The sequence below is a fragment of the Nilaparvata lugens genome, chromosome 13 (assembly GCF_014356525.2).
Source record: "Nilaparvata lugens isolate BPH chromosome 13, ASM1435652v1, whole genome shotgun sequence".
Lineage (NCBI taxonomy): Eukaryota > Metazoa > Arthropoda > Insecta > Hemiptera > Delphacidae > Nilaparvata > Nilaparvata lugens.
The window spans coordinates 12,708,272-12,772,919 of NC_052516.1; the positions used below are offsets into that span (position 1 = coordinate 12,708,272).

General features: G+C 34.6%; 3 protein-coding genes across 4 annotated transcripts in view; 1 reads left to right on the forward strand and 2 right to left on the reverse strand.

Annotated features, from left to right (window-relative positions):
• Nucleotides 1–3,949, reverse strand: part of LOC111057217 (ichor) — a 29,192-nt gene extending 25,243 nt beyond the window's left edge. The window contains 1 exon segment of the mRNA XM_039439846.1: nucleotides 3,009–3,949. The gene's annotated coding sequence lies outside the window, so the exon portion shown is untranslated.
• Nucleotides 3,950–43,122: 39,173 nt separating this feature from the next.
• On the forward strand, nucleotides 43,123–49,110 carry LOC120354102. The gene is made up of 4 exons (XM_039440356.1): nucleotides 43,123–43,196; nucleotides 45,228–45,320; nucleotides 46,382–46,537; nucleotides 49,075–49,110. Exons 1-4 carry the CDS (start codon nucleotides 43,137–43,139, stop codon nucleotides 49,108–49,110), a joined length of 345 nt encoding a protein of 114 aa, XP_039296290.1. The 5' UTR covers nucleotides 43,123–43,136.
• Nucleotides 49,111–50,692: 1,582 nt separating this feature from the next.
• Nucleotides 50,693–59,155, reverse strand: LOC111049702 (protein takeout-like; the record flags this gene model as incomplete). Of its 2 annotated transcripts, none has more annotated exon segments than XM_039439847.1 (5): nucleotides 50,693–52,129; nucleotides 54,443–54,592; nucleotides 56,231–56,364; nucleotides 57,281–57,419; nucleotides 59,064–59,155. In XM_039439847.1, coding segments are annotated over 5 exon segments (624 nt in total). In that variant the 3' UTR covers nucleotides 50,693–51,974.
• Nucleotides 59,156–64,648: the final 5,493 nt, after the last annotated feature.

Consider the following 64,648-nt stretch of genomic DNA (forward strand, 5'->3'; position numbering starts at 1 on the left):
AAAATTTGGGCTTCCAGGTGCACGAGATTGATATTTTCAGAATCTATGTGCAAAATTTGGAGATCTAAATCATTCCCGTTTTTCCGGTATGCAATCCACAAGTTGACATGTTTTGATGCGAACAAACACAACCCTACTCTCTCTTATTATATAGATACGATAAGTACATCATCAAAATGATAGGGAGAGGAAAAATAAGGTAACCTTGTGCTATTCCTCTCCCAAATTTAGATAAGGTTACACATAGTCCCAAATAGGTTGAGTCTTGTAGCTGTTCACTTCACAAAATTTTCAGTACTTAATTATTTTCACAACGTAGATTTTCATCTTCAGTGTCTCTTCATGTTTTCTCATAATTTTCTAAACTATAAAGTAGTTTCAACACTTGGTATAATTTGAAAAATATTTTTCTTTCAACAAATAATTTTCGAAAAGTTCTCCTAAAATGCATCACCATTCTTAAAGTTTGTATCAGGCATTCATGTTTTTCCACCCTTGAAATCATTTTCTCAAATCTGAGTTGGAAAATGAATGTTTTGTTTTATTTATATAAAAACAATCTTCCTGTTAATCAATCAAGTTCAATGAAAACATAGATTTATCAACATTGGAGTGTCTTTGCATTCTAAGGCCCAGTTGCACAAAAGCTAGTTAAATTTAAACCGTGATTAATTTCAAGAGAACCAGCCTTTTTGATAAGCCAGCTTCTCTGATTGGTTCTCGTGGAATAAATCACGAGTTAAATTTAACCGACTTTTGTGAAACTTGCACTAATTATATTCTCCATTTCCTGAGTTTTTGTGTAGTTTTATCTATACTAAATGATACCGACTTGATATTTTGTCAAAACTACCAATTTATCAAACAATTAGAAATTCTAGTAACATCGTTATCAATATCTTGTGAACTCAGTGGCAAGGTCGAGAATCGGCAACGCCGATCTGCTATCTTTTGCCACTGCCATTATAACGTGGACCTCACTATAGTAGACTTAAGCATTAAGCAACATATTTATATAGTGTGGGTGGAGCCCTACGATTGGTCATTAGCTGTCGACCAATTAACGTTGAGCTCTACTCTCATTGGTCGAGACACGACACACCAAATATGGTCATCGTAACCGTATTCAATACTAACAGGTAACCCGTGCTCAGCAACGGTTTATTTTAACACTTGATAAACTGGAAACTTGACGTAATGAAATCTTGAAGAATCGAAAATAGGCCTATAACCATCCTCGGTTAATTAAGAATCTATAAGCAAAATTTGAAGTTAATCAGTTGAGTAGTTGAGACGTGATGATGCGTCAAACATAATTTTCCTATCCCGTACGTGTGAACCAGTTCTTTTCTTTATTATAGTGTATATAATCTAATGATAAGTTTGACTACCTGGGTGAAAAAACTGTGGTACAATAGTAGAAATAGTAATTCAATCATTACAAGACGAAGTTGACAAACGACCTCGAAAGACAGACGATAAATGCCTTCAATGCAGAAAACATGAAATTCTTAATTATTATCAAACGAAAATCCAAATTATTAATTTATTAGCATTTTAATAAATGCAATATTTCAGTAATTTCCATATAAAATTCTATTTGAATGCTAATAAATGCTAGTTTGAGCTGAGCGAAATCTCCAAAATCACTAAAAACGAGATAAAATTTCAAAATTTTACCTGCTTTTTACTTCAGTCCTGTGGGGAGGAGAACGACATTAATCCGCTGGTGATGAATCTGGGACTCCAGTGGGGAATTAACTTTGATCACGGTTAAATTTAACCGTGGTCAGCACAATAGATCTAGAAGTTCGTTACACAGGATCTAGGCTGGTTGTGCTAATGTCAGCAAACTTGATTTTTGGGCAAATTAATTGAACGGGAACTCATGAAAATGGACTTTGATTTTGAGAAAATTTTGGAAAAAATTTGTGATTGGTTGAGACTGTTTGAGGTGGGAGATGAAGATGTGTCTGGGAAATAGAGGGTGGTTAGAAATTTGTCGAAAAAGCTATCCATTTTGACTGTTTTAGATTAAAATTTCCAAATGAAATTGAATTTCAAGGTGAATTTGAACTGAAATAACTGTTGAAACCTAGAGAAACTCAATTTTTCAACAAATTTGTGAGCAATATTCTTCCATTTGAGGCAATAATAAGCTGTAGATTGCTACAATATTGGGAGTTGAATAAGAAGAAAGGTGCAAGAACTACTGATAATTAGTTGAAATTTATGTATAAATTATCATGTACTACGAAATAAGAATACTCAAATAAATAAGTGGGAATTTATGTGTATTTGAGATTAATCTTTCATGCACAGTGAATATGATTTTTTGTAAGAATCTACAAATTTATGAATTTTTCAGAAATAATACATTGGGGGGACAATGTAATCCACAAAGAAATTTGTTCAAAATTTGAGTTTTCAAATTACTTATATTGTTTGAGAGTATTCTAAACTGAGGACTATCTCTTGTCTATCAAAGTCAACTACAGTATATTGATAGTACATTTATAGTATTTAAAGTACAGTATATTATTTTGATAAGTCAACTTATAATACAAGTATACATATTTAACTTCATATTTTTATTAAGTATCAAGATATATTTGGTATGATTCAATAGAGGATAAGAGTTAAAAATATATATTAGGGGATGAAAGTAATTTGGTTTTCTTGGGGTGGAATCAATTTGAAAACTTTGGGAGAAACCGAAAGTAGTCAGAAATTTGAATTTTGAATTCAGACACAAGAATCGATGGATCTCTAGCTAAGATGATAGATCTAATAGATCTCTCGCAATTGATATGTTTCTAGCTAATTAAACTACTAGGGGGGACAATTTTTAAATGCACTAGAAATTGACCACTACAGGCTAAATTTCTCCAAAAATCTACGCAAAATTTCAAAATTTATCAGGAAAATGCAAAACAACAAGATGCAAACTCAAAAGATGTGTTTCTAAAAGGTTAGTGGTAGGGAGGGATTTTTTTCGGTAAACTCACTCAAAGACGAAAATTAAAATTCAAGAAATTTTGGGATTTCTTGGACGATTTCTGCCTTGGAAACTTCCTCTGGATGTTGATGGGAAATTGAGTTTTCCTCCTGGAAAAACACTCAGTGGTCCACGAACAGTCACTCGGAACACTTTTCAAAGTAGTCCACGAATTTTCACGACAGTTTTCCAACACTTTTCACGGAATTACAACTGTTTCAAGACGTTCTATATCACAAAGTACTTTTCCAACGTACCATACTGGAGAGTATGATAAACACTGGATGACAAAATTCACAGATTGTCATAGAATGTGAAGATTTTCAAATTGATTATTGGACTTGTTTATCGAATATTTGACCGAAAAACATTCAAAAACACCTAAAACTTTGAGTACACAGTCTACAGTATATGTATTCGATATAATATAGTTGTATTTATACGTCACAGTAGGTCTACTTACAGTAAATCACAGTTTTCACGAAAATCTTCACATAAATTTCACAAAATATACCAAAACTTTCAAGTTTTCCACGTTCATAAACGAAATTTCACACAATTTTCAACTTTTCAACCAAGAGTATCCTCCAAGTTCAAGATCAGGGTCACAAAAGCACACGCAATTTTCCAACTATTCTACACAAGTTTTCCAGTGTTTTCACTTAGATTTTCACAATTTCAGTTCAATTTTGACAGTTTTGAACCACGAAAAAATCCAGGTCACCCCCGAAATGTGAAGTAGGTCAGTGTCTAGTTCAACCGGAACAAACGAAAAATTTTCGAAAATTTTCACAAAATTTTTTCGGTCACTTCTGGTGTAATCCAAGGGTGTTTAGGTAGTCCGTTATAGTGTAGTATATCACTGTAAGGGCCCGATTTGTGGTTCGGATGACACACTTTTAGACGCGCGCACTAGAATGCCGTGTTTCTTATTGGTGTGTGTATCGTGGAGACTGGTGTACTACTAAACGCTGCGAAGAGGAAGCACATTGCCCCTAGGATCCGGTCCTATGGTTTCTGAGGAGGGGGAAGAGGTAGGTTGGTATACTAACCTACTTGTTCCTCCTCCTCACTTCTTTTTCCTCCTCCTCTTCTTCGTCAGCGAAGGAGGAGGTGAAGAAGGACTTCTTTAGGAGAAGAGGTGGGGGAACGCCGAAGTCTTCGGTGAGTAGGTCTGTCTGCAAGGAGGCATGTAGACCGTGTGATACTAGTGTCAGGAGTTGAAAGGATGCTCGCCGGCAACGCCTGAAGAAGTGTTGCAAGATACGGGATGGTGAGGTTTGATACGGAGACTGGATGTGTATCTTGAAGGTTGAGGTATGCGATAAGGTATGTAGTAAGGTGGTTTCGTTATGATATAGATTACAATCCAAGGCTTAAACTTATAAATAAAAATAGAAATCTAAGTAACCTTTTCTAAACAATTTTAAAAAGGGTAGTTAGATTTCTATTCTATTTATATTCAAGAGTAGCCCTGACGGAAAAAAACCAGGCTAGAACTTTTATTCATGATTGATAATAAACAGTTGCCTATTCAATAAGCTTTGAAAAAATTATGTGGAGAATTATTGAACTATACAAAGATAACATGCAATTTTAAGACTACATTTGGACTGTTTAATGAATTGGACTTGGAACAATTTTGGGCTTTAGCCTGTGCTACTATCCTAGCAGTTTTGATTCTCTGAATGATTGAATAAATAAATGTGATGAGAAACTTGAACAACAATAGTATAAACTTGTTCCAGACGAACCGGTGGTTTTTGAAAAGGTAACCGTCAATCTTTGGAAAAGGATATCCAAGAGAATAACAGTGGTTTGGAACCCACCTAAATCCCAGGGAATAATCACTCACTCGCAAGCCCATGGCTCAGTGAAATAGCAAAACACGACAGTTTCAAATCCATTTCAACCGTCACACAGCGTTGCCCAATCACAAACAAGCTGATAACCACTATTTTATTGCAGAACACGCCCACTTTCACAACTCGGTTGCGTCAGAGAGCTTCGACCAATCAAAGGAGAGTATGCTTAAAAGGTGTTTCGGAAGAAGGGGAGAATCAATCCTATTGGTCGATCGGTTGAACTTTACTGCAATACATTCGAACTCTTCATGTTCTTCTTCTCCTCCTTCTTTTTCTCTTCTTCTTCTTCTTCTTCTTCTTCTTCTTCTTCTTCTTCTTCTTTGTCATCGTCTTCTCCTTCCAGCTCTTCTTATACTCCACCTCATCACACGTTTCCATATTATATTGACTTCTTCTTCACCATCTTTCTCTTTTCCATTTTCTGACTTCTTCTCTTTATTCTACACCTCCTTCTCCATATTTATCATCTCCTCTGTGCCTCCTCCACGTCATGCCTTCTTCTTCGAATACTCATCCTCTGTCTTTTCCCTGTCCTGCTCGTTTTCTTTGTCTTCACCTCTACATCCTTATTTTTCTCGTTTTCCTTCTCCAGTTGTTTCTTGTTATCATCCCTTTTTCTTTGTATACGTCCTTATATTGTTAATATTGTTATGCATCTACATAAATTGGCGGAGCTTTGGACATATCAATGTCCATTCTTTGGAAAGAATATTCAAAATATCCTTCCCACTAACTCTCTACCAAAAGCGTTAATTATTCCATTTAAACGACTAAAAGATTTGTTCACAAATAAACATTTTGTAGATAGTTTTAATATAATATGAAAATTCAAGAACAAATCACAAGGAGAGAGACAGAGAGAGAAAGATGATTGATTACTTTATTCATGTAGATTACAATATTTACTGGCTTATACACTTATAGACAGACAATAGCTTACAATGCAGCAAAATTATAGATGAATTTACATAATATAGACTAAGAAAATAATTATTGAACTGTACAATGATACGAAAAAAAGCTATTTGGAATAACTATACAAGACAATATTGTAATACATCTACATAATTTGGCGGAGTTTTGGACATATCAATGTCCATTCTTTGGGAAGAATATTCAAAATATCCTTCCCACTAACTCTCTACCAAAAACGTTAATTATTCCATTTAAACGACTAAAAGATTTGTTCACAAATAGAAATTTTGTAGATAGTTTTAATATAATATGAAAATTTAAGAACAAATCACAAGAAGAGAGACAGAGCGAGCGAGAGAAAGATAGAATGTGAGAAGGATAGAGAGATACAATGAGAGAGAGAGGGAGAGAGATAGATAGATAGATAGATAGATAGGCTGCCTTTATTTTAACCTGGAGGGCGAAGTTAGGGCGCAGCCGGCCCTCTCTCCCACTTAACCCTCCTATACAATTCTAATGCATCTACATTGCAAACAACATAAGGAAATAATCTCTTAAATATAATAATAAGTAATATGATAGAAAAAAAAAAATATGTATATACAAATCAATAATTGAAAAAAAAAAAATTAATTTAATTTAGTAGAATATATCTTGGACTGAAATAAAATTAAAAAAAAAGTTAGAAAATAGAGTTATAGGAAAAAAATTTCTTTTTATTTTTAAGCAAGAAACAAGAAACAAGAGAGAGTGTGAGTGAGAAACGAGGACACCAATACTGTTTGGTGGGATGTAAAGCGTACCGTTAGCAGAAGAGCTATGCTGTATGCTGAATGCTATGATTCTCCCAGCAGTGATAATGTTCAGAGACAATCAGCAGACCATGACAGCTATAGCAAGAACTGTTCTGTTGCTTACAGGATACGGAGGAATTATTGTGATTAAAAAATGGTAATTGACATCAACTTAACTTATGTTTATATTGCTAAAAATGGTGCTATGGACGTCTGACTACTTTAAGGTGTAGGGTGGCTGGTTTAGGTAGAAAGTTTTGTTTAAGGACGATTGTTTTATGGAGCTCACAATATTGTATGTATCAAGGTAAAAAATAAATTAATTAATTAATATTGTGAAGGTAATATATCATATAAAACATATGAGGCTCTATATTAGGCTCTTATATTAAGGCTCTATATAGGCTCTCATTAATAGGTCATTATACATAGAATACAATACAAATAATGAACTTAGTATACAAGAGCCACAAGTTAATAAAAACAATATAAAAACATTGTAGTACCCTTTATTATTAAAAATATTTTAACGAATAGTTCAACTTGGAAACGACCTGAGTTAGGGTCGAAACTAGTCGTTGAAATATTTTAAAGTTTTCAATAATAATAAAGGGTAGGTCTACTACAAGTTTTTTATATTGTTTTTATTAATTTGTACAAATGTAGCCCATGTGAGTGGAGTGTTTTTAAGAACCACAGGATACTCAGTAGAATTGGATGTTTCTGATTTGAAAGATTCCAATTTCAAGGTTCATTGAAACTGGTAATAGAAAAGCGATACTCAAAGTAATGATTGTAGGCTTATGAAATAATCTTCAACTTGAAGTAGAAGAAGAGAACGAAGAAAAAGAGAAAGGGGAATATGAAAAGGAAGAAGTAGAAGAAGAAAGAAGAAAAAAGAAGAAAAAGTAGTAGAAAAAGAAATAATATGAAGAGAAAGAAGAAACATGAAAGAATGAGACGTACTGTAGTGGTACAATACCGTAGTACTTCGACAGAGAAATATCTAAAGAAAACAACATGCCCTACAAAATTGTTTATTATGACACCATGAATGAACCTTCACTTCATGTTAATTAATAGTTTGATAACAAAAGGATAGCTTCACAAAATTCTTCATTTTTAAAAACTCAAGCAATAGACTAATTTCAAGACAATTTCATAGACAAATTTTCCTTGCTCTTCTCCATTTGAGAAAGAAAAGTGCACTTTCCAATTTTTCAGGGGCTTCATGCAAGTGGAAGAAATCAAATTTGAGACAAGCTCGAATTTGAGACGACACCCAATTTGAGAGCTTCCAGTATCATAATAGACCGCTTCAAATCTAGCTCCTATGTCAAATCTTGCTTTATCAGATCACTAGCCGTCAGGCTCGCTTCGCTCGCCATATCCGTCTAGCCAGGGGGCTCCGCCCCCTGGACCCCCGACTGGATCGTCCAAGAATGAGATCAGCAGGCTCGCCTGCATTTTTCATTTGAGCATTTTTATCATATGTTAGGACAATCCAGTCGGGGGTCCAGACTAAACGTCAGGCTAAACAGATATGGCGAGCGAAGCGAGCCTGACGGCTAGTAATATAATATTCCCAGGATTGAAGTAGCAGTGCCCAATCAATTTTTCCGCGATAAATGCATTTAAATCTTCAACTTGGTGCCAACCTAACAAAATCAACTCAACTTAATGCCAACCTGACAAAATTATTAATTTAGTTGCCAGTTAACAACTGTTTCGAAGAGGTACTCTATCTAGATTATAGTTCTATAGTAACATATGATATGGAAATTTCAATTCTAATTAAGAGATTGGGAGAAGAAGAATATACATGCTAAAAGACGAACTTTAAACCCTTAAAAACAACCCTTAGAGTTGAAATATTGCCAAAAGATTTCTTAGTGCGCCTCTAAAGGGCCAACTGAACGTACCTACCAAATTTGAACATTTTTGGTCCGGTAGATTTTTAGTTATGCGAGTGAGTGAGTGAGTGAGTGAGTGAGTGCCATTTCGCTTTTATATATATAGATTATTATTTTTGGAAAAAAGTTGGATTTGAAAGATTTTCAGTTGCGACCTGAAAACTCTGACACCAGACCTGAGCCAGTAGTTATTTTTATCTCAATCGTAAAACAAATCAGGTAACCATAATTATTATAATACATTGTTGGCAATATCATAAACCCAGACAACATTTTGTGCCGGTTGCCGAGCTCGGGATTTAGCTAAGTTCTAGACTTTAAACAGCTGGAGTCAGAAAATTGGCTTCCCAAAACGGGGTGTAGTCACAGTAAATAGTTGCAGCAAAATAAATCTTTATTTTCTCATTTCTTCAATTGGAAACAATTTTCCTCTACGAAATGATAGATTCCTAAATAACACAAAATAGCTGAAGCTTTGCACTATTTTCTCTTTATTTTATTTTGTGTTCAATTTTCTAGTTTTTCGAAATTTAATTTAAGCGTGGACTGCCACTACGCCCCGTTTCGGAAAGCCAATTTTCTGACTCCAGCTGTTCAAAGTCTAGAACTTGGCTAAATCCCGAGCTCGGAAACCGGCCTTAAACTCCAAGGTTTATCTTGGCCTTAACCGGCCTTAAACTCCAAAAACAGCAAAAATCTTATAAACTCAGATAACATTATAAGAGTCTCCACATTAGTAGCTCTAGAACAACACAAAAGACAATATATCGGCACTATCATTGGACAGTGGAATTGAGAAAATCCCGTTAATTTCCCTGAATTCGCCAGTTTTATTTGAATAATTCCAATAGAATTACTACAACTCTATTATAAAACTGGTCTGAAACGCTTATCTCCCGAATGTCAGCAAATATTAAATGGTGAGCATTAATGATATCCATTGGGAACACTTACATTTTGCAGTGATCTCACCAAAGTTCTGAGGTCCAAGTTCACTGTCCAAAAATGAGTCATCAAATTTATATTTAAATAGTTAGTTCCATGTTATAATGGCAGTGGAAAAAGGTAGGAGAGAATCTGCTTTGACGAATGATAGACAAGGATAGCAACGCCAATGTTCAAGTACTGTCATTATAACGTGGAATTCATTATAGAGAAGGATAACGCTATCTTCTTTGTCGAATGATAGACAAGGATAGCCACGCCAATGTTGAAGTACTGCCATTATAACCTGGACCTCAGTATAGAAAAGGATAGCGCTATGTGCTTTGTCGAATGATAGACAAGGATAGCGCTATCTGCTTTGTCGAATGATAGACAAGGATAGCGCTATCTGCTTTGTCGAATGACAGACAAGGATAGCAACCCCAATGTTGAAGTACTGTCATTATAACGTGGACCTCTCTATAGAGAAGGATAGCACTATCTGCTTTGTCGAATGATAGACAAGGATAGCAACCCCAATGTTGAAGTACTGCCATTATAACGTGGACCTCACTATAGAGAAGGATAACGCTATCTGCTTTGTTGAATGACAGACAAGGATAGCAACACCGTAGTTAAAGTACTGCCATTATAACGTGGACCTCTCTATAGAGAAGGATAGCGCTATCTGCTTTGTCGAATGATAGACAAGGATAGCAACACCGTAGTTGAAGTACTGCCATTATTACGTGGACCTCACTATAGAGAAGGATAACGCTATCTGCTTTGTGGAATGATAGACAAGGATAGCAACACCGTAGTTGAAGTACTGCCATTATTACGTGAACCTCACTATAGAGAAGGATAGCACTATCTAATTTGTAGAATAATTGACAAGGATAGCAACACCATAGTTAAAGTACTGCCATTATAACGTGGACCTCTCTATAGAGAAGGATAGCGCTATCTGCTTTGACGAATGATAGACAAGGATAGCAACACCAATGTTGAAGTACTGCCATCATAACGTGGACCTCAGTATAGAGAAGGATAGCGCTATCTGCTTTGTCGAATGATAGACAAGGAAAGCAACACTCATGTTAATCAAATACTGCCATTATAACGTGGACCTTACTTCATAATATTTCCAGACAGACTTGGGTCTATTATTATCAATGTAAACATTTGCAGTTATTAATCATATTTCCGATTTTGGAGTACAATTGGTGCAGACTTTGAGATGGGTCTAAATTCGGCATTTGAGATTGGATTCGTTTCACTTCAAACTGTCAGAAGGGTTTGAATGGTCAGCTCAGAGGTTATTCTTATGACGAATACTGACAATATGAATAAAATATCCCTCTGTCCTGTCAATGCCTTCTATAGACGGTAGCTGATTGATTGATTGATTGATTGATTGAGTACTTTATTTATGTAGATTACAATATATACTGGCTTATACACTTGTATACAATAGCTTACAATACAGCAAAATTATAGATGAATTTACATAATATAGACTCAGAAAATAATTATTGAACTGTATATGATATGAAAAAAGCAATTTGTAATAGCTATAGATAATTATATTGTTATGCATCTACATAAATTGGCGGAGCTTTGGACATATCAATGTCCATTCTTCGGAAAGAATATTAAAAATATCCTTCCCACTAACTCTCTACCAAAATCTACTACTCTCTACCTGTATCACCTCTGCTGATACAGGTTTATTGATGTAATATTAACTGTTCATTCTCGTTTAGAATAATCAATTATATTTTATTAAACAAGAAATTATATTTTTAAATAATTCCATAATAAATTTGTGATCAGAGTTATTGGAATTTAGAAACTCTAATTTTACAATGGTGAGGTCCACGTTGTAATGGCGGTATTCGATTAAAATTGGTGTTGCTATCCTTGTCTATCATTCAACAAAGCAGATAGCACTGTCATTTACTGGATCCGCAACGTTGCCAGATCGTGTTTATCAAATCCGTCTTATCAAAAAGGCCATCTAGCGCAATTCTTCTCTAGCTCAGTAACGTTGCCAGATCATTATATAACAATCTTTAATTATAATAAATTTACAAAATATTCAATCTCAATTATTATGAAAATTAATCATTTAGCTCAACTCACAATTTTGGTTCCTCCAAGTTTTTTGTTGAACCGAATGTTGAGAAACCTGTCCTTTGCTGAGGGCGATTCTCTGCCTTGCCACTGCCTTTCATAGAGGATAACTGATACCGCTACATCACATATAATATCAACTTTTCATTCTAGCTTGAAATAATCATCGTATTTTATTCATAAAATATATATTTCAATGATTTAGGCTCACTCACACATACACGACTCAGGTCGAGAAGAGACTGGACTCTAGTGGAGAGCATGTGTTTTGAAATGGTGACGTCGCGGAGACTAGAATCGACTGGTCTGAGTGTCACCATTTGGAAACATATGCTCTCCACTAGAGTCCAGTCTCTTCTCGACCTGAGTCGCGAAAGTGTGAGTAGAGCCTAAATCATTGAAATAGTTATTTGTGCAACTAGTGCGCAAAGTGACAGTTTGCTGCACCGAAAGAAACGTTTACGCCCGAGCCGTAGGCGAAGGCGGAATGGTTTCTTGAGTGCAGCAGAGGAACTTTGCGCACGTATTTCACATTAAGTTTTTCCTACAGTTACCATTGAATATGAAAAGTGGGTAATTATGGGTAAAATTGCCTGAAATCCATCAAATGTTTTTCTGTGTAATTTTATTATTGATAAAAACCTTAATCCTAAAATCCTAAAGTCCTCGTTGTCGTTGGTTATAATATATAATAATAATAATAATTAGCGCGTTGTGCTTGGTTGCACCTCTGCTCACTATAGCAGCCACAGCAGTCACTGTTACCAACTTCATTTTGATTTTGCTGCACTGTTGCTCCATATAACCTACTAAGTATTTTGCGTTGCCATGTTGCAAATCTGGAGTGCAGAAAAATGTTTCCCGCACTAGAGCGGAAAAGTGATTCTTTGCGTTCTGTAATCAGTGCAGCAATGGCCACTTTTCAACGTAACTGTAGGAAAAATATATTTTATTGAATAGAATACGATTGGTTATTTCAAGCTAGAATGAAAAGTTGATATTACATGAGATGTAGCGGTATCAGTTATCCTCTCTGAAAGGCAGTGGCAAGGCAGAGAATCGCCCTCAGCAAAGGACAGGTTTCTCAACATGTCGGTTCAACAAAAAACTTGGAGGAACCAAAATTGTATCGTATTACCTGTATCAATATTCAAGAACACACAATGAAACAAACTTCGTTAAGCACAAGTCTGGAGGACACATCGGCATCGTCTTCAGCAAAGGACAGGTTTCAAAAAAAGTCAACTCAACCCGTTTCAATCGGATAAACAAAAACACCAAAAAATTTTGAGAAACAAAAATTTTACTGTGTTAATAGTGACAATACTCAAGAATACACAATGAAAATGAACAATCTGAAAACATCTTTAAAACTTTTTGTGTAGTTGAGAAGTAGATATTGTGGTAATTATTCATATTGAATGAAAAATACAATTTCTTAGTCTTTTTCATTCAATCTTTAAAACTCTTTCTTGTTTTCAAAAAACACTAATCTAAGAATCTTCTAATTATGTGAAAATTACCCCTAGTTAACCAGTGCAAAAAGAATATCTTTGAACCCCTTACTTGTTTTCAAAATCCGTATGGGAAAATCACCCCCTATGCTCCGTTACACCAGAGTGAAAAGAATATAGTTTAGAGTACAGTCGAACCTCTCTATAACGAACCTCCACTTAACTAAATCCTCTACACAACGAATTTTCACCTTGTCCAATGACATATTAGAGTTTTGGCTGCTTATTTACCTCTATTTAACGAATTTCAGACCTCTCAACAACAAAGTTTTCTCTTTACTTCAACATACAAGATGTAGTATGTATAGGAAGCAGACGGTCATTTTCAAGAAATTGTTTAGTTTCCGCAGAAAGGTCAATAAACTGAAAATAATGGCAATTCAGGTAGAAAGAAGATAGGGTGGTAGACAGTCAATAGAGGTTGAAACACATGTCGGAAATATATTGAATTCAAGTACTGGAAATAGAATTTTAAGGACTTGTCATTGATCGTAGACCAGGCAGGTGAACGACTGGACTTTCCCATTTTTGCTTTTGTCACACATTTCAATTCTTTGAACTGACTATGATGATGATAGCTGTGACGAACCTGAGGAGAAGAATCTGTCAGATCAAGAAGTTCTAAAGGCTTTCAAAATTATCAGGCAAGGATTAAAACTGAAAAATAGTGTACCAGACATGTCTGACTGTTTGAATAGATGTGAGTCGTTTATTGAACATGATTTTTTATTCAAATTCAAAATTCAACCGAAAATTACTCACTTTTCCAAATATAAAACATTAAAAATAGGAAATTTGAGTTATTATAGTATTTATAGTGAAGTTATTGACAAAATAACCGTATTTTGCGTTCCATCTAATAGTAGTGTAAAGAGTTGAAAAATATTGCTACAGAGTATGTACTTTGATTAAACTCTACTAATAGTACAAATCAAGCTTTCTGAAAATAAATTGGTGAGTTTACTTACTTATCACATTCTATAAATATTTAAAAACATGTTTTTTCTTTAACAGCATGAATTTTCAAATTTCCATATTAATATTGGCCTAATAGGTACCCTACCTACGTTCGCGATATGTTTTGTGTACCATATTAATTCATTACCGCCGTGATACGATATTATAAGATCCATAGGATCGTGGCAGTTTTCTTGACAGAAACTCTCAATAACGAATACCTCTCTGTAGCGATTTTTTCTCGGGATAATCGACTTTGTTATACAGAGGTTCGACTGTATTTGTTTTTCTATGGAACATCCACAAATAACCCCTTCCTTGTTTTCAAAAAACACTTCAAAACACCTGAGAAAAGCCCCCCAGGCTCCGTTACACCAGAGAAAAAGATAAGAGTATTTGATTTTCTATGGAACATCTACAAATAACCCCTTCCTTGTTTTCCAAAAAAAACCTCAAAACACCTGGAAAAGCCCCCCTAGGGTCCGCTACACAAAACTTCCCTTATTTTTCACCCAATCAAACTGTAGCAAACGCTATTTTACAAATAAATTCTTCTAAAAGACTAATTTCTGGTTCCCAGGCTGTGGGCATTTCGTTTCGAACATGTATTGTTGAATAAACACTCACCTTTTTGAGGTGATCTTTCACTAATAAAAAGCCGTTCTTCTTCTTCCCGTTCCTGATTCTCTAGCTTTGTTTATTTTATTGTCACCTTCGTTACGGTTCTCAGTTTAAACAGAGTGTTGTGAGAATAGAAAGAAACAAGCGATAGGTGTGTATCAATCTTTTCTTTCCTCCTCGTTTCGTCTCCTAGTTTCCTCTTTTTCTTCTCCATCTTCTTTTCCTGTCTTGATCTTTTTCTTCTTCATCTTCGTCGCCGTCTCATTTTCCTTCTCCTTTTCCTGTCCTCTTCTCCTTCTTCAACTTATTCGTTTTCTTTGCCTTCTTCAACTTATTCGTCTTCTTTGCTTCTTCTTCTTCTTCTTCTTCTTCTTCTTCTTCCTATTTTTCTTCTTCTTCTCCTCCTCATCATCTCCTTCTCACTTTTTCTCCTCCACTTCACCCCTCCCTCGTAGCCTACTATTCCTTTAATTGTCTTCTACTTTTCTACCTCTTTCACACCCTATTTTCTTCTTCACCTTCTACAAGTTATTCTCTCCTGTCTTCTTCTTCCTCCTCCTTCTCCTCCTCTTCTCCTCCTTTTCACCTCCTTTTTCTCATCTCCACCTCCCTTCAAACTCTTTTACTTCCTCCTCCTCAATCTTCTTCTTCTCTTCTCTTTTTCTTCACCTTCTACAACTCATTCTCCATCTATTCACTCTCCTGTTTCTCCTCTTCTTAGTCTTCCTCTTCTTCTTCTTCTTCTCTCTAATCTCCACCTCCCTTCAAACTCTTTTACTTCCTCCTCCTCCTCCTCAATCTTCTTCTTCTCTTCTCTTCTTCTTCACCTTCTACAACTCATTCTCAATCTATTCACTTTCCTGTTTCTCTTCTCCTTGTTCGTCTTTTTCTCCTCCTTCTCCTCCTCCTCTTCAACATATCCCAACTTCTTCTAATTCCTCTCTCAAATTTCTTTCTCATTTTTCTTCTTCTCCATTTACCTGAAGAATCATGCCCTCTCTTCCATTCTCCCTATCCTTCTTCTACTCTTCCTTTTTCTATTTCCTACTCCCACTTCTACTTCTTCTCCTCCTTCCTTTTTTTCTCTTCTTCTTCTTCTACCACTACCACTTTTTCCTCTCCATGTCCTCACCACTCCTCTCTCCCAGTCTTTCTCTCTCATTCTTCTTCTCCACTTTTTTATCATACTACTCCGTCAACAATTCCTCCTGGTCTATCTCTTCCATCATTTCTCCTTCTATTTATCTTTTTCTTCCTCTTCCATCAATCTTCCATTTGATCTTATCTACCTATATAATTATTTTACTTTATCAATTTCCTGTTTTTTTTTCTCTTTAATATTCATATTGATCAAAACTTTAACAATATTTCCATTAATAAATAAATCCTTAGTTTAAATAACGAAATTAACGTTTTGGTGGAGAGTTAGTGGGGAGATATTTTTTAATATTCTTCCGAAGAAGGACATTGATATTCCAAAGCTCCGCCAATTTATGAGATGCATAACAATATGATTATTATCTATAGTTATTATATTACAAATTGCTTTTTCATATCATATACAGTTCAATAATTATTTTCTTAGTCTATATTATGTAAATTCATCTATAATTTTGCTGTATTGTAAGCTATTGTATATAAGTGTATAAGCCAGTATATATTGTAGTCTACATAAATAAAATACTCAATCAATCAATCAATCAATCAACTCATCCCCCTCTTCTTGATCTACATCTTCACACTAATTTCAACTCCTTTTCCTCTTTCTCTCTCCCCTTTCCTACTTTTTTCCTCTAAGTTACATCTTACATGGTATGGAATAAATTTCTAAGTTTTTCAATTACTACCTCTTCTTCTTCTTCTTCTTCTTCTTCTTCTTCTTCTTCCCCTACTTCTCCTTCTTCTTCTCCTTCTTCTTCTTCTCCTTCTTCTTCTTCTTTGTTTCGCCTCTCCACCTTTGTTTCGCCTCATTCTCTTCCTTTTCCCGTACCCCATGTGATTTATCTCAGTTCGCAGAGAACAATACACTTCCCAACAAAACCAAAAAGCCCAGGTAAAACGTTGAAACCTGCGTTAAGTTCAATGAACCTTTTTGGGCCAGAAAATCTTTTCATCGATTTCCATTTTCGATTCAACCTGTCTCCGTCTCCTCTTTTATTCTCTTTATCATCTGTTTTGTCTTCACAATTCTCTCCGGTTCTGCATTGTTATCCTTCGTGGTAATTCGTGAACAGGTAAACAAGGAAACGGATGTTTCAGTCTACAAAAGGCTACAACAAAATTCTTTGAAAGAATCTTCAAGAGAAGACAAAATTCTACAAAAGTTTGTTCTTTCTCTACATTTTCGCAAAGCTTTGATTTAGATACGCTTGCAAAGTATTTTGACAGTGGGAATGGAGTAATGGCGAGCTCTGGGAAACAATCGAATGACTGATAATGTTCTAAGATCACTCTTTATACTGTTATTCGTCTCTTCTCTTCCTTTTCCTTCTTCTTCTCACTCTCATTCGCACGCAGAAAGGTTTATAAACGTAATTATCACTAAACGAAAATCCAAATTTAAGCTGCGTTTACATCAAAGTTATTAACATTATGTTAATAATTAAGGTGCGTACAGATCTGGTTTTTACAGAAACGGTAAGATACAGATATCTCATATGATGTGGCGCACTCACACAACTTCCCTTGCCGTTATGAAAATTGATTACCTGACGCTAGTGTTCCCGCGCATCTCAAGTACTATTCAAAGATCTGAGCCAGCTGGTGACAGGACAATAAGGCTGGAAACACACAAGGTCTGCTATCTCTTCATAGTGAATGATTTAATAGAATCAACAGTTGTCAACAGTTCGCAATTGAAATAATCACATTTTCTCGAATTTCGAGCTTATTCTCAATTTGAGGTGAAAATGTTACTGGACATTAATTGTAGAGATTTTTATGCTCAATCTTTTCCACTCAAAATATTTCGTTTAAATCGTATCTGAAGCCTGATAATTGGGAATATAAAATCAAACTTTGCATAGATGGGGCGGAGCTCCTGAAATTTTTACAGATATGGAACTTATGGCAGTTGATAGAGCTTATCAATGGCTAATTTAGGTATGAATTTCATCAAAATCGTTGAAGCCGTTTTCGAGAAAATCGCGAAAAACCCTGTTTTGGACTACATTTTCGCCATTTTAGCCGCCATCTTTAATTGAATTTGATCGAAATTGTTCGTGTCGGATCCTTATATTGCGAGAAACTTAAGTTCCAAATTTCAAGTCATTCCGTTGATTGGGAGATGAGATATCGTGTACACAGACGCACATACACTCATACACACACACACACACACACACACATACAGACCAATACCCAAAAACCACTTTTTTTTGGTCTCAGGGGAACTTGAAACGTATAGAAATTTACAAATTGGGGTACCTTAATTTTTTTCGTAAAGCAATACTTTCCTTACCTATGGTAATAGGGCAAGGAAAGTAAAAAGCTTGGCATTAGCTGATTAAAAGTGAATTGCTCAAGTTCGCGGCGCGTAAATCTGTACGCTCCTTAATAGATTCCATTAGATTGAACGGAACTTGATAAAAACATATATGTTTATGATAAGTTATATTCAATCTAATAGAATCTATAGAGACTATGCTATTAACATTTTGTTGAATAACTTTGGTGTAAACGCAACTTGAATGATGTGAATCACCCTGAAGGCTTGTGCTACTGCAAATATTGACAACAGGGTAGACAGCCATATAAATGTAATATCTCGGTAATATTTCTATCTGTTTATAAACTTTTTAATATTTGTATTACTCGTTTTCTTGTTTACTCAATCGTTCCAAAGCCAGCCAGGTTGGTCTATAGTAAGGTACACGTTATACTAGTAGTTCTGTGAACAGTAGACCTCACGCAGTACTCATCCACAAGTACCTGATTGAAACTATATACCTTATGGAAATAAAGCAATAGACTGGCTTCTCCACACATCTGTGTAATCACTTGTCAGCTGATTTATGATGAAAAATTCTATAGTCTGATTTTTACTCTAATATTGGCATATGAGGGAGGCTCCTTTTTCCTTTTTATTATCCTTGAAATGCAAAATTTCCAAAAACCTTGTATATACGTCGACGCGCAATTTAAAAAGAAACATACCTGTCAAATTTCATGAAAATCTGTTACCGCGTTTCGCCGTAAATGCGCAACATATAAACATACAAACATTTTAACATATAAACTATTTAAACATTAAGAGAAATGCCAAGCCGTCGACTTGAATCTTAGACCTCACTTCGCTCGGTCGAATAGCAGTATTTGATTGACATTGGTGTTGCTATCCTTGTCTATCATTCGACAAAGCAGATAGCGCTATCCTTTTCTAGCTCCGCAATGCTTCCAAAACATTTTTCAACAATTAACAACATATTCAAACTCAATTACGGGAATTTATTATCAAATAATTGGAAAATATGTTTTTTGACGAATAACATATAATTGATTAATATTTTGGACTATGGGAACCTTACCTTAATTTGGGAGAGGAATAGCACAAGATTACCTTATTTTTTCTCTCCCTATCATTTTGATCTTGTACTTATTGTATACATCAATAAAGAATTGATTATTTCATACAAGAATAGACATTCAATATTACATCAGATATACCGGTATTAGCTATCATCTATGGAAGGCAGTGGCAAGGCAGAGAATCGGCAACGCTGTTTCCCAATCTTCCTCCACTGTTATTATAACGTGGACCTCACTGTAGTCCGGCTACTCACTTGTGAATCTATTTCCTTTTACACTATCAATTCAAAAACTAAACTAAAAATCTGGTGTGGCGCACTCACACAACTTTCCTTGCCGTTATGGAAATTGATCACTTGACGCTAGTATTCCCGCGCATCTCAAGTCTAGTATTCAAAGATTTGAGCCAGTTGGTAACAGGGCAATAACCCTGAAGACACACGAGGTGTGCTATCTCTTCATAGTGAATCATTTGATAGAATCAACAGTTGCCAACAGTTCGCAATTGGATAATCACATTTTCTCGAATTTCGTGCTTATTTTTAATTTTAGGTGAAAATGTTACTGAACATTAGTTGTAGAGATTCTCATGCTGAATCTTTTTCACTCGAAAATTTTTGTTTCAATTGTATCTGAAGTCTGATAATTGAGAATCTAAAATCAAACTTTGCATAGATGGGGCGGAGCTCCTGAAATTTTTACAGATATGGGACTTGTGGCAGTTGATAGAGCTTATCAATGACTATTTTAGGTATGAATTTGATCAAAATGGTTGGAGCCGTTTCCGAGAAAATCGCGAAAAACCCCTGTTTTTGACAACATTTTCGCCGCCATATTGAATTGCATTTGATCGAAATTGTTCGCGTCGGATCCTTATATTGTAAGGGCTTTAAGTTCCAAATTTCAAGTCATTCCGTTAATTGGGAGATGAGATATCGTATACACAGACGCACATACCACATACAGTCATACACACACACACACACACACACACATACAGACCAATACCCAAAAACCAGTTTTTTGGACTCAGGGGACCTTGAAACGTATAGAAATTTAGAAATTGGGGTACCTTAATTTTTTTCGGAAAGCAATACTTTCCTTACCTATGGTAATAGGGCAAGGAAAGTAAAACCGATCAAAAAGTATAAACTAACGGTTACTTCATCAAAACTTCAACTTTCAAGCTACGGTAAGTCTCCATCCAGTTCATTCCCCTCACATAACGTCTCCTTGTGAATCTATCATCCCTTTCTATTCTTCTTCCTTATGTGAATTTTGTCTTTCTGTCTCACTCTCTCTCACACTGCCCCTCTCTCTCTTTTCACAGAATCTATCATCCCCTTCTACCCTTCACCAATTATATGTGTCTGTTTCTCATTCCCTCGTTCTCCCTCTTTTACACACGCCTTTCTTCTCACTCTCTCTCTACCATGACTTTTGTTTTGTTAAAAGTTGTCTTCGAACCTTGTCAAATTCTTTTCAAAGTCACCCCTGTTCAAATGTTGGCAAAATAAAAGAACATTTTTCAGAACAATATCAGCCAACAAGTGACTGGGGGTTGTCAATGGAATCCGCTATACAAATATAATGACTCTTGATTCATCTTAACCTGACAGTGTCCCTAACATCACAACATCATTGCTACGAACTCAAACACAGCTGACACGTTGAAGACAGTTTCATTAGAGAGGTTATTGACCCTTGGGTTCCCAGGTAGGATACAGCCGATCTATTAGTTATAATCATTATAATATTAAATCTATTTATACAATAATAAACACACACACTATTGGGTGATAACAATTAAACTGTCACCGTTTAGGTTGTAATATATTATTATAATGAATTCCAGAATACCCAGTATTGTAGGCCTACTATTTGTGGAATTATAACAAACTTCTGAAATATAATTATCAGCCATACACCTGAATAATCAATTATTATGTAATTAGTTTCAGAGTAATTAGTGTAATTATAGTTGAGTTCAAGTAAATCTGGAGTAATGAGATAATGTGTTACTCATACAGTGAACGGGAGTATAGGAAATAGTCATGAAATACTCAATATTCCATTGGAGTAATATCAAAAAATCTGGTGTGGCGCACTCACACAACTTTTCTTGCCTTTATAAAAATTGATCACCTGACGCTAGTGTTCCCGCGCATCACAAGCCTACTATTCAAAGATTTGAGCCAGCTGGTGACAGGGCAATAACGCTGGAGTCACACATGAGGTCTGCTATCTCTTCATAGCGAATGATTTAAAAGAATCAACAATAATTTGCAATTGAATATTCACATTTTCTCGAATATAAAGCTTATTTTCAATTTTAGGTGAAAATCTTACTGAACATTAATTGTAGAGATTTTCATGCTCAATCTACTCCACTTGATTTTTTTTGTTTCAATTGTATCTGAAGCCTGATAATTGGGAATCTATCTGCATTGATGGGGCGGAGCTCCTGAGATTTTTACAGATATGGGACTTGTGGCAGTTGATAGAGCTTATCGATGACTATTTTAGGTATGAATTTGATCAAAATCGTTGGAGCCGTTTCCGAGAAAATCACGAAAAACCCTGTTTTTGACAACATTTTCGCCATTTTAGCCGCCATCTTGAATTGCATTTGATCGAAATTGTTCCTGTCGGATCCTTATAGTGGAAGGACCTTAAGTTCCAAATTTCAAGTCATTCCGTTAATTGGGAGATGAGATACACTCATACACACACACACACACATACAGACCAATACCCAAAAACCAGTTTTTTGGACTCAGGGGACCTTGAAACGTATACAAATTTAGAAATTGGGGTATCTTAATTTTTTTCGGAAAGCAATACTTTCCTTACCTATGGTAATAGGGCAAGCAAAGTAAAAATAGAATCAAATAAAATGTATTCATCAAAAACAATTACATTACAAATTAGAATACTATAACAAAAGAATGAAGTTTTATGCATTGAATGATTTTTCAATAAGCAAAGATAATTCAATGAATAAATTAATATAGAACAATGATAGTCCCTATAGAGAGGTCCACGTTATAATGGCAGTGTTTGATTAGCAATGGTATTGCTATCTTTGTCTATCATTCAACAAAGCGGATAGCGCTGCCTCTTTCTTGCTTTACTCTGTTGCCAGATCGTCTTTTAACAATGTAGAATAATTAATAATCGATTAACAAAATATTTCATCATATTATTATGAGAATTCATTATGAAAGTATTCGAAAATATAATTTCTCGCTTGGTAAAATATAATTATTGATTATTTTAAACGAGAATGAACAGTTAATTGACCGAACGTAGTGAGGCCTATGTTTTAACTCGGATTTGCTTTTGTCTGTCTGTATGCAACTCGATTACGGCCAAACGCGTTGATAGAATTCGATGAGATTTGGCAGGAATATTTCGACTGCTCGTCGATCTATACACAAGGTTTTTCGAAATTTTGCATTTTAAGGATAATATGAAAAGAAAGGAATTCCTCCATACTCTGATATCACTATATATATATATATAATCTAATTTGAAAATAGGATCAAACAGACTGTGGAATTATTCATAATCAATCAGCTGACAAGTGGATTATTCATTGCATGCATCACACAGATGTCTGGCCGTGTCTATTTCTATAAGGTAGGGTTTCAATATTTTTTATTATGCGTGCCCATCAGTATCAATATACTCACATTCGGAAAACGAATTTAATGGGTGATTGGAAATGAAATGAAAAATGATTAAACGAACTAAATAATGTTGCAGAAATTATAATATTCTTGATTGGAAAAAATTAATTTTAAAATACGGTACTTGAAAAATATTTTTATCAGATGGAAAGATTATCACGGAACTGGATAAATTATCATATGGGATACAAATTCAAACGTGAACTGAGTTTATTAACATAAGTGAGTTTTTGATCTTGGAGAAAACAAATATCAGTTTTTAAGAGTAAATTATGATTCAACTGTATCAACTAGAACAGGTGACATCAGATACTTGTGGATGAGAAAAACTGCGTGAGGTCTACTGTTCACAGAACTACTAGTATTACATCAAAAAACCTGTATCAGCTACCATCTATAGAAGGCATTGACAAGACAGAGGATCGGCAACGTTGTTCTCCTATCTTTCTCCATTGTCATTCTAACGTGGACCTCTCTATAGAAAAGGAAGCGCTATCTGCTTTGTCGAATGATAGACAAGGATACCAACACGAATTTCAATCAAATACTGCCATTATAACGTGGACCTCACTCTAGAAAAGGATAGCGCTATCTGCTTTGTCGAATGATAGACAAGGATGGCAACACGAGTTTTAATCAAATACTGTCATTATAACGTTGACTTTACTATAGAGAAGGATAGCGCTATCTGCTTAGTCGAATGAGATAGACAAGGATGGCAACACGAGTTTTAATCAAATACTGCCATTATAACGTGGACCTCACTTTAAAGGGCACAAAGGCCACCCTCATAGTATCCCAGAACTGAAAATATTAATCATACCCAGTAATATTCAGACAATAGATTTATCTCCAAATATGTTATGATATCATTCAGCATGGTTACAAATATTGGGTGACTCAATGTTGATATTAATTCAATATTTGATGTGCTGATATTGAATGCAATGTTTAGTGCCCCACAACTTGAATCAATACAGCTCTGCAGTTTGAGTGTACAAGATTCATAGAATTGTAACAGTTTCATGAAAACAATGACAGACTTTCAATTTGCACTGTATGATATTATTATAATATTATCAGAACTCACTAGGATCTTCTCAAATTTGTTCACCAATGATAACGTTTATAATGTTTATTTTTCCGTCCTTATAGATTCTATTACAGTAGATTGAACATAACTTACTTGTGGTTCTGTGAACAGTAGACCTCACGCAGTATTCTCATCCACAAGTACCAGATGTCAACTGTTTTAAATGGTAACAAACTCAGTTCACGTTTGAATTTGTATTCCCTATGATATAATTCATCCAGTTCCGTGATGATCTTTCTATCTGATGAAAATTAATTTTTTAGAATCAAAAATATTATAATTTCTCCAGCATTATTTAGTTCATTTGTTTATTTTTATTCACCTATTAAATTAGTTTTTTCGAATGTGAGAATATTGATACTGATGGGCACGCATAATAATACCATGACTGCAAAACAAAATATTGAAATATTGAAAATTAATTTTTTAGAATCAAAAATATTATAATTTCTCCAGCATTATTTAGTTCATTTGTTTATTTTTATTCACCTATTAAATTAGTTTTTTCGAATGTGAGAATATTGATACTGATGGGCACGCATAATAATACCATGACTGCAAAACAAAATATTGAAATATTGAAAATTAATTTTTTAGAATCAAAAATATTATAATTTCTCCAGCATTATTTAGTTCATTTGTTTATTTTTATTCACCTATTAAATTAGTTTTTTTCGAATGTGAGAATATTGATGCTGATGGGCACGCATAATAATACCATGAATTAAAACTATTGAAATATTTAGACCTTAAAGCTGCGATTAGACTAAATTTATTAGAAAAATGTTAATAACTCAATCCTTTTAGATTATATTAGATTGAACGTAACTTATCATAGACATGATGAACATGTGTATTTGTCAACTTCCGTTCAATCTAATAGAATCTATAAGGATTAAGCTATGGCCATTTTGTTAATAACTTTGGTGTAAACGCAGCTTAAAGATGCATACCTCTTTAAAGTATTTGATTGAAACTATAGACCTTATACAAATACAGTAATAGACTGGCTTCTCCACACATCTGTGTAATCTGATTTATGATGAATAATTCTATAGTCTGATTTTTACTCTAATATTGGCGTATGAAGGAGGCACCTTTTTCCTTTTATATTATCCTTGAAATGCAAAATTTCCAAAAACTTTGTATATACGTCGACGCGCAATTTAAAAAGGAACATACCTGTCAAATTTCATGAAAATCTATTACCGCGTTTCGCCGTAAATGCGCAACATATAAATATATAAACATTAAGAGAAATGCCAAACCGTCGACTTGAATCTTAGACCTCACTTCGTTCGGTCAATCATACACATGATTATATAAGGACTATAAGGACGGAGAAACGTAAGGATTAAACGTAACTTGACAAACATTTTTGTTAATAGCTTTGGTGTAAACGCAGCTTTAGATTCATAATTTTTTCTGCTTGAAGCCATAAGTAAAAGTTTGTAAGAATCGTCAAAAATGTACGTATTTTTCTATAATACAAGCTATGTCACTACTCTATTCCTTCCCCAACAAGTCCACCCCAAGTTCAATCACTCTCAAACTAAAGAACTGAATGAAACAGAACAAAACCCCCGATAAGTGCATGAAGACACGCTCATTTCAAACTGGTTTCGGTCCGAAAATATTGACAATACTGTGGAAAAGGCATGGCAGAGGACAGGCGAAGAAACAAAGAAAACTTGGAAATTCTCTTTCAACAAAGGATATGTTTGACATGTGTGGAATTGTTGAAGATTTATGGCATGCAATGTCCGTGCCTCTTGTGTGCTACATTGAAAGGCATGTATCCCTAGGGTCTTAGCAGTCAACACGTTTTTGGAGGACCACGTTCACAAGACCTTCAAAGGGCAGTAACCCGACATAATGTGTTTCTGGGAAAGATGTTTTTGGAAAGACACTTTTTGGTGTCTGTTGTATCCGTTATCATAACTGTATCTACCCTAAAAACGTTAGAATATTTGTTTGTTACACAAAAGCAAATAAAAAAGAATCGTATTCTTATATTCTTTGCTGTAAGGCATTATTTTATAAAAGACATATAATTGGTCAATGCTCACACAAACTGACCCAAGGCCAGTAACCCGACAAGATGGGTTTTTGGGTATATTTTTGGTGTTTATTATATCCCTTATAATAGCTCTGTACCTCTCCTGAAAATGTTAGAATTTTAGTTTGTTACAAAAAATCTGGTGTGGCGCACTCACACAACTTTCCTTGCAGTTATGAAAATTTATCACCTGACGCTAGTGTTCCCGCGCATCTCAAGCATACTATTCAAAGATCCAAGCCAGCTGGTGACAGGACAATAAGGCTGGAGACACTCGAAGTTTGCTATCTCTTCATAGTGGATGATTTAATAGAATCAACAGTTTGCACTTGAAATAATAACATTTTCTCGAATTTAAAGCTCATTTTATTGTGAATTTGTATTGATGTCTCTATGATTGTTTTGAAACTTTTCTATTGATTTCATGTATGATTCTATTATGTCTACTCATATGTGTGTGACAATTTATATCCATTTTGAAACAATTTTTCCAATCTTCTAGCCTTTTTTTCGAGAATTCATTCGTTGATATACCGGTAGTTCAAAGTGAAGTTTATAAAGTGATTTGTCATTATCAACTTCATATCTATTTACTATCCATGCAATACAATCTGTCTGTGAATTATTATAAGAATATAATCGACATATGTGTATTATAAAATAATGTAGTATCAAATACGGTATCATCTATCCTAATATTGATATGATATTCGAACAGGTTCTACCCATGCACCGCTAGTCTCTGTTAAAACACACTGTTAGAATTTAGCTTCTTAATATTCATGCTGAAGTATTATCAACTGCAATAATATTACAATAGAAAAAATCTGGTGTGACGCACTCACACAACTTTCCTTGCCGTTATGAAAATTGATCACCTGACGCTAGTGTTCACGCGCGTCTCAAGTCTACTATTCAAAGATCTAAGCCAGCTGGTGACAGGACAATAACGCTGGAGACACACGAAGTCTGCTATCTCTTCATAGTGAATGATTTGATAGAATCAACATTTGCCAACAGTTTGCAATTGAATAATCACATTTTCTCGAATTTTCTAGCTTATTTCCAATTTTAGGTGTAAATGTTACTGAAGATTAATTGTAGAGATTTTCATGCTCAATCTTTTCCACTTGGAATTTTTTGTTTAAATTGTATCAGAAGCCTGATGATAGGGAATCAAAAATCAAACTTTGCATAGATGGGGCGGAGCTCCTGAACTTTATACAGATATGGGGACTTGTGGCAGTTGATAGAGCTTATCAATGACTTTTCTAGGTATAAAATTTGATCAAAATCGTTGGAGCCGTTTTCGAGAAAATCGCGAGAAACCCTGTTTTTGACAACAATTTCACCATTTTATCCGCCATCTTGAATTGCATCAGATCGAAATATTGTTCGTGTTGGATCCTTATATTGTATGACCTTAAGTTCCAAATTTCAAGTCATTCCGTTAATTGGGAGATGAGATATCGTGTAAACAGACGCACATACACTCATACACACACACATACAGACCAATACCCAAAAACCACTTTTTTGGACTCAGGGGACCTTGAAACGTATAGAAATTTGGAAATTGGGGTACCTTAATTTTTTTTCGGAAAGCAATACTTTCCTTACCTATGGTAATAGGGCGAGGAAAGTAAAAGCAGAGAAAATAGAATCGCATTCTCATACTCTCTGCTATGAGATATTACTTATGCACCTCAACATACTTATGTAAGCATATTTTATTGTGATATGATAGGCCTAATAAATTTTCATTTTTATTTGCAATATGATCACATCATGTACAGAGATGTCCACGTTATAATGGGAGTATTTGATTAGCATTGCTGTGGCTATCCTTGTCACATCATTCGACAAAGCAGATAGCGCTCTCCTTTTCTACCTCTGCAACGTTGCCAGATCATTTCTAGCAATATAGAAATATAATATAAGTATAATTCCTGAGAAACTATAACTATATAGGGCTGTTGAGTGAAATCCATCTATATTGTCAAAAGTATATCTGTATATGATTCCTGAGGAACTGTATATCTGTAGACGGCTCAAATACTATGTAATATGTACGTTTGTCCTGTAAAGAGAATATCTATTTATAACCTTTAAGTCACGATATATCTATGTAGAAGTGCTTAATGAAGTTAATTTCTATTGTCAAGAGTATATCTCTATATAATTCTTGATAAACTCTATATCTGTAGACAGCTTTTGAATACTGTGTAATATGTCCATTTGTTATGTGTAGAGTATATCTATTTGTATCCTCTTGATAAACTGTATATCTGTAGACGGCTTTTGAATACTGTGTAATATGTCTATTTGTTGTGTGTAGAGTATATCTATTTATATCCTCTATAGATAGTGGTCCCGGTTCTGTGATAAGAACTGAATAGTGTACAGTTTTAGCAAGTCTGTTAACAGTCTGGTCTATTTTTGAGTTGGTTATTTGATACTTAGTTACCTACTTCTAGATTTAAATAGAAGTTCACGCAAAGTTATCATGAACAACAAAAGTTAGTTTATAATCCTAAATTTAAATTTTAAAAATATGTTGTGGTAATCTCACACAACTTTCCTTGCTCATTTAACTGTAAGCCCCATTCTTAAACGAGAATAATTCAGGGGAACAACATAATGACGATTGGCGGCAACATATTTGAAACTACGATCATACTTCTGCATATATGTATATATAATTATTGTTTTCAGAGTACCTTTTCCTTTGTGTAAATTGTGGAATTCGATGATTTTTAAAATTCTTCAAAACAGCTGTTCTATAGTTGAAATATCTCGACTATGTGTTCTTTTTATGAACTGCTCTACCTACCTACCTCATGCACTAGAAGGAGGTTACAAAGTCCATTTCTCAAGGATGGGGTGGACCCCCTATTAGTTCCCCAGAAAGGAGACTCATGCCAGTTGATAGAGCTGATAAATAACTATACAGGGTAAGAATTTGAAGAAAATCGGTCAAGTCATTTTTGAGAAAATCGTGAAAAACATGTTTTTTTAGTAATTATCCGCCATTTTTCTCAAGAATATTACGGAGCTCCTGCAATTTTCCCAGAAATGTGACTCATGTCAGTTGATAGGGCTTATAAATAGCTATCCATTCTATAGATTTGAAGAAAATCGTTAGAGCCGTTTTCGAGAAAACCGTGAAAAACATGGTTTTTCAGTAATTATCCGCCATTTTTCTCAAGAATATTACGGAGCTTCTGCAATTTTCCCAGAAATGAGGTTTTCAAGAAAACCGTGAAAAACATGTTTTTTTTGTAAGTATCCGCCATTTATTTTCGCCATTTTGAATTGAATTTCTTATTGTCGGATCCTCATTTTATAAGGACCTTGAGTTTAAAATTTCAAGTCAATCGCTTGTTTAGGAATGGAGTAATCGTGTTCACAGACACACACACACACACACACACACAGACCAACACCCAAAAATCATGTTTTTGGACTCAGAGGACCTTGAAACGTATAGAAAACTTGAAATTAGGGTAACTTAATTTTTTTTGGAATGCCCTATTACCATAGGTGAGAAAAGTAATAAAAATATAGACTTTGAGATAGTGGATAGTGGCTTTGAAATGAGAATAATCTCAAATCAGGCCAACACAAGTGCTAACATAATTGGATATATTTTGATTTCAGAAATCCAGTTCATCAAATATTTTGGCTTCTTCTAACGCTCTTGATTGATTCTATAAATTATTATAGCACATCAAACATCATTCTGATAAATCACTTCACATTTCTCATTGTAATATGATTGATGAAATGAGTGTTGAGATGTGCCTCAAGGAGAGAAAAATGAAGGCAAGAACTGACCTACATATTTGTATGAGATTTTTTAATTGTTAGTGCTTTTTCTCATGAAGAACATGTATCATGTTCTGAAAGAGGTGCACCTAACTCCGCTCCAATGAAGGCAAATAATCAATCAATCTCGCTCTCTCTTTTTTGGTAGAGAGTTAGTGGGAAGGATGTTTTGAATATTCTTTCCGAAGAATGGACATTGATATGTCCAAAGCTCCGTCAATTTATGTAGATGCATAACAATATTATTTATAGTTATTCCAAATTGCTTTTTTCATATCATATTATACAGTTCAATAATTATTTTCTTAGTCTATATTATGTAAATTCATCTATAATTTTGCTGTATTGTAAGCTATTGTAAATAAGTGTATAAGCCAGTATTTATTATGATCTAAAAATATTATGTAAATTCATCTATAATTTTGCTGTATTGTAAGCTATTGTAAATAAGTGTATAAGCCAGTATTTATTATGATCTAAAAATACTCAATCTCTCTCTCTCTCTCTCTCTCTCTCTCTCTCTCTCTCCTCTCTCTCTCTCTCAAATGACTTTTGGTAGAGAGTTAGTGGGAAGGATATCTTGAATATTCTTTCCGAAGAATTGACAATTATATGTCCAAAGCTCCGTCAATTTATGTAGATGCATAACGATATTATCTATAGTTATTCCAAATTGCTTTTTTCATATCATATTATACAGTTCAATAATAGTTTTCTTAGTCTATATTATGTAAATTCATCTACAATTTTGCTGTATTGTAAGCTATTGTATATAAGTGTATAAGCCAGTATATATTGTAATCTACATATATAAAGTACTCAATCTCTCTCTCTCTCCCTCTTCTCTCTCTCTCTCTCTCTCTCTCTCTCTCTCTCTCTGGAACGAAATCTATGTTGAAAGGGTTTAAACACAATAATAACATACCATTTAACATCTTCAATTTACGACAACCCCAACAAAACTCAAAATTCAGCAAAAAAATCCAAATCCTATCTCCTTTTATCAGTAAAAGGTTTCTTGAAAAGGGCAGAAAAAATCCAAAGTTTGTCCCAGTTTCAACTCTCGGAAAAAGGTTAAATACATTCAAAATCTGGGTCAATTTGACTCGGACCTTTGAGATTTGTTACACTACAAAAAGAGTAAACTGAGTGTAAAAAGTTAATTAGTTACAGTCCAAGACGTGGGTAAACAAAAAAGTGAAGTTGGGGTCAGTTTGTATAAAATAAATTAGAATACGTAATTTGGGGCAATAAATTACAACTACTTTGACCCCCTGAACCACATTAGGGGTAAACAAGACTTGGTTTTCGAAGATTTTTTCCTCCAAATCCTTTCAAAATTTCCTACAATAGTTGCTCTTAGGGAAGGTCCCGCACATGTGTTTGAAGTTTGTTCTCATCAACATCTCGTTTTTGTTTAGAATGTATTGTTCTCTGAACATGACACAAGTTAGAATATAGTATATGTCCCACATCTGGTTTCAAGAGATATCTTTCAGTTTCGAGTTGGAAAAAAAATGTTCTCCCAAGACTAGGTCAGAGGATTTTCTAAGTTTTTTTGGGGTAGTTTTGACCCTCAACTCCTTGGTTTCGAGTTTTAAATACAATGTGAGTTTCAGTTTCGTTCTCATCTTGTAACGTTAATTTTACCGGTTGTTCCACAACGGAATGAGATTGTAGTTTCCCGGTGGTTCGGAACCCACCTGAAGCTGTAAGTCCACTCATCTCTCATGATAATCCGTCTCATTACCCACACGCACAAGCCTGCATCTCATGTGAGCTTCACACTCAGCAAAGAAAGAAATAAATTAGAATAAACCCACTAGGAATTATCACAATCACTTACATTACTAAGTAAGTCTTTACCTAAGTCATTACATTATTTAGTAAGTCTTAAACTAAGTTTTTATAAGTCTTATAAAAACATTTTTGAGTATGTTATCAATAATAATTAAGTTGTGTTAATCATTTCAAGTAGTTTAATGGGAAGAAATTTTCATGTTTATTTTGGACTGGAATTTTGTGAAATTCTAACCTTATCTTGGACTGTGTCACCTACAAATGTGGAAGAAAAATAGCACAAGGACTACCTTATTATTTTATCTACCAATGTTATTACTTATTTGTAGTCTTATTGATAGTCTTATTTGTATTGCAAATTAAATAAATGAAATAAATAAATAAGTATGATTGAATATTCTTTAATTTTCCATTAAATTTAAAAGTGCAAAAATTAATAATTCACTTGTCTCAACTCACCATATAGTATTCACGAGTATATATTCTCTTCAGAAGTAAATGAAGAGACTTTGTATCGTTAGAACAAGAACAGGAAATAAAACAACCTGAAATTGTCATGATCTCTTACCTATTAAAATATTGAACGTTTTGGCTTCTACAGAATGATCAATGATCAATTCTGAGTTGCGTGGAAGTTCCAAAACATCGAGCAGCAGAAAACATAGTGTTAATAGAGCCATACGATTGGTAGTTGGCTGAGAAGTGAAAGCAGGCTGTGATTGGCCGAGACAAGACACGCCCACTGTGGAAGGGGGAGAGCATTCAAACTACAGCCATGATAATACTGAGATTGAAATACTCATGCTATCATTATGAGATTTGATTGGCACTTTCAAGATTGGTTGAAAGGAAGCATGATGCTTTTTGATGTTGTTAGCTCAAAATAATAGAAATTTTAGTAGATAAGTTATGGATTGATTGATTGATTGATTGAGTACTTTATTTATGTAGATCACAATATATACTGGTTTAATACACTTATATACAATAGCTTACAATACAGCAAAATTATAGATGAATTTACAAGATATAGACTAAGAAAATAATTATTGAACTGTATATGATATGAAAAAGCAATTTGTAATATAATAACTATAGATAATAATTATATTGTTATGCATCTACATAAATTGGCGGAGCTTTGGACATATCAATGTCCATTCTTCGGTAAGAATATTAAAAATATCCTCCCCACTAACTCTCTACCAAAAATGGATTAAGATGGCAAACAATTTTAATTCCTAGTACATTCTAACAGGCTAATGATAATTGTTAGAAAACTTTATCACTGTTCAGAAAAATGAAACTTCAAACCTCAAAACCAAGCTACAAGTACTTATCTGTAAGTAGTCGTTTTCCAACTGCAATTGAGAAAGAGATGATTCGTTCTCCTACGTTTGTCATTGTCTGACAGTTCTCCAGCAACTGATCTGCAAATGACAATATAATTAGCCTAGTTCTGGGGGTGGGAAAATAAGGGAAGATTGTAGAAAAGACACAAAAAGCCACACATAAATTAAAGCTGAAGGAACAAGGAAGTATCAATCAAATCTTATAGTTTACCTCCTTTTTTATCACAGTAATTACAAACAGGGTGTACTGTACAATTTGCTGATTCTTCTTCTACTTCTTTTTCTCCTTCTTCTTCTTCTTCTACCTCTCCTTCCCCCACAACCCTCTTCCACCTTCTCTCCTACTCTTGTCAATCTCCTACAACCCTTTCTGTTCCTCCTTCTTGTTTTTCTTCTTCTTCTTCTTCTTCTTCTTCTTCTTCTTCTTCTCCTTCTTACTCTTCAACTTGTCCACCTCTTCTAAAAATAATATCATAATCACAGTAATCAAGCCTGTAATGATCGTTGTACCGTAGTTATTCACAATACACTGGAACAAAATCAGTAACTTATTTTCTTGCAAAATCATAATAATTATGATTATTACAAATTATGTAGGGTTCAATCACTATTTTTGTCAAGGGTTTGACAAGTTATTTTGTTGTCAGGGTAGTGTCTAGATTATAATAATTTGAGGTCTGGAAATAAATAGCAATCAGTGGGTGAGTAATATATGATTTTTATGGAGGGGTGATTTATAAAATAGGGTGATGTGATGTTGGGAGGAGCAGATATTTTTGAGATTATTGGAGAAGTAGGTGAGAGACAGTGTAAATCTGATGCTTCAAGAGAGAGGTACTGAAAATTCTTGAGTTTGAGATAGGAGCTTAGAACTCAGTTTGAAAAAGGAAATTAGAACTGATTTTCATAACTTTTTTTCTGTTTGTAGCTGTCTTAATATGGTAAGTTTATTAGTGTAACAACCAATTATTGGATTTCATTTTATCTGATGCTTCTAGAGATAAGAACTGGAAACTTTTAAGTTTGAGAAAAGAGCTTAAAACTCAGTTTGTTAGAAGAAGTTTGAACTTGATTTTCATAACTTTTTTCTGTAGGTAGCTCTTTAAATATGGTGAGTTTATTAGTGTAACAACCAATTTATTGGATTCTATTTGATATATCTTTGAGATTGGTTACTAATAGAATGATTTAGAATCTCAGAATGGAAGTTCTTCGTATTCCATAGAAATAGATTTAAGTTAGCTCAACCTATCTCGGACTATGTGTAACCTTATCTAAATTTGGGAGAGGAATATCACAAGGTTACCTTATTTTTTCGCTCCCTATCATTTTTGACAATGTCCTGGTTGTATGAATAAAGGGTTAGAATAATGAATTATCCTTCAAAACCTGCAGTTCCACATCCAAAGATCAAGTACTTGTTGAGAGTTTTTGTTCACCCAAATTTAATGTTCAAATTGTCCAAATTCTTTGATTATTCAAATAGAGGCTTACTTACGTAATAGAAGCATATAGAATCTACAATACAGGGAGCATTAAAACAATATTGTAATTGCTTTTTTGAGGTGTACTTGTTTGTTTGTATATTCAAGAAATAATAGAATTAGTGATCTACAGTTTCTAAACAATATTATGCACTCGCAGTTCTGATTGTATGTATTCAGTTATCAATCAAATTTTCCACATTCAAAAATTTCATCCGATTTTTCAAACTCATTTGGTTCCGCTATCAATTTCTTTCACAACGGTCTCTACATCTTCTATGATTCCAGAATATACAAAAATCTTGAAGAATTAAAAATATAAGTTACCAATAACCATCCTCGGTTAGTTAAAAATCAATACGCGAAATTTCAAGTTAATCAGTTGAGGGGTTGAGACGTGATGATGCGTCAAACGTAATTTTCCTATCCCGTACATGTATAAGCCAGTTCTTTCCTTTATTATAGTATAGATAAGAACACAAAGGTGCAGTCCAATATAACGAATTATACCATACTAAACACGTGACATCCACGTTATAATGGCAGTGTTTGATTAGCAATGGTATTTCTATCCTTGTCTATCATTCAACAAAGCAGATAGCGCTATCTCTTTCTCGCTTTGCTCTGTTGCCCGATCAATTTTTAACAATGTAGGATTAATAATTGATTAACAAAATATTTCATATTAACCATGGAAATTCATAATGAAATTATTAGAAAAATATCATTTCTTGCTGAATAAAATATATTGATTATTTTAAACGAGAACGAACCGTTAATATTACAACAATGAACCTGTATCAGCTACCGTCTATAGAAGGCATTGACAAGACAGAGGATCGGCAACGTTCTTCTCCTATGTTTCTCCACTATCACTATAACGAGGACCTTACTTTAGTTGAAACATGTTAACGTTTTTCTACAGATAAATTTGTGTTTCATTACCACCCTGTTTTTCCTCAGATGAAGAAAACCATCTCCACTACCCAACTGAAATCAGTAGTGAAAGCCCTGGGTTACCTCCCAGATGGCAGAAAAACAATCGGCACATATTTCTACACAATTTTCTTCCTGCTTTACCTGGTTAACCTGATGTTTGGACTGAGCCAGGAATGGGATGACTTCAAAATACGACTGGGAGATAATCAGAGATCTGATTTTGATCTTCAATTTGGAGATTTATTGGTTATCAGTGCCTGATGTTTATATCTTGTTGGGAAATTTTGAGAGGCATAGAGACAGGTTGAAAAAGATGAGGCACTTCAAGGATATTAGCAGGTTAGTGGTTAATAATTTAGTTCAAAGATTCAGTTATTTTCGCCACACTGCACAGAAAGCAGCTGTTTTCCAGTCCCTACGTAGATCTGAATTGTTTGCAGACGACTCTCGTCTGACGTCAGAACAGGTTTCTTTCCGGCCTAGGCCGGAAAGAGTACCCTTTCCAGCCGCTAACATGGAACTAAGAAAGGTGATCAAAAAACAGCTGATCAAAATACTTTGCATTATTTGTGTTCATTATTCAATAATTAAAACCTTTATAATAATATCATCTTATTGTCATTTGAAAGAATAAAAAAGTATAAACTGAACCTCCCACATAATTGAACATCATCTTTTAGGTTATTTAGACAAATCATAATAAAAAATTAAAATACTTGGACAATTTCCTGATATTCAGATTACCTCAGATTTGCTAGAGCTATCACCTTCCACTTCTGCTTTCGGTAGTGCTTAGTAAACAACTATTCTCATATATGTATATATTGTTTATTTTTGTGTGTGGCGAAAAATAGCGTTCGCACCACGGGCAAAAACGTTTTTCCGGCTCTAAATATTTTCCCGTCCTCGGCCTACGGCCTCGGACTTGAAAAAACCGATTTCGAGCCGGGAAAATCTCATTTTCTGCTCTAGGTGCGAAATATACTATATCACATCATGAATACAACTGGTATCAGCTATCGTCTATAGAAAGGCTGGTATCAGAAGTGGCAAGGCAGAGAATCGGCAACGCTGTACTCCTATCTTCCTCCACTGTCTTTATAACGTGTACCTCACTATAAAATATTGACACTTCCTTCATTTCTATACTCTCTATTTTCTATATTATCATTTGATTACTTGTTTTTCAATTTGTTTCAGAAAATTTCTCAAAGATATAACAGTAATGGAAAGTCACTCAGAACATTTTCTCAAGCTTTTCCTAGCCATGCATTTTCTCTACTCCTATATGCCTTTTCTCAACGCAGTCTACGTACGAATTTCCTCGGAAAATTCCACAAATTTCAAACATTTGCCCCAAATTTCATACTTTTACTACCCAATGATCGAAGTATCGTTCCTGCATTACTGTTTTGGAGCTCTGTTTCTGTATGTGGGAATGGTTTATGCGTCAATTTTCAGTTTTTGTATTTTGTACTCGAGTTATCTAGCGTTGCATTGTGTTATGTCGGCCTTTAGTCAGATGAGGAGACTTATAATAGAGTGGGACAGAATGTTTGAGAGTGGAGAGGAGGATTGTGGAGATATGGAGAAATGTTTGTTGGAGATTATCGTGTTTCATCAGGAGATATGCAGGTAGGGAGATTGTTTTAATCTTATATTTTGATATGATACTCTATTGTTTGATTAAATGATTCATACAATAAGTAAATCATCGAAATGATAGGGAGAGAAAAAATGAGGTAACCTTGTGCTATTCCTCTCCCAAATTTAGATAAGGCCATAGATTCACCATAAGATTTAGATTCCATAGAGAAACGATAGCATAAGTAGTACGATCCCATGGTATAGGGCGTTTATGTCGCAACTTTTACTGTTATCCCAAGCCGATAGTTCACTTAGTTCTTTCCCATGAAGCTGTGTGACGCTGGTAGTCTCTCAAATTGTGCCGTTCATACACTCTCACCCCAACAAAACAGTAAACATTTACAATAAGCGACAGTAATCGGGTTGAGATAACAGTGAAAGTTGCGACATAAATTCCCCATACCATGGGATATCTACTTACGCTAATGTTTCTCTATGGTTACACATAGTCCGAAATAGGTTGAGTCTTGTAGTTGTTCACTTAACAGAATTTTCAGTCCTCAATTATTCTCACAAAGTAGATTTTAAAATTTATATTCTTCAAAACCAAACATAGAAGGAATATAAATAACAAATATAAATCTCAGTACCCTTTTGAATTATTTTGTAACCTTACTTTTCTCAAACTTGATTTTCTCTACTGAGATTTATATTTTTTAATCATATTAAAAAAGCCCTGAAGATAAATGACATTAGAAGGAATATTTTACAAAATTTTCACTAAAATAGGAAATATTTACATATCAAAGAAATAATCAACCAGGACCAAGAACCAAACTTAATAATCTGATTTATTATACTGATATTGTATTTTGTTACTTCAAATCCTTATGGATTGAATATCAAGTACGGATATTCGGATTCAGGAAAGATTTGAGATATGATTTTTTCTTAATACGGATATGATGCTCACCTGAGCTTCCAGCTCATGGGTAATTGAAAGTGAGTGATTTGATGAGATGATGAAACGTCCATGTCTACCGGCTGGATTCGAACCCACGACCAGGTAGCGCTAGCAGAATGAATGGTTCAACGTCCAAGGCCCTGTTGCACAAAAGCCGGTTAAGTTTTAACCGTGATTAATTTCAAGAGAACCAATCAGAGAAGGCTTTTTTGATAAGACGGCTTCTATGATTGGTTCTCGTGGAGTTAATCACGGTTAAAATTTAACCGGCTTTTGTGTAACCGGAGCTTGGTCGTTTCGGCTATCCTGGTCGGATAGGGTAGCTCTATCTTTCTGATCAAATAAAAAAATTAAATTACTTGGAGAATTCCTGATTTAATCTACTCTTTAGGAAGAAGAAAATTCAGATACTCCCTCTATTCAATGAATGAACTATCATTCAAGCCTTTTCACTCATTAAAACGAGTGTAGGCCTAATGTTATACCGTATTGTATTTCAGAATATACATCAGTTATCGTCGAATTACGACCAAACAACCCGTTATATTGATAAACTATAGAAAACAAAATATTTTGAGAATTCTATTATCTACAAATAATGTGAAATCATGTTTGATCATAAAATCAAAAATAAAGCCAATATTTATGGAAACCAAAATTTTCAATGTCCGATTTTAAGGATTATCGATAATTACAGCTAAACACTACCTTGTATCAAAAACTTGCATATGTATAGAATTATAGAGCATAATATCTCCTAGAAATTATATTCTGTAACATTTTATCGTAAAATTATAAATTAACCCAGAATTCATGAAAAATCAAAATATTTCTGAGCATGTTTTCAGGCTTTCTTTGATTTTATTCCAAACAGTTCATCATATCGGAAAGATGGATTTGATAAAAATTGTAGACCATGAAATTCTCTACAATTTATAATCTGTAGCATTTTAACGTAAAATCATGAACTAACCCAGAATTAGTAAAAAATCAAAATGTTTATTAGCATGTTTCTAGGTTTTCTTCGATTTTCTCCCAAACAACTCATCATATCGAGAAAAATTATATGTAAAAATTGTAGACCAAGATGTTATCTATAAGTTTTGTTCAGTAACATTTTGTGGTAGAATCAAGCGTTAAGCCGTAATTTCAAGTTGAAGAAGTGCTTGCGCCATTAGAAGCCAAATCCTGTGGGCGATTGTAAGCCAGAGCTGATCCAGCCAGCCAAGCCGAGTTGAGAAATTGAGAGCAGCGCTCATGCTACCTGGCGGCAGAAATCTGTACTAGACTGCTCACTCACGGACAGCTTGCAGCATCTAGCGGCATAAAATGTAACTAAATCGACAACGGGCTATCCAAAGCTAGTACAACAGTTTCCAGTTGATTTTCCTTCCAATATTGATCAGTTTTTATTGGATTATGAATGATTTTGAACAGAAATTATTGGGAAATCATTTGCAACATGATAATGGATGATAATTCGAGGTTAAAGAGTTTAAATGCTTTGATACAAGTAGCAGAATTGAATTATTTATTCGGTACTCATCGGCGAAAAATAAACCGGGCATTTGACAAAAAAGAATATGAGGAGGAAAATGAAACGGATGACGAGGAGCAAAAGAAAAGGGAGAAGAAAGAGAAGAAGATGATGATGAAGAAGAAGAACGTTGGTGAAGAAGAAGGATGAGGCGAAAAAATAGAATTGAAGAAGGATTTGTAGAAAACGGAGAAGAAGAAGAAGAAGAAGAGGAGGAGGAAGAAGTGAAAGATGAAGCGAAGAAGGCGGAATTTCATGAATCCCCAGCATAAACATTAAGTACGGTATATCGAATATCAGAGAGTTCAGTGTACCAAACGTCATCATATATTTATACAACTCTTGTTTACGATTCCAGGAGTCTTGTTTATGATTCGAAACAATAGAAATAGCTGATTCATCGACTAGGTGAGACTAGACGACGTGAAAAATATAATTTCAGCTATTCTTATTCTTATTCTGTAAATTATTATTCCAATTATTTTCAGTAATGCTAATTGGATCCATATCAGAGAGAACAATCTAGTACTGTATTCATTTTATCTATGAATTTATTTAAGAATAAATTAATGCTGGGAATTATTTCCCTACAGCTTCGACTTTTGCCAATCAGCAGAGTTGTAAACGGTTGTCTTCTTCCAATATTTAAAAATGACTAAAATGTAATAATTTTAATTAGACTAGTCAAGTAGCTGATAATATATCCAGAAAGCGGAAAGCGCTATCGTTCTCCAGCTCCGCATCCTTGCCAGACCGATTAACAATCTAGAATTATAATAATATCACAAAATATTTTATCTCAATTATTATGTAAATGCATTATTTAATCATTGAAAGATATTATTTTCTTGACGATTATTTTCGACTAGAATGAACAGTTCAGAGCATCTAAGAACTACGGTATATAAAAAGCAGTGGCAAGGCAGAGAATCGACAACGCTGTTCTCTTATCTTTTTGCACCGCCATTATAACGTGGACCTCACTATATTCGAGGGGACAACACTTCCCTATTATTACTTTCAAGTTTTAATAAAATCAAGCAGGATATGAGGATATAATTTGCAGACAATTAAATTACATAAAAATATTATTGTCACATATTTTTGTGTATCTATAATAATAAATATAGGGGAACCGAGCTTCGCTCGTTATTTTTATTTATTGATAAACAGAACACAATTATCTAGAATGATCGTGTTTATATTTTGCAGCTGGCTATACGTCAGCTTATGAATTTCGGGGATGCAATATTTTGATTTTCCACAGAATCACTCGCTCACTTTTTACTATCCACAGACGACGTAAGTCTCAGCTGTTTCAGGCAAGGATGAATTATCCTTTTAAATGTGGTTCAGCGAGTTTTCCCAAGGATGAGACCAAGTGCAATCTAATTTTTATATCATAAACCTACTATGTTCCAAATTTCGTGGAAATCGTTAGAGCCGTTTTCGAGATCCGTTGAACATAAATAACCAGATATAGAAATACAGAAATTGCTCGATTAATATAAAAGGATTATGATAGAAAAATAAATTGGCTAACACTAGCAGGCTACGCACGGGATGGAAAATTCACGAGTGACGCATCATCAAGTCTCAACTACTCAACTGATTAGCTTGAAATATTGCTTATAGATTTTTAATTCACCGAGGATGGTTGTAGACATACTTTGAATGATTCAAAATTCTAGCTTCTCAAGTGTTCAGTTGATCAAGTTTTTTTATTAGAACCTTGCGAAGCACGGGTAACCTGCTTGTAATTAATAAAGTTACATGATAAAGAAAAATTTCTCGCCAAAATTCAGATGAGTTTTATTTCAATTCTAATTCTTTTATCAAGGAATTTCAAGTGTTTCAGCTTGAAATATCATCTATTATCATGTTACACGTCATTTTTCATCATTTCCTCTTTGAAGTCATCAATAATTCATCCAAAACTGATCAAATTTGAAAGTCAAATCATTGAATTTTGACTGGAAACTGTAGGACTCGCTTTGAATTGCCCGGTGTCGATTTAGTTACATTTTCTACTGCTAGATGCTGCAAGCTGTCCACAAGCGAGCAGTCTAGTGCAAATTTCTGCCGCCAGGTAGCATGAGCGCTGCTCTCATTTTCTCAACTCGGCTTCGCTGGCTGGATCAGCTCTGGCTTGCAATTGCCCACAGGATTTGGCTTCTAATGGCGCAAGTACTTCTTTAACTTGAAATAACGGCTCAATGCTTCGTTTACGGCAAAATGTTAGAGAATATTATTTGTGGAGAATTCTTTGATCTACAATTTATGTCATATTCATTTTCCGAATATATTGATGGTTAAGGCGAAAATTTGAGAAATATTGAAAATCAGCTTATAAACATTTTGATTTTTAATGAATTTTGAGTTGATATGGGGTTTTACGCTGAAATGTTATTCCACATAAGTTTTGGATCATAAAATTTCCCACAATTATTGTCATATACAGTTTTCCGATAAAAGCAACGGTTTGATCGCAATTCAACGAAAACCAAAGATCTAACTTTGAATAATTCTAGTTTTTCATGAATTACAGCTGTATTTCGAATTTTATCGTAAAATATCACTCCACCTAATATGTAGATCGTCATTTTTCACACAAATTCAGTTGAGAATAAATATTGATACAATGATCGGTTTTGCCGATATGTTATAAAAACTAGAACACTGACTGTCACTAAATTTGAACTCAACTATTTTTTTACAAAACTTGGGACTTGGGCCCGGTTGCTCAAAAGCCTGTTAAATTTTAACCGCGTTTAGATATAACCAGAACCAATTAAGGAAGCCTTCTATTCATGAAAGCCTCCTTTGATTGGTTCTCGTGTGACTTAATAATGATTAAAATTTAACAGACATCCTGGTCTAACAGTAACAGTACCGTAGTATTAATTACTATCTATTAATAATTGCTATCCTTGTTCATCATCCAACAAAGCGGATAGTGCTATCTTTTTCTCGCTTCGCTCTGTTGCCAGATCGTCTTTTAACAATGTAGAATGAATAATTCATTAACAAAATATCACATCTTAATTATGAAAATTCATTATGAAATTATTGAAAAATATAATTTTTCACTTGATAAAATATAATTCATTATTTCAAACTAGAATAAATAGTTAATATCGAATCAATAAACCTGTATCAGGATCAGCTACCGTCTATAGAAGGCATTGACAAGACAGATGATCGGCAACGTTTTTCTCCTATCTTTCTCCACTGCTATTATAACTTTGGCCTAACTATAGTTAAAATCCCACTAGTTAGTAAATTATATAGTTAGTTGATAATTGACACTAGTCTTTAGCGAGGTGCACGTTATAATGGCAGAGGAGAAAGATAGGAGAGCAGCGTTGTCGATTCTCTTCCTTGCCAGTGCTTTCTATAGAGGATGGCTGGTACCGGTATATCTGATGTAATATTAACTGTTTATTCTCGTTTATAATCATCATTTATATTTCACATTATAACTTGAACCTCACTCTAGTGTTAATAGTTGAGTTTTTACCTTCTTCTATCACTATATTTGTTGAAAAAGCTACATATTTTTCAATTTTTAATGAGGATCTTTTCATCTTTGAACAGTGAAGCAAGACTCTTGAACAAAGGTATGGAAACTGCTACAATGAATTTATTACAAGGATGTGTCGTGCAAATATGCCTGAGTCTTTTCAACATACTTGAGGTAATTGATCATTGAATTGAAATAGTTATTTGTGCAACTAGTGCGCAAAGTGACAGTTTGCTGCACCGAAAGAAACGTTTACGCCCGAGCCGTAGGCGAGGGCGGAATGGTTTCTTGAGTGCAGAAGAGGAACTTTGCGCACGTATTTCACATTAAGTTTTTCCTACAGTTACTATTGAATATGAAAAGTGGGTAATTATGGGTAAAATTGCCTGAAATCCATCAAATGTTTTTCTGTGTAATTTTATTATTGATAAAACCTTAATCCTAAAATCCTAAAGTCCTCGTTGTCGTTGGTTATAATATCTAATACTAATAATTAGCGCGTTGTGCTTGTTGCACCTCTGCTCACTATAGCACCACAGCAGTCACTGTTACCAACTTCATTTTGATTTTGCTGCACTGTTGCTCCATATAACCTACTAAGTATTTTGCGTTGCCATGTTGCAAATCTGGAGTGCAGAAAAATTTTTCCCGCACTAGAGCGGAAAAAGTGATTCTTTGCGTTCTGTAATCAGTGCAGCAATGGCCACTTTTCAACGTAACTGTAGGAAAAATTTCAATTCTATCTTGTTTGTAATACTCATGTAGGCTAATCTTATAAGAACTTACTCATCTCAGGATTGTTGGACCAAATGACAAAGGAATTATTGCTCAAGATTTTTCCAATTAGGTTTCTTATTTTTGAGTAAAATTACTGCAAGAATTGAAATTTCGGTACGGTACTCACGTAATGCAAAGTGAGTGTTCATTATGCAATAGCGATTCCGTCAAAATGATATGATTTTTACTTTCCTTGCCCTATTACCATAGGTAAGGAAAGTATGCTTTCAAAAAAATTAAGGTACCCCCCATTTCTAAATTTCTATACGTTTCAAGGTCCCCTGAGTCAAAAACATGATGTGTGTGTGTGTGTGTGTGTGGTGTGTGTGTGTTGTTGTGTGTGGTGTGTGTGTGGTGTGTGTGTGGTGTGTTCTGTGTGTGTTGTGTGTGTGTGGTGTGTGTGTGTGTGTTGTGGTGTGTGTTGTGGTGTGTGTGTGTGTGGTGTGTGTGTGTTGTTTGTGTGGTTGTGTGTGTGTGTGTGTGTGTTGTGTGTGTGTTGTGTGTGTGTGTGTGTATGAACACGATAACTTCATTCCTAATCAACCGATTGACTTGAAATTTTAAACTTAAGGTCTTATACCATGAGGATCGACATTAGAAATTCAATAAATTCAATTCAAAATGGCGGATAATGGATAAAAAACCTTGTTCTTCACGGTTTTCTCGAAAACGGCTCTAACTATTTTCTTCAAAAATGTATACCCTAGATAGCTATTAATAAGCCCTATCAACTGACATGAGTCTCATTTCTGGGAAAATTGCAGGAGCTCCGTAATATTCCTGAGAAGAATGAATTTTGTTAAATTTCTATCACGATTTACTCAAAAATGACTTGACCGATTTTTTTCAAATTCATACTCTATATGGTTATTTATCAGCTCTATCAACTGGCATGAGTCTCCTCCCTGGGAAACTAACAGGCGGTCCACCCCATCCCTGAGAAATTTACTTTGTAACCTCCTCGTGCGTGTGGTAGGTAGGTAGAGCAGTTTATTCAAAAGAACACATGTCGATATTTTATTGTAGAACAGCTGTTTTGACATCTTTTAAAAATCATCAAAATTCATAATTCAACAAGAGAAAATGTACTTGAAAAACCATAAAATGGTGTAATCATAGTTTTAATTATTTAGGCCGCAATCGGCATTTGTTTATTCCCCGAAATTATCCTCGTTTAAGAATGAGGCTTTTAGATCAATGAGCAAGGGAAGTTGTGTGAGTGTTCCACACCAGATTTCTTAATTAATATTCTTGATAGGAAGGGTCTCTTAAGCTATTTAATACTTTAAATACGATGTTTCATTTATGATAAAGTATGTTGTTCATGATAATTGATAGACTATAGAGGTAAAATCGTTTATGTTTATCTTTAATGTTTTTCTTATAATTATCATTGAAATATTGATTATTATATGACCGCAATTACAGGGTAGAGACAAAATGAAGTATGGAGGATTCACGTCTTTCATACTAATTATGCTGGTTGGTTTCTCATCTTTAGGACAGATTTTGGAAGACAGGGTGAGCATCAATATTATCGTTTCATAACATTATTAACTCTATTCAACGTTTCATCGTCTCATGTGTTATAATTATTATGTATGACTATGATTACAAAGGATTTTCGCACTCTGATAATTTGATAACAAAGGATTACCTCAGTCACCGAGTGTACTAAATGTATTAAACTATCAATAATATGATGTTATTATATTCTTGTGATATATATAAGCATTCTGAAAAGATAGCAAAAGGAGATATCCCATGGTATAGGTCGTTTATGTTTCATATTTTCTTATCAAGCCGACTTTTGGTTAAATGAAGCCGATTACTTTCGACTACTGTCTGCTATTACTGTTTTGTTGGGAGTGTTAGTGTAAGAACGGCACAGTATGAGAGACTACCAGCGTCACAAAGCTTCACCAAAAACAACTACTAGGACTATCGGCTTCAGTTAACAGTGAAAATTCGGGACATAAACGACCTATACCATGGGATATCTTCTTATGCTATATATTTCCTCTATGGTATTATCAGAAATGATACAGTATCAACAAAATATGATACAGTATCATATCAACTTGATATTATACTAGTAGTTCTGTGAACAGTAGACCTCACGCAGTATTCTCATCCACAAGTACCTGATTGAAACTACAACAGACCTTATGGAAATACATCAATAGACTGGCTTCTCCACACATCTGTGTAATCACTTGTCAGCTGATTTATGATGAATAATTCTATAGTCTGATTTTTACTCTAATATTGGCGTATGAAGGAGGCTCCTTTTTCCTTTTATATTATCCTTGAAATGCAGAATTTCTAAAAACCTTGTATATACGTCGACGCGCATTTAAAAAAGGAACATACCTGTCAAATTTCATGAAAATCTATTACCGCGTTTGGCCGTAAATGCGCAACATATAAACATTAAGAGAAATGCCAAACCGTCGACTGGAATCTTAGACCTCACTTCGCTTGGTCAACAAAAGCATGGGATGTCTTCTTGTTTCTTATGCTATATTTTCTCTATGGTACTAGTAGTTTTTTGTAATTAACATTTTTTAATTATGTTGCAGATAGCCAGAATAAAAATGACTCTATGGGAAAGTGGATGGGTGGATAAGCCACTTTTTATCAGAAAGAAATTGTTCATGATGATGGTTGGTGCTTCAGCTCGAATTGAGTTAAGACCTTTCGGGCTGCAAGGTCTTAATATGCAGAGTTTTGCTAAGGTAAGTGAATTTTCAACAATTTATTGATAATAACAATTTTGCTTCAATATTTCTATTGGTATAAAAGTCCTAGCACCTTCTAATGGAGGATGTTACCTCTTCATTTTCTTTTCTCCACATACTTGCTAGAATTATTTCCATATTTTTTTCTGGAACTGTACCAAATCTTCTCCATGAATCGACTTCCAAGGATATATGTGTAATATTCGGTTTGGTGTGTTTTTGGACTTCCATATTGAGCTTTTAAATTCAAAATTGAAAATGCATGTAGTGTTTTGTTTCAATGTGGAAATTGGTGGAGAATTGAAAACTTGACGTAATAATGTAATGGAATCAATTGAGAGTAGCTATTGAAAGTAGTGAAAATTAGGACTGGTAATAGTTATTTGTGCAACTAGTGCGCAAAGTGACAGTTTGCTGCACCGAAAGAAACGTTTACGCCCGAGCCGTAGGCGAGGGCGGAATGGTTTCTTGAGTGCAGCAGAGGAACTTTGCGCACGTATTTCACATTAAGTTTTTCCTACAGTTACCATTGAATATGAAAAGTGGGTAATTATGGGCAAAATTGCCTGAAATGCATCAAATGTTTTTCTGTGTAATTTTATTATTGATAAAAACCTTAATTTATTGTCAAATTGAATAAAAATGCTGTCCTTGGTTATAATATATAATGTAATAATTAGCGCGTTGTGCTTGGTTGCACCTCTGCTCACTATAGCAGCCACAGCAGTCACTGTTACCAACTTCATTTGGATTTTGCTGCACTGTTGCTCCATATAACCTACTAAGTATTTTGCGTTGCCATGTTGCAAATCTGGAGTGCAGAAAAATTTTTCCCGCACTAGAGCGGAAAAGTGATTCTTTGCGTTCTGTAATCAGTGCAGCAATGGCCACTTTTCAACGTAACTGTAGGAAAAATAATATGTAGAACCTTAATTGGACTGTAGAGATAATTGGAGAAATTGAATTTAATTAGAACGTAATATTTTTGAAGAATTTTGAAGAATTGGAAATAGGCCTATAACCATACTTGGTTAATTAAGAAGCTACATATGCAAAAATTCAAGTTAATGTGTCCAGTAGTTGAGACGTGATGAAGCTTCAAACATAATTTTCCTATCTAGTATGTGTGTATAAGCCAGTTCCTTCTTTTATTATAGTACTTTTATTTTAGTACTAGCCGTCAGGCTCGCTTCGCTCGCCATATCCGTCTAGCCAGGGGGCTCCGCCCCCTGGACCCCCGTGGAAAATTGGATCAGCGGGCACGCTTCGCTCGCCATATCAGGCGATATAAAACTCCCAGTAATAGCTCTGATTGAAGTAGCAGTGCCCAATCAATTTTTCCGCGATAAATGCATTTCAATCTTCAACTTGGTGCCAACCTAACAAAGTCAACTCAACTTAATGCCAACCTGACAAAATTATTAATTTAGTTACCAGTTAACAACTGTTTCGAAGAGGTACTCTCTCTATATTAACATATGGTATGGACATTTTTCAATTATAATTAAGAGTATAAGAAGAATATACATGCTAAAAGACGAAATTTAAACCCTTAAAAACCACCCTTAGAGTTAAAATATTGCTAAAAGATTTCTTAGTGCGCCTCTAAAGGGCCAACTGAACATACCTACCAAATTTGAACGTTTTTGGTACGGTAGATTTTTAGTTCTGCGAGTCAGTCAGTCAGTGAGTGAGTGCCATTCGCTTTTATATATATAATGAGAAATAAGAAGATAGATAAGTCTATCATTTTGAATTATATGTGAATTTCATTGAGTTAGTCATCAGTTAATAAGGAAGTTATTCCCACTCTATTGTATTAATAAACCGAATTTTTATTTCCAGGTTCTGAGAACTATCTACTCTCTTTTCAACGTAATAAATCATTCAAGCTTATCCAATTCATGAATGAATTATTAATGGTGTTCTGCAACCAATAATGAAGATCTAAAATATGATCTGTGATTTCGAGATGATATCTCGACTGAACAATATATCATAATTATATGACAGTGTACATAGTTGTTAGGGAAGATTGGAAGGTATTATCATAGAGAAACAATAGCGTAAGTAGATATCCCATGGTATAGGACTTTTATGTCGCAACTTTTACTGTTATCTCAAGCCGATTACTGTCGATTATTGTCAATTTTTACTGTTTTGTTGGGGTGAGAGTGTATGAACGGCACAATATGAGAGACTACCAGCGTCACACAGCTGCATGGGCAAGAACTACGTGAACTATCGGCTTGGGATAACAGTAAAAGTTGCGACATAAACGCCCTCTACCAAGGGATATCTACTTATGCTATTGTTTCTCTATGATATTATTATTGTTAGTTGTAAGAATCTATGATAATTATGTGAAACTTTATGATAAGAGTTTATGTAACTTATGAACTTATGATGATACTTGGGGTTTATATTGAGCATAAATAGCTCTCAATGTAAATATTCAGTAATTGTGTACTTTTTACTTCTAAACCCTATTCCCTAATGTTCTTTGTGTTCTTCATATTATAAAACTCTTCTAGGGCCGGTTTCCGAGCTCGGATTTAACCAAGCTCTAGACTTTAATCAGCTGGAGTCGGAAACTTGACTTCGTAGTCGTAGTTTTTATGATAATTTTTATTTTCTCATTTCTATGATTCAAACGTTTTTACTTTCCTTGCCCTATTACCATAGGTAAGGAAAGTATTGCTTTCCGAAAAAAATTAAGGTACCGAAATTTCTATACGTTTCAAGGTCCCCTGAGTCCAAAAACATGATTTTTGGGTATTGGTCTGTATGTGTGTGTGTGTGTGTGTGTGTGTGTGTTGTGTGTGTGTGTGTGTGTGTATGAGTGTATGTGCGTCTGTGTACACGATATCTCATCTCCCAATTAACGGAATGACTTGAAATTTGGAACTTAAGGTCCTTCCACTATAAGGATCCGACACGATCAATTTCAACAATAATTTCGATCAGATGCAATTAAAGATGGCGGCTAAAATGGCGAAAATGTTGTAAAAAACAGGGTTTTTCGTGATTTTCTCGAAAACGGCTCCAACGATTTTGATTAAAGTTATACCTGAAATAGTCATCGATAAGCTCTATCAACTGCCACAAGTCCCATATCTGTAAAAATTTCAGGAGCTCCGCCCCATCTATGCAAAGTTTGATTTTAGATTCTCAATTATCAGGCTTCAGATACAATTTAAACAGAAAAATTCGAGTGGAAAAGATTCAGCATGAGAATCTCTACAACTAATGTTCAGTAACATTTTCACCTAAAATTAAAAATAAGCACGAAATTCGAGAAAATGTGATTATCCAATCGCAAACTGTTGGCAACTGTTGATTCTATTAAATGATTCACTATGAAGAGATAGCAGACCTCGTATGTCTCCAACGTTATTGTCCTGTCACCAGCTGGCTCAGATCTTTGTTTACAAGTAGATTTGATATGCGCGAGAACACTAGCGTCAGGTGATCAATTTTCATAACGGCAAGGAAAGTTGTGTGAGTGCGCCACACCAGATTTTTTTTAACGAAATGAAACATACCTAAATAAGTTCTAAATAGCTGAAACTTTACACTATTTTATCTTTATTTTATTTTGTGTTCAGTTTTCTAGTTTTTCGAAATTCAATTTAAATATCGTTAGTCGTTATACTGCGACTAGGCCCCGTTTCGGAAAGCCAATTTTCTGACTCCAGCTGTTTAAAGTCTAGAACTTATCTGAATTCCGAGCTCGGAAACCGGCCCCTTATGTTTTTATGTTCTAATGTTCCCTAGTATTCTTCTAATATTCCTAATGCTCTATTACTGAAGCCAAAGAGATGTCTACATCATTCTTGGGCTTTTACAGTTTACAATTACTTGTAAAGTGAGATCATTCTTTTCAACTGATTCCCAATTGAAATCATAGAATTCTCATCTGGAGATACATTTTCTACAGCCTCATGTACCCAGATAATTTGTTTTGTAACAGGTTTTTTTTAATAACGTTTATCATTCATTGAAATTAACGTTTCAAGTTTGAATGGTGAAGAGGACTTGAGAGTCCTAACTTCTCCAAATGAATAATATTTCCATTCCATTCATTTCTCCATCATTTTGTACAGGACTTACAAACCGGTACAAGGTTCAATTAATTCGAACATATCAATATTGCATTCAACAATTTCTATTTATTTACAAATACAACCTTGAATGCAAACTACAGTAAACACAGAGACAACACGCAACAGAGAATAAACACCACAAACTTAAAAACTAGCAACAGAAATAAACAATAAACATAGAAACAGTCTATAAAATAATAGGTTTGTGTGTTGTATCTTAGAAAAAAATATATAGTAGCCTAGTTGTACAATTTTGTAGATACATTATAGAAAATTTCCATGATCAAAAAATATATAATCTATGTTTTGTGAGTATAGAGTTGAAAATTAAGGAGATATTGTAAAGAGATATATGTGTGTGGGGGAGAGAAAGAGCGAAGGAGACAGACAGAGAGAGAGAGAGAGAGAGAGAGAGAGAGAGAGTGTGTGCGTGAGAGTGAGAGAGTAGAGTAGTTGTACGATTTTTAGATACAAAAATTTCATGGTAAAATATATTATCTATTTTTTGTGAGTGTATCGTGAGAAGGTATTGTCAGAGACAAGAAATATAGTTATGCTTAACCTTTATCTATGGTATTGTAGAGAAATATGTGTGTGCGTGTGTGTGAGAGAGAGAATAGAATAGAGTAGGATAGAATCGCTGCCTTATTTCGTCCTAGGAGAGCGGAGTTAGGGCGCAGCCGGTCCTCTCCTTCACTCAACCCTCAAATAGAGAGAGAGAGAGAGTGAGAGAGAGAGAGAGAGAGAGAGAGAGAGAGAGAGTGAGAGAGTGAGTTTGATAAAAGGGAAGGAAGGGAGAGAGAGAGAGAGACAGCGAAAGAAAGAGAGAGAGAGCTACTGAGAAAATAACATGGAAGGTTGTTGGGACATGACAGTTGATATAAGAGATATTATTTCTTGATATAGCTCACGAAAGAAAATAAAATTACAAGTAATTATTATTAAACGAAAATCTCAATTAAATGCTGTAAATCACCCCGAAGACTTCTGCTACTGCAAATATTGACAACAGGGTAAACAGCTAGATGGAAATTCGATGAGCGCTACTATACAAAAATTATTTGTCAGCCCGGGAAGTTTTAAGTTAGGGAAGGCAGAGAGAGGTAGAGAGAAACAGTTCTAGGTAGAGGAAAGAGAGAGAGCGACTGAGTGAGTCGGTGAGAGAGAGAGAGCATAATGTGAGAGTCCAATATCAATCTCCTCTCTTGAATATCGTGTTCCTTGGAAAAATCAAACTTACAAGTCCTGAATCCCAAGATGGGACAAATTTGGTTTTAGTTTACGATGATATGAAAATAGTTTGAAGAGAACAGTTGGGTTTCAGGAAGTTAATTCTCGGGAAAAACAGTGTCAAAGGGAAATTTTCGCGATATTTTGTTGGCAATAGTGAGAACCATTTCAGCTGCCACCCTTTCGGCAACTGGTTTCAGAGACTTCATGAATTCCTGTTTGTTTTCGTTGATTGCGATGTTTACTGCGTCTCCTGTGAATAGAGAAAAATATATAAATTTTCAAATTTCTATTATTTATTTATTTATTCATCATTTACAATCAACTTAAGGACAAAGAAACATACCACAGTCCAAAACTTCTTTTCATCCCAATTTCATTAAATAAATTGTTCAAATAAAGGTTATGTGCGACTTTCCAATTCTTCACTAATTTCTACATGATATATTAAAGGGAAGAATTTGCTTATACACGTACGGGATAGGAACTGATTAACGTGATGATACAGTATCATCTCAACTTGACACACAACATCATAATTTGATACAGAACTTCAAAACTTTGATGAACTCTACAAACCATGGGATATCTTCTTCTGCTAGCTTTTCTTTATGGTGTCATCATAAATGATACAGTATCACCACAATATGATACAGCATCACCACAATATGATACTGTATCATCTCAACTTGATACACAACAAGATGATTTGATACAAAACTTCCAAACTTTGATTGAACTCTACAAACCATGAGATATCTTCTTATGCTATCTTTTTTCTATGGTGTCATTTTGATACAATATCAACACAATATGATATAGTATTACCTCACCATGATACAGAATCATCTCAACTTGATACACAACACCATAATTTGATACAAAACTTCCAAACTTTGATTGAACTCTACAAACCATGGGATATCTTCTTATGCTATCTTTTTTCCAGGGTGTCATTTTGATACAGTATCAACACAATATGATATAGTATTAACCCACCACGATACTGTATCATTTCAATTTGATACACAACACCGCGATTTGATACAAAACTTCCAAACTTTGAATGAATTCTACAAACCATGGGATATCTTCTTATGCTATCTTTTCTATATGATGTCACAATAAATGATACACTATCACCACAATATGATACAGTATCATTTCAACTCGATACACAACACCACAATTCGATACAAAACTTCCAAACGTTGAAAGAATTCGACAAACCATGGCTTATCTTTTCTCTATGCCCGAGGGATCTCGAAGTAGATTTGGTGAATGTGATTATAAATTTATGATATTTGACTGAGGCCCGGTTGCACAAAAACCTTTTGAGTTTTAATCATGATTAAATTCTACTAGAGTCAATCAGAGAAGGTAATTCTGAGAAGAAAGCTTCTCTGATTGGTTATCGTGGCATTTAACCGGGATTAGAAGATAAAGCTGCGATTTATTAACAAAATGTTAATAACTCAATCCTTATAGATTATATTAGATTGAACATAACTTATCATACACACGATGAACATGTGTGTTTGTCAAATTGCGTTCAATCGAATAGAATCTATAAGGATTAAGTTATTAACATTTTGTGTAGTTGAGAAGTTGATATTGTGGTAATTATTCATATTGAATGAAAAAGACTAGAAATTGTCAATAAAACCACTGATTTGTAACAATTTTATTAATAACTTTGGTGTGAACCCAGCTTAACAGGGTTTTGTGCAACCGGTTGTCAATCTTTGTATTTCCATCATGCATTATCAACATGATTATTGATTGAGAATATTGATGCGATTAGATGTACTAACCAAGAGCCTTGTCTCCGTTAAATAGGTTTTCGAGCTTGATGTCATAGTTTCCCAGGTCAATTCCCAGCTCAATGTTGTAGAAGTCTATGTAGTTGCTGCCTCCACGCTTCGAAGCCTTGCCCTTCAACACTAGATCAGCTGTTACGTCAGCTGAAAACACACAACAAATTCGTTAAATATCTATAATTGATCGAACGAAGTGAGGTCTAAGATTCAAGTCAACGGTTTGGCATTTCTCTCAATGTTTATATGTTGCGCATTTAAGGCGAAACGCGGTAATAGATTTTCATTAAATTTGACAGGTATGTTCCTTTTTCAATTGCGCGTCGACGTATATACAAGGTTTTTGGAAATTTAGCATTTCAAGGATAATATAGAAGGGAAAAGGAGCCTCCTTCATACGCCAATATTAGAGTAAAAATCAGACTATAGAATTATTCATCATAACTTATCATACACACGATGAACATGTGTGTTTGTCAAATTGCGTTCAATCGAATAGAATCTATAAGGATTAAGTTATTAACATTTTGTGTAGTTGAGAAGTTGATATTGTGGTAATTATTCATATTGAATGAAAAAGACTAGAAATTGTCAATAAAACCACTGATTTGTAACAATTTTATTAATAACTTTGTTGTAAACCCAGCTTAACAGGGTTTTGTGCAACCGGTTGTCAATCTTTTTATTTCCATCATGCATTATCAACATGATTATTGATTGAGAATATTGATGCGATTAGATGTACTAACCAAGAGCCTTGTCTCCGTTAAATAGGTTTTCGAGCTTGATGTCATAGTTTCCCAGGTCAATTCCCAGCTCAATGTTGTAGAAGTCTATGTAGTTGCTGCCTCCACGCTTCGAAGCCTTGCCCTTCAACACTAGATCAGCTGTTACGTCAGCTGAAAACACACAACAAATTCGTTAAATATCTATAATTGATCGAACGAAGTGAGGTCTAAGATTCAAGTCAACGGTTTGGCATTTCTCTCAATGTTTATATGTTGCGCATTTAAGGCGAAACGCGGTAATAGATTTTCATTAAATTTGACAGGTATGTTCCTTTTTCAATTGCGCGTCGACGTATATACAAGGTTTTTGGAAATTTAGCATTTCAAGGATAATATAGAAGGGAAAAGGAGCCTCCTTCATACGCCAATATTAGAGTAAAAATCAGACTATAGAATTATTCATCATAAATCAGCTGACAAGTGATTGCACAGATGTGTGGAGAAGCCAGTCTAATGCTGTATTTCCATAAGGTCTATAGTTTCAATCAGGTACTTGTGGATGAGAATACTGCGTGAGGCCTACTGTTCACAGAACTACTAGTATAATAAAGTAAAGAATTGGTTCATACACGAACAAGATAAGAAATTCACGAATGACGCATCATCACGTCTGAACTATACTCAACTGATTAACTCGATATTTTGCATATAGATTCTCAATTTACCGAGGATGGTTATAGGTCTATTTTATATCTTCAAGACTTTGGTAGTTCAAGCTTTCAGTTTTTCAAGTTTCAAAATAGGCCCTCGTGGAGCACGGTTTACCTGCTAGTATCTACAATATAATAAAGGAAAGAACTGGCTTATACATGTAGGGGATAGGAAATTCACGAATGACGCATCATCACGACTCAACTACTCAACTCATTAACTTGAAATTTCGCACATTGATTCCTAATTCAAAGAAATTAAAAGAAACCACCTGGTCTTCCCCGTTCTCCGGAAAGTGTAGACCGAGTCAGAACGGCAGTTGTTACTAGTCTAAAGCTGCGTCCACATATTCGCGCTTCCAACCCGCACCGAGCACGCTCCTCCCTCGTACCGCCCTCGTACCACCATCGAACCACAGTCGCTCCGCCCACGCACCCATCATGAACGTTACGGAAGATGTTAGATCTTTTCGCGTTCCCCGGTCGAACCACTGTTGCTCCCCGGTCGATCATCAATCGCTCTGCTGGAGTGACGTTCGGTTGCGGAGCAGAGCGACAGTCTGTACGCACCTCTAGACGATCGACTCGATGACACTGACTCGGTCTACATTTTCAGGAGTACGAACTGAACGGGAAAGACCAGGTGGTTTCTTTTTCATCACAGAACTAGTACTCCTAAACGCTGCAACCCATCGGAGTAGCCTACAGTATTTCGATCGGGCATTGCACCTCGACCCTCAACTCTAAGATAATGACGAAAAAGCGTTGCACTGTGACTACAGATTCTTTGTTTCTAAAAAAACTGCTTGACAGCGAACACACGATGTTGTACACTCATAGCAACTGGAATGGCATAGTTTGGGTCGTCTGCCAACATTTTGTTCCAGGGCAATACCCTCTCCCGTTGACGAGTACTGGCTGTTCGAAAAACATGCGTTTCCTCTGTACAACTCTGTATTATAGTTATTCTACATCTAGTATACTAATCTGTAATGGTTGTACTTACTAGCATTAGCTTTCATGGGTCCTTTTTCCTGGATATTGTTTATATTATAGTTATTCTACATCTAGTATATTAATCTATGATTGTTGTACTTACTAGCATTAGCTTTCATGGGTCCTTTTCCCTGGATGGGAACCCCCAGAACTGTGGCGTTCACATCGTATTTGCCCTCGAAATGCAGGGAAGGAATAGCTACCACCAGACTGAACACCAAATTCTTCAAATCGGTCCTGAAATCAACAATCATTTATTCATTTATCACATTGTGTACAAATACTAAACATGAGGAAAGGCACAACAGGCTCATGCCCAAAACTGTCCCATTTCCAATTTATACTATATACTGTCCAAATCAAAATGTTGGTTATGTCACTTTCACTTTTCAAAATACAATTTACGCTCTTCAATACTCAGATAAACGAGCAAATTTTGAATCAAATAGATACTATTAGTCTAAAATTAAAAATTCTAGAACAGTAACTTAATAATTATTTAAAAAGTCTAAATTTTGAATGAGACTAGAAATTTTTCAGCTAAAAACTTCACACTTTTGATCATACATTGATCAATAAAAAAAATCAACAATTCCATCAATTATTATTCAAGAATGATAATGATTGAATAGATTCAATCTATATTTGTAAGGGCCGTCAAAGCTTAAACGGAATTCAATCAGCTGGTAGCTTTAACTCAAAATGAACCACATAATAACAAACAAGACTTGATTATGGTTTAATCCAGTTTTAAATTTAATTTAGTTCAAACTGACACTGTTCAAAAGGCACTAAAGTCAAAGCTTAAACTGAATTTAATCAGCTGATGTCTTAGACTCGAAATGGTAGCTTTAAGTCAAAATGAACCATAATTGAATAAAAACACAAATATGTTGTCAAATTCAACACTGTTGACAGTGTACAACAGTAGAACAGTGTAGAATTTAACAACATATTTGTGTTTTTATTCGATTATGGAACGGTTCTACAATATTGACAATGACCCAGTCAAATTTTCAAAATGGGCCACATTATAACAAACGAGACTTGATAATATTTAATACAGTTTGAAATGAAATTTAGTTCAAACGGCACTTAGTGTTAGAAAAACGAAGAAATATGCGGAGAAAAGCATTTGATTTTCAGGACTCACGTTAGTTTCTTGACTTTGTAATTTCCAGCTCCATGAACTGTGACATCCTTTCCGACCGCTTTGAAAGATCCTCCTGGAGAAACCACAACCTCTGGAAGGATTAGGGGCTCGATCGCTGGAATCTCCAGTTCAGGGATTCCTATAAAGAACAAAATCAATCAAATTCACAATCTTCAAAATTCACAATATCTATAGTCTTCATTTATGTATAGCTGACATTCCTACCCAATTCCAAGTAGCTGAGTATGAGAGTTTATCTCTTTCCAACCAATCAAGTCTCATTTCTAGAGACCCGGTTTCCGAGCTCGGGATTCAGCTAAGTTCTAGACTTTGAACAGCTGGAGTCAGAAAATTGGCTTTCCGAAACGGGGCGTAAAAGCAGTCAACGTTCAAATTAAATTTCGAAACACTACAAAATAAGAAAATTGAACACAAAATAAACAAATCTGGTGTGGCGCACTCACACAACTTACCTTACCGTTATGAAAATTGATCACCTGACGCTAGTGTTCCCGCGCATCTCAAAGCTACTATTCAAATATTTGAGTCAGCTGGTGACAGGGCAATAACGCTGGAGACACACATGAGGTCTGCTATCTCTTCATAGTGAATGATTTAATAGAATCAACAATAATTTGCAATTGAATAATCATATTTTCTCGAATTTGAAGCTTATTTTCAATTTTAGGTGAAAATGTTACTGAACATTAATTGTAGAGATTTTCATGCTCAATCTACTTCACTCGATTTTTTTTGTTTAAATTGTATCTGAAGCCTGATAATTGGGAATCTAAAATCGAACTTTGCATTGATGGGGCGGAGCTCCTGAAATTTTTACAGATATGGGACTTGTGGCAGTTGATAGTGCTTATCGATGACTATTTTAGGTATGAATTTGATCAAAATCGTTGGAGCCGTTTCCGAGAAAATCACGAATACCCCTGTTTTTTGACAACATTTTTGCCATTTTAGCCGCCATCTTGAATTGCATTTTATCGAAATTGTTCGTGTCGGATCCTTATAGTGAAAGGACCTTAAGTTCCAAATTTCAAGTCATTCCGTTAATTGGGAGATGAGATATCATGTACACAGACGCACATACACTCATACACACACACTTTTTTGGACTCAGGGGACCTTGAAACGTATAGAAATTTAGAAATTGGGGTACCTTAATTTTTTTCGGAAAGCAATACTTTCCTTACCTATGGTAATAGGGCAAGGAAAGTAATAGTCTTGAGTTTCAGCTATTTTATTTCAGCAAATTATTTAGTAATGTTTCATTCCGCCAAGGAAGAACATTACCAATTATAGAAATGAGAAAATAAAGATTATCAAGAAAACTGTGACTACGCCCCGTTTCGGAAAGCCAATTTCCTGACTTCAGCTTTTAAAAGTTTAGAACTTGGCTTGATTGGTTGGAAAGAGATGAATTTCCATACTCAGCTACTTAGAATTGGGTTGGAATATCAGCTATACATAAATGAAGACTATACAAGATTTTATATACAGTAGTATAAAACTTATGTATGATAATATGTTTACTACAAATTTTCCCACAAATAAAGGAATTAGAACTGCAAAAAGGTGTTGGATACTAAGTGCCGGTTGCACAAAAGCCGGTTAAATTCTAATTGTGGTTAATTCTACGAGAACCAATCAGAGAAGCCGTCTCACCAAAAAGGCCTTAAACTAACAGATACTAAGGAAATACCTACAGATTTTTGAAATTTCTATCATATTTGACAAAATCTACACTGGATGAGAGAAATCTAAGACTCACCGTTTTTAGTTTTGGCCTCAAATCTTCCACTGAATGTAGGATACATTCATCCAATTTTGGGTCGTTCCTTTTGCAGATTTTGATGTAGTCGGCTGGAACAAACAAAGACTCATTTGAAACAAAGTAGAAGTACAAACTGAAAATTCAAGTAAAATAGAGGTAAATAGTCAATTATTCGAACTAAATCTCTATCAGATTGATTAACCTTCAATTCATGAGATAAAATTTTATATGTAAGCCTATATTGGGATAGAAGAGTACCTACGTATAATCAGGTCCACGTTCTAATTACAGTGGAGAAATATAGGAGAACAACGTTGCCGATCGTTGTCAATGCCTTCTATAGACGGTAACTAATACAGGTTTATTGATGTAATATTAACTGTTCATTCTTGTTTAAAAAAATCAATTATATTTCTCAATAATTTTATAATAAATTTTCATAATTAAGATGAAATATTTTGTTGATTAATTATTAATTCTACATTGTTAAAAGACGATCTGGCGACAGATCAAAGCGAGAAAAATATAGCTCTATCCGCTTTGTTGAATGATAGACAAGGATAGCAATACCATTGCTAATCAATCACTGCCATTATAACGTGGACCTCACTATATAGAAAAGATAGAGTTATCTGCTTTGCCTATGACAGACAAGGATAGCAACACCAATGTTAATCAGGTAATGACTTTAAAACGTCAATCTCACTACAGAATTGTCCATAAAACTGATACCTAGCCTATCATAAAAAGCCTTACTGATAACATAGTCTTACATAGCCTTACATGAAACTAGCCTATACGGATACCTGGTCTTATCACTGAAAAAGTCGAAATTATATTGAAAAATGTGGTGTGGCGCACTCACACAACTTTCCTTGCCGTTATGAAAATTGATCAACTGACGCTAGTGTTCACGCGCATCTCAAGTCTACTATTCAAAGATCTAAGCCAGTTGGTGACATGACAATAACGCTGCAGACACACAAAGTCTGCCATGTCTTCATAGTGAATGATTTAATAGAATCAACAGTTGCCAACAGTTTGCAATTGAAATAATAACATTTTCTAGAATTTCGAGCTTATTTTGAATTTTAGGTGAAAATGTAACTGAACATTAATTGTAGAGAATTTCATGCACAATCTTTTCCACTAGGAAATTTCTGTATGAATTGTATCTGAAGCCTGATAATTGGGAATCCAAAATCAAACCTTGCATAGATGGGGCGGAGCTCCTGGAATTTTATCAGATATGGGACTTGTGGCAGTTGATAAAGCTTAATGATGACTATTTTAGGTATGAATTTGATCAAAATCGTTGGAGCCGTTTCCGAGAAAATCGCGAAAACCCCTGTTTTTGACAACATTTTCGCCATTTTAGCCGCCATCTTGAATTGCATTAGATCGAAATTGTACGTGTCGGATCCTTTTTATTGTAAGGACCTAAAGTTTGAAATTTCAAGTCATTACGTTGATTGGGAGATGAGATATCGTGTACACTGACGCACATATGCTCAAACACTCAGAAACCACTTTTTTGCACTCAGGGGACCTTGAAACGTATAGAAATTTAGACATTGGGGTACCTTAATTTTTTTCGGAAAGCAATACTTCCCTTACCTATGGTAATAGGGCGAGGAAAGTAAAAAGTCGAAATTATATTGAAAAGGTTCTAGTTATGCTAATATTAGGAGAGTGGTTGTAAATATTGTTCAAGTAAGTTTGTGCAATATTAATAACACCTTCGTACAACACAGAAAGTAATGAGCATGTTCTATTATGTAATAGACTACTGGAATTAACTACAAACATAAATAAGCAGATAAATAACAAACTAGATCAGATCATTTGAATAAATGATTAACAAGGCAGGCCTGAGTATCATGATCTCAAGTTTTTTTTCAGATAGCGTTTATTAGCTTGTTGGGAGATCCCCTCAATTATTATAAGGCATAAATCTAGACTGTATAGTATCGACTATAAGCAATATAGATATAATGGGAAATGTATCAAGTGAACTGTATCCATAAAATTAACATAACTATCAACGATTGGACCTTGATGCACTCAGAATGTGTATTTATGTGATACCGGTTTGATAACAGAAGAAGAAAGGAGAAGCGAGAAGAAGATGGAGAAGAAGAAGAAGAAGAAGAAGAGAATGGAGAAAAAGAAGGAGAAGAAGAAGAAAGGAGGTGATGTTGAAGTGTAGAGATTATTTATCATTTGTACAATTTAGACTAGATTTAATGAGCTCCATTTCTTGATAAGAAGCCTCTGACCTTCAATGTTAGAAAGAAGCTATAGCCTGATTTTTCACTTGATTTAATACATTCAACAATTGATAGACTAAGGCTCAAAATAAAATTAAACTTGTAACATATTATATCCATATATTTTTGAATAATTTGGTTTTGTGAGCAGATATTCTGAGTTCATCTCAATGAATAAATAACCAATAATAATAAAATTCGAATGGAATGAATCCACAAGTGAATTCAATTCCATCGTAACATATTATATCCATATATTTTTGAAAAAATAATTTGGTTGGTGGAGCAGATAATTCTGAATTCATGTCAATGAAAAACCAATAATAATACAATTTGAATGAAATAAATCCACAAGTGAATTCAATTTTCAATTTCTAATCAATTTTTCCAATTTCTTGATCTAGCCTTATTGATTCAGTTCTCTCCGAAAAGAATCAATCAATCAATCGAAAGAAGTTAATCGGTTGTTTAATGACCCTGGTCTCAGTATCTCAATAGAACTTATCAGAATGGGCATTTGATTAACTGAAATCTGGACGAACTGAGACCCTCTCCGCTTCTTCTTCTTCTTCTTCTTCTCTTCTTCTTCTTCTTCTTCTTCTTCTGTATATGCCGGCTCCGCGACGGAGCTGGGCGATTATCAATGCAATCTGGATTCTATTGACTGCAGCTCGGAACAGAGATGTGAGTCATATGAATAAAACCAAAGCAAATGCTCATGAGCAAGAGCATGGAGAATAGGTTTTGCTCATGAGCAAATGGCAGAAGCAAAAGCATTTGCTCATTTTTATATGAATTAGCTTTACCTTATACTCTTACCTTAGGCTCCTGAACTCTGGAGCAAATGCTCACGTATTTTAAAGATTTTTTGAATCAGCTGATTCGCTTTTGTAGCCTTACTTTGTTTTCATAGCTCACGGAAGCGCTAAATGCAAGTGGGGGCACCACTTGTGTTTGGTCGTTCTGCTTGTTTTTCTATTTATGAATAGAGTTTTAGGTTAGTGAGTTTAGAATATTTTGAAATGATAGCGTGAAAAATGTCATCTCTATAATAATCTTCAGCATATTTTTATAATATCAATAGCCTTCTTATAATCGTCTACACTCTCATCTTCTTAAATGCCTATTTCCTATTTTGTGATGGCTATCTTTAAAACAAGTAGCTATCTTTTGTATTTATCTTTTGTAGGGATAATTGATCTAAAAAGAGTTTTATAGTTCTCAACTATTGGTTGTGATCGTATCTGGTATAGTTTCCTCTTCCTCATACGAATAAGTTGAGCCATTTTACTATGAGCAAAATGTGATAAGCTGCTCTAGACTAGACACACCTTTTTGAAGCATTTGCTTCAAAAGTTAAGCAAATGCTCTAGTTTATTTATACAATTTTGAGCAAAAGGTTTACTTTGAGCAAATGATCAAACTATTTTTTGATGAGGCATGAGCAAAAAGTTTTGCTCACGTTATTCATAGAAAATGAAGCAAATGCTACATATTTTAGAAGTATAAGCAATGCTCAACTTTATTCATATGGCCCAATGTTGAACCACTCTCACACGTTCTTCAACCATAATGTTCTCCTTCTTCCAGGCCTGCGTCTTCCTTCAATCTTGCCCTCCATTATCAACTGCAGGAATCTATACTTTTCCTTGCGCATCACATGTCCAAAATACTGAAGCTTCTGACTCTAAATACAGTAACAATCTCCACTGTCGTCCCAATTCGTTCTAATGCCTCAGAATTCCTCACCCTTGTTTGGTAGAGAGTTAGTGGGGAGGATATTTTTAATATTCTTTCCGAAGAATGGACATTGATATGTCCAAAGCTCCGCCAATTTATGTAGATGCATAACAATATAATTATCTACAGTTATTACAGATTGCTTTTTTCATATCATATACAGTTCAATAATTATTTTCTTACTCTATATTATGTAAATTATCTATAATTTTGCTGTATTGTAAACTATTTTATATAAGTGTATAAGCCAGTATATATTGTAATCTACATAAATAAAGTACTCAATCAATCAATCAATCAATCAATCAAACCTTCCGGTCCATGAATACGAAGCATACCTCTTAGCCTACTGAGGGTATAACCTCGTAATTTTAAACGACAATAAAATTGTAGTAACGTTAAGGCTAGTCAAGACATGATCAGACACGTTTAGTCACAATACTTCACATTGTTGCATATAAAGTCATTTCTAATTACAATGACTAATCAGTGTGAGTTGTTTCATAAGCAACAATGTGAAGTATTGTGACTAAACGTGTCTGATCATGTCTTGACTAACTCGTGTGCGCTTGCCTTAGGGTTTTCCTGCAAAACCAAAAAATAAATTAAATTTTATTTGAACTATTAAATCTATCACGATATTTATCAAGTTTCCATTATAATAAAGATTATCAAGATGATAATCATTGTAATCCAATCCAATTCTAGTTCAAATTTGTGTGAAATAACGATAAAATCAAAATAAGGAATGATAGAAGAATTACTAGTAGCTATAGGTAGATTGATTTACTTTCGATTGTCAGCATATTTTAAATACATGACACATCAATGCTTCTATTCAACTCAAGCTGATAGTTTCAGGTGAATCCAACTACACGATTATTTACAATTATTTTGCGTAATATTCTCATGAATTGTATCATAACTGCCATTCATAATCGTAATAATTATATTCATGAATTAAATCATTTTTTACAGTTTGCAAAAAAATTGACCTTGCAATCACTCAGCTATAGCAAGTATTATTTTATGCAAATCTCTGGCTTCCTATATGATGATATAAGTATGGAGTATGAGCCTATTTTAGTCTAATTATGGATATACATATACAGAGTATAGGCCTATTGAAGCCTGATTATTATCATAGATATAGATATACAGAGTGGTCCTATTGAAGCCTAGTTATTATGGATATAAGTATACAGAGTATAGGGGCCTGTTGAAGCCTGATTATCATAGATATAGATATACAGTGTATAGGCCTATTGGAGCCTGAATATCATAGATATAGATGTGAAGAGTAGGCCTATTGTAGGCTAATTATAGGCCGAGGATTATATGATAGCCTAATTTACAGCACGCGCTATTGTTGGTTATAGTTGAGAGTGATGATAATTGCTTGCTTCAAATAATAACCACAATGATATGTGTTGGAGATTTTGTAAGTGCAGGAGAGGTGTAATGGAAGTGTATAGACAGGAGAATGAAGAAGATAAAGGAAGAGAGAAGAGGGAGAAGGAAGATGAGAAAAATGAGAGAGAAGAGGTGGAAGTCAAGGCTCAAGTGCGACGA

What these genes read in the sequence shown, in the direction of transcription:
- LOC120354102 (XM_039440356.1), top strand. Translation starts at nt 43,137, where the DNA reads ATGAATTTATTACAAGGATGTGTCGTGCAAATATGCCTGAGTCTTTTC. An exon ending in GTCTTTTCAACATACTTGAG is followed by an intron (nt 43,197 to 45,227) that starts GTAATTGATCAT and finishes CCGCAATTACAG; the next exon opens with GGTAGAGACAAAATGAAGTA. An exon ending in ATATGCAGAGTTTTGCTAAG is followed by an intron (nt 46,538 to 49,074) that starts GTAAGTGAATTT and finishes AAACTCTTCTAG; the next exon opens with GGCCGGTTTCCGAGCTCGGA.